The sequence below is a fragment of the Peromyscus eremicus genome, chromosome 1, assembly GCF_949786415.1.
Source record: "Peromyscus eremicus chromosome 1, PerEre_H2_v1, whole genome shotgun sequence".
NCBI classification, from domain to species: domain Eukaryota; kingdom Metazoa; phylum Chordata; class Mammalia; order Rodentia; family Cricetidae; genus Peromyscus; species Peromyscus eremicus.
Genome location: NC_081416.1, coordinates 191,290,717 through 191,362,805, shown reverse-complemented (window position 1 = coordinate 191,362,805; position 72,089 = coordinate 191,290,717). Strand labels below are relative to the sequence as shown.

Here is a 72,089-nt window from a genome sequence, read left to right as displayed (position 1 = left end):
TTGTGTACCGCAATATATTATGTACCATAATAAATTTATCTGGTGATCAGAGAACAGAGGCAGCCACTAGATTAGACATAAAGAGCTGACAATTGTGGCACACACCTTTAATCCTATCACTCAGGAGGCAGAGTTCCATCTGGATCTCTGTGAGTTCAAGGCCACACTAGGAACAGAACCAGGTATGGTGGCACATACCTTTAACCCCAGTACTTGAGATATCATGCCTTTGCTTGGGAAGCACACATGCCTTTAATCCAAGGAAGTCATGTGGCTGGGTGGAGAACAGTAGATAAGGCATGAGGAGAAAGCAGCAATTCAGTCTGAGGAAACAAGCTCAGCTGAGGGGTTTGCTAGGTGAGGTTGACTGTGAATTTTTCTGTTTCTCTCATCTTTCAACTTTCACCCCGATATCTGGATTTGGGTTTTTTTTTATTAATAAGACATTTTAAGATTTGTGGTATGTCAGGCACCCCAATGTTTGTGGCATGAATTCACAAAAAAAGCTGTTTGCCTGTAGCTCAGGCCAGAGCTACACACAGCAGGCATCTCTATCCTATGTGGGGTGGAGTCCCCAACCCACTGGTTAAGTTTCTGTTGCAGCCCCTCTGCATCAAACTCCCTAGGCTCAGCTCCAAACACCCAAGAATTAGCTGCTTTTGCACATTACCCCATGCAGACAGCTGGCTCTGTGGCTTCTCCCCTCTCCCAGTGGGTTGTGGCTTTCTTTGGGTCCCCTCCTTGGGCTGCTACCATATGAGGTAGCTGCCTTGAAACCTGCTTGGGCTTTTAATGTTCTACAAAGTCAGCAGAGTTGGTGATTCAATTAAGATATCTTAAAGGGAGAAAGCAGATAAAAGATAATTTTTCCCACATTGAAAAATGGAAAACATTTTTACAATGGAGGAAATGTGGTTTCTGTTTGATAACACATCGGGTGATCTTAAAAGGGAACAATTAAATGAGAGGATAATAACTGTTGCTAGGATATATATATATATATATATATATATATATATATATATATATATATTGTCAATTATCAATATTACTTGCTTCATTTTTGTTTTTTCATTTAAAAAGTTAGTTAATATGAATGCCAAGATAAAAGTTTTAGAAATCTTGTTAAAACAAATCATAGAGAAATTCAGAGACAGAAGAATTTAAAGGTAAGTCAATTTCAGCATTGCAGTATATGTTACAGACAAATAGCCTAAGGCTTTTAAACAGCCAACCTTCATCTATACAGTAACCATATAGAAACTACCTAATGTTGTGTACAAGATGATTGGGACTCCTGTTCAATTGTTAGATTTGAGGAGATTCAAAGAAGCTACAGTGTCATATGATATGCACTCTCCATTCATTAAGCAGATGTTAAACTCGTGGTCAAATTGTAATAGAATTATCCCTCAAGACTGGAAAGATTTGTTTATAGCTGTCTAGAAGCTTGTCTGGAGTTACAATGGAGGTGCTGGTAGAAAGATGATGCTAAGACAATTGAACAACCATGAAGTGCTAGAGGTATGGAAATTTCTCAAGATCAACTTCTTGGAGAAGGCAATTAAGCTGACATACAAAGACAATCTTTATATAATCACCACACTCTAATTTTATGCCAAATGGCAGCCTTGAATGCTTGGGAAATAACTGAAGAAGGAGGAAAAAACCTGAGACATTTACTAAAGTTATACAGCACCCAAAAGAAACATTCATAGATTTCTTACAAAGGCTGTCTTCAGCAGTAAATAGAATGATACAAAATTCAGAAGACAGACAGATAGTAATTGAAGCTATGACTTTTGAAAATGCTAATGCACAGTGCAAAGGGGTAATTATGCCACTAAAGGCAAGATCAGCACCTTTGGAGGAATGGATCCAAGAGACAGTTAATATTGAATCTCATGATCATGATGATGCTTGGATAGAAGAGGTGATTTCCAGAGTTTGAAGAAAAATAGTAATGTCAGGTGTTTCAATTGTGGTAAACAATGTCACCTAAAAAGCAACTGTAAATAGGGCATTCCTAGAAACAATGTTTTTTTCAATGAATAATCCCAACTGAATGTCCCTACCTTCTGGGTTATACAGAAGGCGTGGTAAGGCAAACATTGAACTGAAAAAGGTAGATCAACAAGGGACAGACAAGGTAATCCTTTGCCTTTGCTATGGGTAAACTCCCTTAGGGGCCTCTTGCAGGCCCCTATGGAAAATTCTGTTCAGTCCTTTCCTGCCTTCATAGAAGAAACTCCTTCCCAGAGCAATTAAATAACCTAATGTCTATTGTAAGAAACTATACTGCTCTGGATGATAGAATGAAAATTGAAGAGAGAACAAAAATTCAGGAAAAATCATAAATAAAAATTGATAAAAATTAGATTTGGAAACTCTGCAAAGTTAGGGTTAGGGGAGGATTTTGTTTGTTTGTTTTTGTCTTTCAAGAAAATAAAAAACAACCATCTTGAAGAATTTAAAGACTTTTGAACAAACGGGCATCCAAAGAAGAAGAGAGCACTACCCCCAAAAAATTACCCAGAAAATAAATAATCTGGCTTAGTGTAATCTCTGAAGTATCCAAAAAGATGATGGGACCCCACAATGATGATTCCATCAGGACAGTGATAATACCACTAAGATGACAAACAGCACCCAAAGATCAGCTTGGACAACAAACTGCTCAGGACAATTTTGAGATGGCTAGCTGAGAGGATCCAGCTTCATAGAATACCTGAGCAAGGACTTGAGACAAGCCCTATATTTCTCTTTATGCAGAGACTGGATGACAAATGACACAGCTAACTCTCCCAGGACTTAAAACTTAATCCAACATTATTCTTTTCAGGATCCCTTAGAGATGCCTTTGTCCCCCATCAGCAGGAAGTAATTTTAAGTGCACGATACCCTCATTTCCAGGATTTGTAGTGGGTGGTTTTTTTTTTTTTGGTCATTCAATGAGTTATGGATAATTGTTATTGTTTAGGGTGGTTGGTTACAAGTTGTTAATTGTTAATGGTCAGGACAAAAAGCTAAACAGAGGAAATTAGTTTTGGGATTCTTGAAAAAAAGAAAAGAAAACAAAAAAAGAGGATATAAATAAGAGGTAGATTCTTGAAACTACTCTGAAAAAATATATATAGAAATGATAGGATAAAATGGTGATTATAGAATTTATTCTAAAAAGATAAATGATAGAATAATGGGTAGATCATTGAATCTACTCTGAAGAAGCAAAGGAGAGAATATGGATATGATAAAATATAATGGTAGATTATTAAATCTACATTTAAAAAGCAACTACTATTTTTAAATATTTTACATTGGATTGGATTTTTGCATATTGCATACAAATTACATATATTGATATAAATTTGAGATTGATTTTGTTAGAAAATACTATACATATATTGCTAATCTTGTTCAAGGTATTGCATCTCTATAGCTCATTTAAGAATATAATCCAAATTGTTATTCCTTGAAAGTTAATATCACCAACTATTTAGAATAATAAAGAAATGTAAGTTGGTATTAGGTTATTACAACCAAACTTGTAGTCATAGTAGGCATGCTTTCAAGGTCAAGCAGAAATATATTTTACATAGACAGGTCATCTTCAAACACTTCAGAGAGCTACAGTATGTGACATTTTAGATGTTTTAATATCATAGATTTTTCTTTCTATGACTATGGGTCATATCTGCTCCAGGCAGCACCAATCTACTTTAGAGAAGATGATGGGCACTGAAAAAACTCCTTATGGATTTCAATTTCTTTGTGGCAAAAATTAGCCACTGGGGAAGGAAATGAGCTTACATTGACTGCTGACAGTATGCTGTCCAAAATGGACAAGCAGACCACAAAAGAAAGGGCTGCTGAACCATGCCAAGACAAGGTAGAGAGGCCCGTTAGAAAATCCTGCTTCACAGATGAGTTCATTGGATATGCTAGGCCTGTAGATCAAAGATGGATGCCCCAACATTGCAAAGAAATCCTGGGAGACCGTAAGCAGTCAGCTGTTTCTCTCATTTCTAGTATTCTTTGGAAGTTGCTTGTTTGTACTTCCTGGTAACTCAGTTAATATTATTTCCTTCCCAGGTCTCTGAAGGAGTTGAAGATCAGATAGTTATAGTTTTCCTTGTTAACAAACTAAGAAAAGAAACTTACTAAGAGATTTAAAGTGTATAAGTATGAAAAACATCAAAAGATAGTTTTGTGTTGGTAGTACACATTAAGATAGAAACTAAATTAGGTACAACATTTTGGGCTCATCAAAACAGGATGAAAAATGGAGTATGTTGTTTGAATTTGTCAAATGATAATGGACTGGACATTGTTAATGTAATTATTGACTATATATTGTATATACTTACTGTACTTATTGTATATAGTTTTTCTTATATTAGATATAAACTTCTTTTATTATTTTAGGCAAACAAGGGGAAATGTGGTGATATATTATGTACTCCAATATATTGTGTACCCTAATAAACTTGTCTGGTGATCATTGGGCAAAGCCAGCCACTAGATGTGACATAGAGGCCAGACAGTGGGACACACATACTTAATTGTATCTCTCACGAGGCAGAAATCCATCTGGATCTCTGTGAGTTCAAGGCCACACTGGGAACAGAACCAGGAATGGTCACACATACCTTTAATCCTAGCACTTGAGATCTCATGCCTTTGCTTGGGAAGCACACATGCCTTTAATTCAAGGAAGTCACATGCCTGGATGGAGAACCATATGTAAGGCATGAGGAGAAAGCAGCAGTTCAGCTGAGATCCATTTGGGTGAGGACTCAGAGGCTTTCAGTCTGAGGAAATAAGCTCAGCTGAGGACTTGGTGAGGTGAGGTTGGTTGTGGCTTGTTCTATTTCTCTGATCTTTCTGCTTTCACTCCAACATCTGGCTCTGTTTTTTTTTTTTAATGAATAAGCTCTTTAAGATTTGTGTTACACTTGACTGCTTCCTGTTATCTAGGGGTGATGGCATCCTCTTGGGACCCTGAGAAGATAAGATAATATTTGAGTTCTATGAAAACTACCTATAACATTTATTGTAAAGTCTTGGTGTGATAGGAAAATATAGAGCTTAGCTGAATTCTTTTCAGGAGCACTGTGTGAAGCTGAACCATCTCAGTGAGTGTTAGAGTTAGCAGACTTGAAGTTGTTCTGAATGCAGAACTCTGAAAAAACTGAAACAGAGTCACTCTGAGAGGCTGAATCACCTTTTATTGCTGTCTGGTTTCCTTGCTCTGAAAACACACAAATTTTCAAAGGAAACATACATATCTGCCTTAACACAAATATGGACTGTACATTGTACAAAAGTGAGCCAAATATATCACCAAAGATTGTGGTGAATGTTTTTTACTTGTTAACAAATATAATTTGCCTGAAGATCAAAAGACAGGTACAGTCACTAGAATAAACTTAGAAGACAGGGAGTGGTGGTACACACCTTTAATCCTAGCACTCGATAGACAGAGATATGTCTGGATCTCTGTGGGTTCAAAGGCACCCTGGACTACTGAGTTTAATCCAGTCTAAATGAGAAACAGGGCCAGACAGTGGTGTCACACACCCTTAATCCCAGTGCTTTGGAGTCACACACATTTCTTTAATCCCAGCAATAGAAAGATTGAGAGAGGAAGTATTATGGCTGGGTAGATAAAGGAATGCAAAGTGAAAGGAAAGAGGAGTATGACCTCATTTCTAGCTGAGGCTCATGGGAATTCAGTCTGAGGATTCATAGAGACAGGATCTTCCTTTTTCAGCTGAGAGGGGAGAAGTGTCTGTAACTTTTTTCCTTGGATTTTTCAGCATTTACCCCAATATTTGGCTCCATCTTCTATTTATAAGATCAATTAAGATTTGTGCAACATCTGATGTCCACCTTTTGGGATATGAATTCATGAAAAAGCTGCTTGTTTGTAGCTTGCAGTCACTGGCACAGGCCAGAGCTACATATGAACAAAGTCTCCACCCTGCCTGCGCTGTAGTCTCTACCTTGCTGGATAACTATTGTTACATCTCTGCAGGAGATCCCACAGGCTTTGGGGCTCCAAAAACAACAAGAGTAGCAACTTTTGTACATTCTCCTATGCAGATAGTTGGATTTTTTGCTTCTGTCCTTTTTCAGTATGTTGTGGATTTTACTGGATCCCCTCTTTGGGCTACTACCATAAAGGTTGCTGTCTCACTTCACTGTCATTTGAATCATCATTGTCAGCAGAGTTGGTGGGTGAATTGGGATTTTTAATGGAGGAATTTGGTGTGTGTGTGTGTGTGTGTGTGTGTGTGTGTGTGTGTGTGTGTGTGTGTATGAGAGAGAGAGAGAGAGAGAGAGAGAGAGAGAGAGAGAGAGAGAGAGAGAGAGAGAGAGAGAATTTTCCCATAATAAATATGGGAAACATATTTACAATGGAGGGAGTTAGGTCTCTGTTTGATAATACACTAGATGGCTTGAAAATATGATAGTATGATAGATGGTTTGAAAATGGAGCAATTACATGAGTGGATAATTAATTTGGATGAGATTTACATATTGCTAATAACAAGTATTATTTCTTTGGTCACTTCTGTTTTATTATTAAAAAGTTGGTTAATATTAGTGCCAAGGTAAAAGATTTAGAAAAAGCTATTAAAACAGATCATGGAGATATTTTGACCCAGATTTTGGTTGTGAGCCTAGCCTTTAATGGCTGAGCTATCCCTCCAGCCCCAAACAGAGGAATTTAAAGGAGAACTAATCTCAACATTGCATTATAAGGTTACAGAGAAACAGAGTAAGGCCTTCAAACAGCCAAACTTAATTTATTTATTTAATTTATTTCTTACAGGTATTGTCAAAAGATACATATCTCCCAAACTATGTATGAGCTGAATGGACTCTTGTGCAAATGCTAGACTTGAGGAGATTCAAGGATGTGATAGTCTCACATGGTATGTACTCACCTTTTGTGAACTAGATGTTAAACATGTGGTCAGCTTGTAATAGAATTATCCCTCAGGACTTGAGAGATTTGTTTACAGCAGCCTTAAAGCTGGTTCCCAATTACAATGGGGGACCTGGTGGAAGGATGTGGTTAAGACCATTGAGCACCAGAGAAAAGAGTAAATGGGACAAAGATATGTTAAGATAAAACACAGGTTATTAAAACTATCCTGTAAGAGTATAAAAGTGATAGGATAAAAAGCAGATTATTGAATCTACTCTGAAAGAGAATAAAAGGAGAATATGGATATGATAAAATAAAAAGGTAAATTATTGATTTACTCTTAAAAAACAACTACTAGTTTTAAATATTTTACATTGAATTGGATTTTTGTATATTGTATACAAATTTTGTATACTGCTACAAAATTGTGATTATTTTTGTCAGAACATACTGTATGTACATTTCTAATCTTGTTTGAGTTATTGTACCATACATTTCTTTTAACAATGCAATGCAAATTACAAGTCCTTGAAAGTTATTATTACCAACTAAATAGAAAATAAAGAAATGCAAGTTAGTAGTTAGTCATTACAATCAAACTTATACTCGTATAAGTATGTTTACAAGGTCAAACAGAGGTATATTTTATATAGACAGATTGTCTTCAAACATTAGAGATCTACAGAATATGGCTCTTAATATGTTTTAATAACATATATCTTTTTTTTATGACAATGAGACATGTCTGCACCTGGCAGCACTAACCTACTTCAGAGAACATGATGGGCATTGAAGAAACTACATATGTAGTTTACTTTTATTGTGGCAAAATTTAGCCACTGGGCAAGAAATTGTCCTTGCCTCCATTGCTGACTGTATGGTATCCAAAAGGGACAATCAGAACACAAAAGGTAGGATTGCCGAACTTTGCACAGACAAGGTAAGACAGACCTTCAGAAAATCCTGCTTCACAGATAAGTCTGTTAGATATTCTAGGCATGTAGGCCAAAGATGGATGCCCCAACATTGCAGCGGAACTGTGAGTGACTTTTCAAGAAGCCATCTGCTTCTGTCACTTCTCACATTTTTTTGGGGGAGTCACTTGTTTGCACTTACTGCTTAATAAGGTAATGTTATATACTTTTTGGGTCTCTGTTGGAGTGGACGACTAGATAGTGTAGCTAGAGTTTTCCTGCCTGGCCTAGTCAGGACAAATCTCTCTCACCTGCCAGACCCACAGCCACTCAGACCCGACCAAGTAAACACAGAGACTTATATTGCTTACAAACTGTATGGCCGTGGCAGGCTTCTTGCTAACTGTTCTTTTATCTTAAATTAATCCATTTCCATAAATCTATACCTTGCCACATGGCTCGTGGTTTACCAGCATCTTCACATGCTGTTTCTCATCGTGGCGGCTGGCAGTGTCTCTCTTACTCAGCCTTCCACTTCCCAGCTTTATTCTCCTCCTTTTCCCGCCTATACCTCCTGCCTAGCCAATGGCCAATCAGTGTTTTATTTATTGACCAATCAGAGTAACACATTTGCCATACAGAACATCCCACAGCAAGATAGTTATAGTTTTTCTTTTTACAAATTCAGAAAAGAAACTCACTAAAGATCTGTAAAGTGTAAAAGTTTAAAAGACAACAAAAGTTAGTTTTCAAGTGATAATACAAGTTAACATAGAAAGTGAATTAGGTACAACACTTTGTACTCACCAAAATAAGATAAATAATGGAATATTTTTTCTGAGTTTGTCAAACATTAATGGACTGGTCATTGTTAATGTAATTCTTGACTGTATATATTATATGTAGTTATTGTATTTATTCTATATAATATTTCTTATATTAATTATAACCTCCTTTTCTTATTTTAGATAAAAAAGGAGAAATGTAGTGATACCTTGATTTTACTCCTTAACAAATAAAATTTACCTGAAGATTAGAGGACAGAGCCAACCACTAGATTAAACACAAAGGCCAGACAGTGGTGGCACACACACACATTTAATCATAGCAGTTGGGAGGCAGAGAGATCTGTTAGGATCTCTATGAGTTAAAAGCCACCCTGGACTACATAAGATTAATCTAATTTAAAATATAAATAGGGCCAGGCAGTGATGGCACTCACCTTTAATCTCTGTATTTTGGAGTCACAAACCTTTAGTCCCAGCAGTAGAAAGGTTAAGAAAGGAAGTGATAAGACTGGGCAGACTATGTTATTCCTACCTATCCATGAACATGGCAGATCTTTCCACTTTCTGATATCGTCTTTGATTTCTTTTTTCAGGGACTTAAAGTTCTTGTCATACAGGTCCTTGACTAGCTTTGTTAGAGTTACTCCAAGGTATTTTATATCAATTGTGACTATTGTAAAGGGTGATGTTTCTCTAATTTCTTTCTCAGCCTGTTTGTCATTTGTATATAGGAGGGCTACTGATTTTTTGAGTTAATCTTGAATCCTGCTACATTACTGAAGGTGTTTATAAGCTGTATGAGTTCCTTGGTCAATTTTTTGGGGTCACTTATGTATACTATCATGTCATCTCCAAATAGTGAAAGTGTGATTTCTTCCTTTCCAATTTGTATCCCCATAATTTCCTTATGTTGTCTTATTGCTCTGGCTAGAACTTCAAGTATTATATTGGATAAGTATGGGGAAAGTTGACAGCCTTGTCTTATTCCTGATTTTAGTAGAATCACTTTGAGTTTCTCTCCATTTACTTTCATGTTGGCAGTTGGCTTGCTGTAAATTGCCTTTATTATGTTTAAGTATGTTCCCTACATTCCTGATCTCTGCAAGACCTTTACCATGAAGTGATGTTGGATTTTGTCGAAGACCTTTTCAGCATCTAGTGAGATGATCATGTCCTTTTTTTTCAGTTTGTTTATATGGTGTATTACATTGACAGACTTTTGAATGTTGAATGACCCTTGCATCTCTGGGATGAAGCCTACTTGATCATGGTGGATAATTGTTTTGATGTGTTCTTGGAGTCTGTTTGCCAGTGTTTTAATGAGTATTTTTGCGTGGTGGTATTGTGTTTCCCAAAATATTGTGCACCCTAATAAACTTATCTGGGGTCAGATAAGAACAGAACAGCCACTAGATACAGAGACTTGAAAATGGTGGCACTCACACCTTTAATCCTAGCATTCCAGAGGCAGAGATCTAACTGGATCTCTGTGTGTTCAAGGATACAGCTAAGCATGGTGACTCACACCTTTAATCCTAGAAAGTGAGTCTTTAATCCCAGGGAGTGATGGCAGAAAGGTATATAAGGCTTGAAGACCAGAAACTAGAAGCTTTCAGTCTGTTAAACTTTTAGGCTTTGAGCAGCACAGTTCAGCTGAGAGCCATCCAGTCTGAGGAAACAGGATCAGCTGAGGAACTGGCAAGGTGAGGTGGCTGTGGCTTGCTCTGCTTCTCTGATCTTCCAGCATTCACCCCAATACCTAGCTCAGGTTTGTTTTAATTAATAAGAACTTTTAAGATTCCTGCTACATTTTTGCATCAATGTTCATGAGGGACATTGGTCTGTAGTTCTCTTTCTTTGCTGCATCTTTGTTTGGCTTGGGAATCACGGTAATTGTAGCCTCACAGAAGGAGTTTGGTAACATTCCTTTTGCTTCTATTGTGTGGAACAACTTAAAGAGTATGGGTATTATCTTGTCTTTGAAGATCTGGTAGAATTCTGCATTGAATCCATCTGGTCTGGGGCTTTTTTTTTTTTTTTTGGTTGGGAGACTTTTAATGAGTTTCTATTTCCTTAGAGGTTATTGGTCTATTTAAATAGTTTATCTGGTCTTGATCTAACGTAGGTATGTGATACCTATCCAGAAAATTATCCATCTCTTTTAGATTTTCCAGTTTTGTGCAGTACAAGTTTTTGAAGTATGACCTGATGATTCTCTGGATTTCCTCAATGTTAGTCGTTATGTCTCACATTTCATTTCTGATTTTGCTAATTTGGATGTTCTCTCTCTGTCTTTTGGTTAGTTTGGATAAGGGCTTGTCTATCTTGTTGATTTTTTCAAAGAACCAACTCTTTGTTTCATTGATTCTTTGTATTGTTCTTTTTTTCTATTTTATTGGTTTCAGCTCTCAATTTGATTATTTCCTGGCGTCTATTCCTCTTGGGTGACTTTGCTTCTTCTTGTTCTAGAGATTCAGGTGTACTGTTAAGTCACTAGTGTGAGATTTCTCCAACTTCTTTATGTGGGCTTTTAGTGCTATGAAATTTCTTCTTAGCACTGCTTTCATAGTGTCCCATAAGTTTGGGTATGTGGTATATTCAATTTCATTGATCACTAGGAAGTCTTTAATTTCTTCCTTGACCCATTGGTGATTCAGTTAAGCATTATTCAGTTTCCATGAGATTTTAGGTTTTCTGTAGTTTTTGTTGTTGTTGAAGTCCAACTTTAACCCATGGTGGTCTGATAGAACACAGGAGGTTATTCCAATTATTTTGTATCTGTTGAGATTTGCTTTGTGTCCAAGTATGTGGTCTATTTTAGAGAAAGTTCCATGGGGTGCTGAGAAGAAGGTATATTCTTTTTGTTAGGATGGAATGCTCTGTAGATATCGTATTAAGTCCATTTGAGTCATAACATCAGTTAAGTCCTTTATTTCTCTGTTAAGTTTCATTTGGCTGATCTGTCCAGTGGTGAAAGCAGGGAGACTTTGAAGTCTCCCACTATTAATGTGTGGGGGTTTATATGTGATTTAAGCTTTAGTAATGTTTATTTTACATATGTTGGTGCCCTTGTGTTTGGGACATAAATGTTTAGAATTGAAACTTTATCTTGGTGGATCTTTCCTGTAATGAGTATGTAATGTCCTTCTTGATCTCACTTGATTGATTTTAGTTTGAAGTCTATTTTTATGGATATTAGGATGGCTACACCAGCTTGCTTCTTATGACCACTTGATCAGAAAGACTTTCTCCAGCCTTTTATTCTTAGGTAGTGTCTATCTTTGAATTTGAGGTGTGTTTCTTGTATGCAGCAGAAAGATGGGTCCTGCTTTGTATCCATTCTTTTAGCCTGTGTCTTTTTATAGGTGAATTAAGTCCAATGATAGTAAGGGATATTAATGACCAGTGATTGTTGATTCCTGTTATTTTTTGTTGGTAGTGTGTGGGCATTTCTCTTCTTTGGGGTTTACTGCTTTGGTGTTATCTGTTTGCCTGTGTTTTCCTGGGTTATCTGACTTCCTTAGGTTGGAATTTTCCTTCTAATTTTTTCTGTAGGGATGGTTTTGTGGATAGGTATCATTTAAATCTGCTTTTGTCTTGAAATATCTTGTTCACTCCATCTATGATGATTGAAAATTTTGCTGGGTTTATTAATCTAGACTGGCATCCATGGTCTCTTAGTGTCTGCATTACATCTGTCCAGGTCCTTCTGGCTTTCAAAGTCTCAATTGAGAAATCAGGTGTTAATCAGATGAGTTTGCCTTCATAAGTCACTTGGCATTTTTTCTTTGCTGATCTTAATATTCTTTCTTTATTCTGAATGTTTATTTGTTTAATTATTATGTGTCAAGGGGACTTTTTTGGGGGGGTCTAGTCTGTTTGGTGTTCTATAGGCTTCTTGTATCTTCATAGGTATTTCCTTCCTTAAGTTGGGAAAATTTTCTTATATGATCTTGTTGAATATATTTTCTGTGCCTTTGAATTGGTATTCCTCTCCTTCCTCTATCCCTATTATTCTTAGGTTTGTTCTTTTCATCGTGTCCCAGATTACTTGGACATTTTGTGTTATGACCTTTTTGGCATTGGTATTTTCTTTAACTGACAAATCCATTTTCTCTATTGTATCCTCTACACCAGAGATCCTCTCTTGCATCTCTTATATTCTGTTGGTTATGCTTGCATCTGTAGTTCCTGTTCGTTTACTCAAATATTCTATTTCCAGCATTCCCTCTGTTTGTGTCTTCTTCATTGTTTCTAAATCTCTTTTCATGTCATGAACTGTTTCCCTCACTTGCTTCATTGCTTTTTCATGGTTTTCTTTAAGGGATTTATTGCTTTCTTCCCATTTTTATTTGTCTTTTCCTTTATTTCTTTATAGATTTCTTCCAATTTTTTGTTTGACTTTTTTTCAATTTCTTTATTGATTTCCTCCACTTTTTTCTTCATGTTTCCCTCAATTTCATTTTTCCTTTTTTTCTTGAAGGGCTTTTAGCATCTTCATGATGCTATTCTTAAGGTTGCTTTCTTCTGCTTCTTCTACCTTGTGATGTTCATGTCTTGCTGTTGGAGGAGGACTAGGTTCTGGCGGTGTTGTATTGGTCTTTATGTTGTTGTATGTACTTCTGCCTTGACGTCTGCCCATCTCCTCATCTAATAGGTTTAAGAGATGCCTGTGTCTGAGAGAGTTGCTGTTGGTCCACTCTGTACTTGTAGTGTCTGTGTCTTAGGGGGCCCTTCTGCGTCTAATCTTAGCTCTTGGTCTAATTGGCGCAGGCAGCTTCTGTGTCTCAAGGAGCTGCTCTTGGGTCAACCAAAGCTAGTTGATTCTGACTTATAGATTCATTATTGGTCTTATCAGGGCTCTTGTTCCAGTCAGAGCTGACAGATTCTGTGTTTCAGCAAGCCTCTCTTGGTCCAATGAGAGGTGGCAGATTCTACTTCTCATAAAGCCACTCTTAGTCTAATGATGCCTAGCAGATTCCCTGTCTACTGTGGTTACTCTAGGCCCAATGAGAGCTCTTTCTCTGTGCTGGATGAGAGCTAGGGGTTGGTTTCCAAGCTTCAGGAAGTGGCAGGGGTCTTGGGTGGATGGGTTTGGGGGCAGGACATGTAGATTGCAGGGTCCACTGGGGGGTCTTGGAGAAGGGGATCCTTCCCACAGGAGCCCTGCAAGCTGGCTGGCAACTGGGACCAAGTTGGACAGCTGTTCCCCAGGAAAGGCTATGGCCTTCAACTGAAGAATAAAGAAAATGTGGTACATATACACAATTGAGTATTACTCAGCAGAGAAAAACAATGACATCATGAGGTTTGTAGGCAAATGGATGGAACTAGAAAATATCATCCTGAGTGAGGTAACCCAGACTCAGAAAAACAAACATGGTATGTACTCACTCATAAGTGGATACTAGATGTAAAGCAAAAGATAACCAGACTGCAACTCACATCTGCGGGGAGGCTACCTAGTAAAGAGGACCCTAAGAAAGACACAGGGATCACCCAGTGACAGAGAAATGGATGAGATCTGCATGAGCAACCTGGACATGAGAGGGGGGATAATGGAGGGCAAGGTTCAGGGGAAAGAGAGCTTAGATGAGTGGGAGGTCCCAGCTGGATCAGGAACAGAGTGGGATAACAAGGAAAGAGATACCATGATAAATGAAGACCTCATAGGAATAGGAAGAAGCACAGTGCTAGAGAGGTCCCCAGAAATCCACAAAGATATCACCACAACAGACTACTGGCAATGATTGAGAGAAAGTCCAAGCTGACCTACTCTGGTGATCTGATGGCTGAACATCCTAAACTGTGATGATAGAACTCTCATCCAGTGACTGATGGAAGCAGATGCAGAGATCTATGGCCAAGCCCCAGGTGGAGCTCCAGGAATCCAATCAGTGAGAGAGAGGAGGGATTATATGAGCAAGAGACATTGAGACCTTGATTGGAAAAAGCACAGGGACAAATAGCCATACTAGTGGAAACACATGAACTATGAACCAATATCTGAGGAGCCCCCATGGACTGGATCAGGTCCTCTGGATAAGTGAGACAGTTGATTAGCTTGAACTATTTAGGAGGCCCACAGGCAGTGAGACCTGGACCTGTCCTTGGTACATGAGCTGGCTTTCTGGAACCTAGGGCTTATGCTAAGATATTTTTGCTCAGTCTTGGTGTAAGGAGGAGGGGACTGGACATGCCTCAACTGAATCTACCAGGTCAAGCTGAATCCCCAGGGGAGACCTTGCCTTGGATTAGGTGGGAATGGGGGTACGATTGGGGGTGGAAGTCTGGGGGGTGCAATGAGGGAGGACAGGGGAATTCATGGCTGATATGTAAAATTAAATTAATTATAAAATAAAAAAGACTGGGCAGACAAAAGAACATAAGTAGAAGGAAATAAGAGTTCAGCACCCTTTGCAGCTGAGACTCAGGGGCCTTCAGTCTGAGGATTCATGGGGACAGGATCTACCACTTTTGGCTGAGGAATTGGTGAGGTAAGAAGTGGCTGTGTTTTCTTTGCTCTCATCTTACAGCATTTACCCTGATATCTGGCTCTACATTTTTATTATAAGACCAATTAGGTTTCATGTAACAAAAGATAAAACTTGTTTTATGTTTGATGAGGTAAAAGATATCTGCCAAATTTATAAGCGTGTTCGGGCTGTGAAACAAAACCTTTTTCCTTGCCATATGAATGGATGGCATGCACTAATAAGTCATCAGACCTCTTTAACCAACAAGATTTATTGTGTCGCATTCAGTCCCAGAAATTTTCTAATGTCAAGGGAGTAGCATATATGTTCCCTATCCTTTTGTTTCCCTAGATTGATTTGTTTGTCTTTAGCCAAGATTCCAGGGTGTCTCCCTCAACTAATTCTAGTCTGTATTGATTTTGAAGGAATCCACAGCCTTCATTTCCTATGGAAACAAAAGAATAACATCTCCCCAAATGAAATATATTTTTGAGTTCCATTTTAAGTTAAGACATCCCTAAAGTAAGCTACTTTAATTCAACAGTTACTTTTAGAATCCCATGTCTCTCAGCAGCTGTCATTTGCTCATCAGCATACAAAACATTCAAAGTCAGGAAAACACCCTAAACAGCACAGACTCCATGTTTATTTCAAGTCTTTACATGGCTTATTCTTCTTATGTTACTTTACTCTTTTCTTTTAAAGATTTTACTTAATTATTTTTAAACTATTTTTTTCCTATGACTATCTATAGGGAAATAAATACTGCTATAGATCAGTACCAAATATTCATAAAAATGCTGTAAAGTATGCCAGGGTATAGCTTGAACAGGGGCAGAATGCTGCAGCATTTTCTCCATGGATGTATTTGGCAAGCATAAGAGAAGCCACAGAGAACAGTCCCAGGAAGCTTTGACCAACTTTTAGAAAGCTACTCTGTACAGAACTGCATGGTAAACTCAGATTGCTTCAAGGGGGCACTAAGATGACATGACATGTAGAGAGACTTAATCTGAAGAAATACATACATAAGGATGGATACTGGCAAAGACAGCGGCACCTTGTTCTGTAGTAATGTTGATAGGATAATCCAACTGGAGATTAGATGATCCACAAATATCCCTCAGATTCTATATTAATGTCTCTCCTGATCTATGCTGTTATTTTTGCACTTTAGTCATCATCATCCCAAATTTATGGTGGGATTTTGAAGATGATGGAACATTTTAGAGTTTAGACCTTTGAGTGAAAGTAAATTATTATCATTACTATTATGCATCAAAACTATTGTTACCATCAAACTTCTAAGGTAATTTCCACTTCTGATTCTAACCTACAGTGATTGTTCCATTCCCTCCCATGTGAAGACTTGATACCACAAGTTCTCATCAAAAGATACTGCTGTTATTCTTTTTTAGACCAAAATGGTATGAAATTTCTAAAACCATTAAATTAAATAGAATTGAAATCCTTTAAGTGCTTCATCTCAGCTAATTTCTTTCATCCAAGAAAAAAATAACTAATGGCAATATGCATAAATTCTTTACCTCCACGGTAACTCACATTGTGCTTACCTTTTTCTCCATAAAGTATCTTTGGTAGGATTAAATTCCTTATATCTATTGTTGAACTGAGCTCACTCTGCCTGCTTCTGTTTCACTCCACTGTTCTCATAACAGTGATCTCCCACCTTATCACTCACTCACTTTTTTCAATTTTTATTATTAAGAAATGTTCTATTCATTTTACATACGAACAACAGATCCCCCTCTACTCCCTCCTCCCACCTTACCCCCACCTTTCCCTCTAACTAATCCCCCATTCCCACCTCTTCCAAGGCAAGGTCTCCAATAGGGAGTCAGCAGAGCCTGGTATATTCAGTTGAGGCAGGTTCAAGCCTCTCTCCGCCCCCCCCCCCCCGGCACCAAGGCTGCACAAGGTGTACCACCATAGGCACTGGGCTCCAAAAGGCCCTCTCATGTACCAGGGATGGATCCCGATCCCACAGCCTGTGGGCCCCCTAATCAGTTCAAGCTACACAACTTTCTCACCTATCCAGAAGGCCTAGTCCAGTCCCACTGGGGCTTTTACAGCTATTGGTTTACAGTTTATATGTCTCCACCAAGTTGGCTGGCCATCTCTGTACAATTTCCCATCATGACCTTGATGCCCCTTGCTCATATAATCCCTCCTCTCTCTCATTGATTGGACTCCTGGAGCTCAGCCTGGTGCCCGGCCATGGCAGATTTCTGCATCTGTTTCCATCGGTTACTGGATGAAAGTTCTATGATGACAGTTAGGGTATTCACTAATCTGATTACCAGAGTAGGCCAGTTCAGGAACCCTCTCAACTATGGCTAGTAGTTTAAGATGGGGTTATCCTTCTGGATTCCTGGGAACTTCCCTAGTACCCTGTTTCTACTTATTCTCATGCTGTCTTCATTTATCATGATTATCTCTCTCTTTGTTTTCCCACTCTGTCATTGTTCCAGCTTGAACCTCCCATTCTATTATGTTCTCATGCCCCATCCTTTGTCTCACCCTCTTTACCCCCCACCCCCAGTTTGCTAGTGTAGTTTTCCTCTATTTCTCCTTTTCTAGGTGATCTATGTATCCCTCATAGGGTCCTCCTTGTTAGGTAGCTTCTCTGGAGCTGTGGGTTGTAGTTGGATGTCCATTGCTTTACATCTAGTATCCACTTATGAGTGAGTACATACCCTGTTTGTCCTGAGTCTGGGTTATGTCACTCAGAATGATATTTTCTAGTTCCATCCATTTGCCTGCAAATTTCATGGTATTGTTTTTCACTGCTGAGTAGTATTGCATTGTTTATATGTGCTACATTTTCTTTATCCATTCTTCATTTGAGGGGCATCCAGGTTGTTTTCAGGTTCTGGCTATTACAAATAATGCTGCTGTGAATATAGTTGAGCATGTGTCCTTGTGGTGTGATTGAACATTTCTTGGGTATATGCCCAAGAGTGGTATAGTTGGGTCTTGAGGTAGATTGACTCCCAATTTTCTTAAAAACCACCATACTGATTACCAAAGTGTCTGTACAAGTTTGCACTTCTACCAACAATGGAGGAGTGTTTCCTTTGCTCCACATCCTCTCCAACATAAGCTGTTATCCGTGTTTTTGATTATAGCCATTTTGAGAGTTGTAAGATGATTTATCAGAGTCATTTAGATTTGCATTTCCCTGATGACTAAGGATGTTTAGAAAACCCTTAAGTGTCTTTTGGCCATTCGAGATTCTTCTGCTCAGAATACTCTGTTTATCTCTGAAGCCCATTTGTAATTGGATTGCTTTGTATTTGGATATCTATTTTCTTGAATTCTTTATATATTTTGGAGATCAGCTCTCTGTCAGATGTGGGGATGGTGAAGATCTTTTCCCGTTCTGTAGGCTGTCATTTTGTGTTATTGACCATGTCCTTTGCCCTACAAAAGCTTCTCACTTTCAGTAGGTCCCATTTATTAATTGTTGCTCTCAGTGTCTGTGCTACTGGTGTTGTATTTAGGAAGTGGTCTCCTGTGCCAATGCATTCAAGACTGCTTCCTACTTTCTCTTCTATCAAGTTCAGTGCAACTAGATTTATGTTGAGGTCTTTGGTCCACTGGACTTGAGTTTTGTGCATGCCAATATATATGCATGCCTTCTCCATGTTGACGTCCAGTTGTGCCAGCACCTTTTGTTGAAGTTTTCTTTTTTCCATTATGCAGTGTTAAAGGTATGAAGATTAATGGCAGGGTTTTCAATTCAATTCCTTTGGTACACGTGTCAGTTTTTATGCCAGTACCAAGCTGTTTTTATTACTATAGATCTATAATAGAGCTTGAGGTCAGGGATAGTGATGCCTCCAGGTTTTTTTTTTTCAGGATTGTTTTAGCTATTCCCTTATTTTTTTCCCATATGATGTTGAGTAATGTTTTATCCAAGTCTGTGAAGAATTGTGTTGGGATTTTTTGAGGATTGCACTGAATCTCTAGATTGCTTTTGGTTAAGATTGCTATTTTTACTATGTTAATCCTACCATGAGCATGGGAGATCTTTCCATTTTCTGATATCTTCTTTGATTTCTTTCATCAGAGACTTGAAGTTTTTATCATACAGGTTTTTCACTTGCTTAGTTAGAATTACTCCAAGGTATTTTATATTATTTGTGGCTACTGTAATGGGTGATGTTTCTCTGATTTTTTTCTCAGCCCATTCATCATTTGTATATAGGAGGACTACTGATTTTTTTGAGTTAACCTTGTATCCTGCCACATTACTGAAGGAGTTTATCAGCTGTAGGAGTTCTCTGGTAGAATTTTGGGGGTCAGTTATGTACACTATTATATCATCTGCAAATAGTGGAAGTTTGACTTCCTCCTTTCCGATTTGTATCACCTTGATCTTCTTTTGTTCTCTTATTGTTGTAATTAGAACTTCAAATACTATATTGAATAAATATGGGAAGAGTGGACAGCCTTGTCTTGTTCCTGATTTTAGTGGAATTGCTTTCATTTTCTCTCCACTTAATTTGATGTTAGCTATTCGCTTGGTGTAAATTGCCTTTATTATGTTTAATTATGTTCCTTGTTGTAGAGAGCCGTGCACGGCCGTGCCCCAAAGATGGCGCAGCGTCTGGCTTCTGCCTTCCCGATGGCAGGTGCTTCTTATTTGGCTAAGGCTAGGATCTGGCTTGCTTCTGCACACCTGGACCTAATCTGTCTTGCTTGCATATGTCTGACCCTAGCGGCATTGTTCACGTGGCACCACGGGGTTGATTTGCCCAGTGGCTCTAAAAGGGCGTGGGCTGGCTTTCGTGGGGGTGACTGTGAGAGTGAGAGAGGAGAGAGAGAGAGAGAGAGAGAGAGAGAGAGAGAGAGAGAGAGAGTGAGAGAGAGAGAGAAGAAGAAAAAGACTTTCCCTGGGGTCAGAAGATTGTTCAAGGTTTCTGAATAAACTGCTTAGAGAAGAGTCTGGCGTCGCGTCATCCTTGCTGGTCGAGGCGGACGCGACAGGTGGTGGCCCGTATGGGGAACCCTTCAAGGCTCAGAACTCTTCGCAGTCAGGGCAGTGCACTGGTAAGTCCCCAGGTAAACGTAGAGCCGCGACCAAAGCGGACAGGAAAAGGAAGGTGGGGATTCACGATAAAAGCGGGAAACGTAGAGCCGCGACAAAAAGCGGACAGGGAAAATTAAGCAGAGCTGCGACAAAAGCAGACAGGAGAATTAAGTAGAGCTGCGACAAAAGCAGACAGGAGAATTAAGTGGAGCCACGGCTAAAGCGGACAGGAAGGTTAAGTGGAACGGCGACAAAAGTGGGCAGGGAAATTAAAGTGAAAGCAGGTGAAGGAAAAGGTGCTGCTAGTATCACGGGCGCAACCTTTTTGCACCCAATTTTTCTGGCTCTTAATGAGCTGCTCCTTTCAAAGAAATTAGAGATTAAGAAGGGTACTTTGGAAAGATTTCTGGAGGAATGTGATGTCGTGGCACCCTGGTTTGCAGTCTCCGGAAGCCTCAAGGTAGCTTCCTGGGAAAAGTTGGGCCGTGATCTAGACTTCGCTGCAGAACAAGGGACGCTTAAACATGGAGTTAGACCAGTTTGGAGATTAGTGAGAGGGTGTCTCAAAGACCAGCGCTGCAGCAGTGCGGTAGAGAATGGACAGGCAGCCTTAGAAATGTTGCAGGAGGAAAGATCAGAAAAAGCCATGTCTGCTAGAGCAGCGTCTACCAGAAGTAAAACAAAAAAGGGGAAAGAAAAAACAAGGTTATATCCTGGTCTTTCGGACTTAGAGCATTCCGAGTCCCCTATCTCTTCCCCTGATTCTGATGGTGTAGAGTCATTATGTGAAACCTTGCAGAGCGTGAGAATAAGAAAGAAAAGGGGTAGAAATAAGGGAGAAAGAGAAAGAATTATAGGATGTGAGTCTGAGTGTGGAGCCGTTCCCTCAGCTCCTCCACTGTATCTGGAATCTGCCTCCATGTCTAGAGTTGTCTCTATGGGGAATTCTTTTAACCTGGAGGTTTGGAGACAGGTTAGAACTGAAATGCAGTTAGCTTGCCCAGTGTTTCTCAATGCCCAGACTCAGCAGAGATACCATGAACCTTTGGATTTTAAGGTCATCAAGTCTCTAGCGGAATCTGTCCGGACTTATGGCATCACAGCCTCATACACTGTTGCTCAAGTGGAGGCTCTGCACAGATTTTGCATGACTCCATCCGATTGGATGAATCTTACTCGAGCATGTCTCAGTGCAGGACAGTATTTAGACTGGAAGGCATTTTTGATAGAATTTGCCAGTGAGCAAGCTGCGATTAACAGGGCTGCAGGTGGAGGTCAAGCAGCTTGGGATGTAGACATGCTGCTGGGACAAGGCCGATTTGCCAATCAACAAAATGGATATCCACAGCAGGTTTATGACCAGATAAATCAATTAGCAACAAGGGCATGGAAATCACTACCTAATAAAGGGGAAGTGAGCAGTAACCTTACTAAGATCCTTCAGGGACCTATGGAACCTTTTTCAGATTTTGTGGCCCGCATGGTCGAGGCTGCAGGCAGAATCTTTGGGGACCCAGATACCGTGATGCCGTTTATAAAGCAGCTAGTTTATGAGCAGTGTACCAAAGAATGCAAGGCTGCGATCATCCCTTATAAGAACAAAGGTCTAGAAGTATGGATGAAAGTATGCAGAGAATTAGGGGGACCTCTAACTAACGCAGGCCTTGCGGCTGCAGTTATGCAGCTTAGTAACAAAAGAAACTAAGAATGGTGGATGCCAGAACCAGTACAACAAGGCATCTGCAGCTGAGATCTGTGGAAAATCAATGCAACACAGAAAAACCTGAGCTAACAGCGATTGAAGCCAGGCACAGTGGGTTTATTGATAGGAAGATCCTTCACCACCATAAGAGATCATAATCCACACAGCCCTATGAAGGGCATGGTGAAGTGGAAAGATATCCTCATGGGCAGCTGGCATGGCCCCGATCCCGTGCTGACATGGGCACGAGGTTCTGTCTGTGTTTTTCCGCAGGACCGGCTAGACACTATCTGGGTACCTGAATGATTGGTGCGACAGGCCTCTCAGATGGAGAGACGTGATGACACCCCGGAAGCTGATGTGCCTGATCCTGATAGCCCTGAGCGTGCCAGCAGGAGCAGCTGACTACTCTGGGCTCTTATAAAAGCCTGGCTATACCCTTTGCCCATAACATCAATTCTAAAGAAGTGGGCGGGATTAGGTGCCCTGGCAGGCCTACTGGTACTTGTCTCCCTGATGTGCCTGTGGTGCATTGTTCGTTTAAGGGTTTCTCAGCAACACAATGCAGCCATGATTATCCAAGCCTTTACAGCCATAGAGGCTGCACAGTCTCCCCAGGCCTGGCTGGCCGCATTAAAAGCTTGATCGCACAGGATGCGAGGCTAGTGCACTGCACTTGGGTCTAGCTGTATTGCAAAACCCAAGAAGAGCAAGTCTAATTGCATGTGGGTTGATGCCCTAATTCCCACCTCTGCAAAAAAGGGTATCGGACGGGTCAAGTGTTCTCTGGGTGGATGACACCTGGACTAACACCAGTACAATGTCCAAGTTGTTTTTTGGCAGAGATTAGACCTCTGCTCTTGCCTGCTGCTTAAAACAATAAAGGGGGAGCTGTAGAGAGCCGTGCACGGCTGTGCCCCAAAGATGGCGTAGCGTCTGGCTTCTGCCTTCCCGATGGCAGGTGCTTCTTATTTGGCTAAGGCTAGGATCTGGCTTGCTTCTGCACACCTGGACCTAATCTGGCTTGCTTGCATATGTCTGACCCTAGCAGCATTGTTCACGTGGCACCACGGGGTTGATTTGCCCAGTGGCTCTAAAAGGGCGTGGGCTGGCTTTCGTGGGGGTGACTGTGAGAGTGAGAGAGGAGAGAGAGAGAGAGAGAGAGAGAGAGAGAGAGAGAGAGAGAGAGAGAGAGAGAGAGTGAGAGTGAGAGAGAGAGAGAAGAAGAAAAAGACTTTCCCCGGGGTCAGAAGATTGTTCAAGGTTCCTGAATAAACTGCTTAGAGAAGAGTCTGGCGTCGCGTCATCCTTGCTGGTCAAGGCTGACGCGACACCTTGTATTACTGATCTCTCTAGGACCTTTATCATGAAGGGGTGTTGGATTTTGTCAAAGGCTTTTTCAGCATCTAATGAGATGATCATGTGTTTTTTTTCTTTCAGTGTGTTTATACGATGTATTACACTGACAGCTTTTTGTATGTTGAACCATACTGGCATCCCTGGGAGGAAGCCTACTTGGTCACTGTGGTTAATTTTTTTGCTGTGTTCTTGGACTTGGTTTGCCAATATTTTATTGAGTATTTTTGCATCAATTTTCAAGAGGGAGATTGGTCTGTAGTTCTCTTTCTTTGTTGCATCATTGTGTGGTTTGAGTATCAGGGTAACGGTAGCCTCATAAAAAGATTTTGGTAATGTTCCTTCTGTTTCTCTTGTGTGAAACAATTTGAAGAGTATGGTAACCAGGGAAACTACATAACAGGGGTGACCCTAGGATGACTGTGGCTTATAATAAGTTTTGGGTTTACTCAATCATGGGGCAAGCTTCAGTGAAACATTTCAGTATTAGGATAAGAATTTGTACTGTATCAAACTGTTAATAGAAAAAAATATTAAAAAATATAACAAAAAAGAGTATTGGTATTAGCTCTTTGTAATTCACTCACTCACTTCTGATTCTAAGCTATAATTTTCTGATCAAATATTATATAGCCATCATCTCTGTTGGTTCCACACTGAAATGTTCCATTTCCTCTCACCAAAAAAGTGAAGTTAAAACAAAAGAAAAGAAAATAATGTGAAACAAGCGGATGTTCCTTACTGCCATAACTAGGAAAGCTAACCTACTAAACTATTCCTTGTGGAGACAATCTCCTTGTATAATTTTCATTATAACACTAAAGGATAATACAGCATTCCACTTATACAATTGTCTGGAGTAACTAACCTCTGATCCAAACAACTGCCTTCCTTTTTTTGTTGTTTATTTTTTAGACAGTATGCTAACTGAAGTATTTCTCCAATAAAAGCCTTTTTTTTGTAGTTGGAGTTTTCTCCATTCTCACTTAGGCCCACAGACTCTCAGTCCCAAGTAAACACACAGAGATTTATATTACTTATAAACTGTATGGCTGTGGCAGACTTCTTGCTATTTAGTTCTTATATCTTAAATTAGTCCATTTCTATTAATGTATAAGTTGCCACATGGCTTTTGGATAACTGGTACTTTACAACTTGCTTCTCATGGCAGTGGTGGCTGGCAGCATCTCCTGACTCAGCCTTCCACTTCACAGAATTCTCCTTTCTGCTTATCCAGCCTATCATATACTTTCTGCCTGGCTATTGGCCAATCAGGATTTTATTTATCAATCAATCAGAGAAACACATTCACAACATACAGAAAGACATCCCCAGCATTTTTTGCTGACTTTAGAGACCTTACTACTCATATTTGGTTGCCTTGGCCAGCCTTAAAACATGAGGAGGTGCTTATACTTATTGTAACTTTATATACCACATTCTTTTAAGATCCATAGGAGATCTGACCTTTCCTGAACAGAAAAGGAGGCAGAGTGGATTTGGATTTTGGAAAGGAGAGGAGGGGGTGGAGGGGAGGGATAGCAAGAAAGGAGGAAGGGAAAACTGCAACTGGGATATAGAATAAAGATGACAGAAACAAGGAAAGAAAGAATGAAAAAGAATACTTTTCCCTCCCCCTGCCTTTCTTTAAATTGTCCTTTATATCATGCCCTGATTTTCTTCAAATTCAAGGTGTCTTTTTTATTGTTATCACATGCATTTATGTATTTGGATTTGCATATATATCCCTAAATATATCATACTGAGTGTATGTAAAGTTATGCATATACATATTTGCTGGATTAAACATTTGGCACTAAACAAAGACATTGTATACACTTCCCTGGGGAGTGCTACCTCCCATCATCCCAGCTTTACTCATTTGTCTACAGTTAGTTGTGTATAATTGAGGATCTTATCAATGATCTGCATGGCATGGTAACACAATAAGTGCTAGAGTGACAGAAATACCTTTGTGGTAACCAATACATATGTAATTAGTCTCAAAACCAGGTCAAACAAGAGGAATACCATGTCAACAAACTGCATCCTTGGGAATTTTATCTGTGTTTCCTTGCAAAATATCATCGAAGCTGAGCTTGTTTAGAATTATAGAATGTCAAGTCTGCATGTGTCCTTGCAAAGGACACACACACACACACACACACACACACACACACACACAGAGATAGATAGATAAATAGATGATAGATAGATAGATAGATAGATAGACAGATGGACAGAGAGAGAGGGAAAGATAGAGATAGATGGATAGAGAGGAAGGAGGAAGAGAGAGAGGAAGAGAAAGAATACTGAGGAAAATTAGATAGGGGGTTTTATTTTTGTCACTAAGAGCCCTAATTGTTCCTGAAATAGACTTTCCAGGCAGTGGGATGGAGTCCTCATACCAGTATTAAGAACTCCTCATCTATATTCTGTAATAAAGCCCAGATGCATTGGGGCATCAGCATGAACTTTAGAGGAACTGAGCCTTTGATTCTTTTTTTTGCAGGTTTGCCCATATTTTTTATTAAGAATTTTTTTTTATTAATTTTACATACCAATCACACATCCAGTACCTTAGAAGAAGGGGTATCTGTAGCTTATAGCTTCCCCTAGGAATAACTTTTAGCAACAAAACCATTTTAAAACTTTTTATGGTACTTTCCTTTTTGAGAACATGAATTTTGTCATTTTAAGTTACTTTTTTTAATTTTAATTTTTATTTTGCAATACAATTCAGTTCTACATATCAGCCATGGATTCCCTTTCCCCCCCCCCTCTGGCCCCCCTCACATTCCCCCAGCCCACCCCCTATTCCCACCTCCTCCAGGGCAAAGCCTCCCCTGCAGACTGAGATCAACCTGGTAGACTCAATCCAGGCAGGTCCAGTCCTCTCCTCCCAGGCCAATCCAAGTGATCCTGCATAGGCCCCAGGTTTCAAACAGCCAACTCATGCAATGAGCACAGGACCCAGTCCCACTGCCTGGATGCCTCCCAAACAGATCAAGCCAATCAACTGTCTCACCCATTCAGAGGGCCTGATCTAGTTGGTGACCCCTCAGCCATTGGTTCCTAGTTCATGTGTTTCCATTCATTTGGCTATTTGTCCCTGTGCTTTATCCAACCTTGGTCTCAACAATTCTCACTCATATAAACCCTCCTCATTCTCGCTAATTGGACTCCCAGAGATCCACCCGGTTAAGTTACTTTTGACTTGAAGCAAAGTACTTCTTCTATAGATGCTCATTGTGGAAAAACAAAAGGACGTTAGTAGGATGTTAGGCTGATCTGTTCTGTGGTGATATATTGTATACCTCAGTATGTTGTGTATCCTAATAAACTTATCTAGAGATCAGAGGACAGAGCCAGCCACTGGATTAGACATTGAGACTAGACAGTGGTGACACTCACCTTAAATCCTTTAATCTTATCACTTAGGAAGCAGTCTGGGTCTCTGTAAGTTTAAGGCCACACTGGGAACAGAATCAGGCACAGTGGCACACAAGCCTTTAATCCTAGGAAATGACATGCCTAGGTAGAGAATGGTATGTAAGGCATGAGAAGACAGGAACTAAGCAACAGTTCAACTGAGACCCTCAGGGGTGAGGACTCAGAGGCTTTCAGTCTGAGGAGTCGGCAAGGAGAGGTTGGCTATGGCTTTCTCTGCTTCTTCAATATCTGCCTCTGGGTTTTTTATTTAAGCATCAATAAATTATCATTCTCACCATGTTTCTAAAACATGAAATGTCCATACTGTGAGAAAATTTTGTCTCAGTTTGTACTATTAGATTAAACTTGAGAGTGAGAAGAAATATTCCCATGCATTGATTGTCTTTCATGTATAAATTAATTTATTTCTTTGGTTTTTTTTTTGAAACAGGGTTTCTGTGTGTAGTTTTGTTGTCTGTCCTGGATCTCACTCCATAGACCAGGAAGGCCTCAAAATCACAGAGATCTGCCTGGCTCTTCCTTCTAATAGCTGGGATTAAAGGCATGAGCCACCAACACAGGGCGCTAATTTATTTCTTTTTTAATAGTACTTTTTTTTAAATTTTATAATTTAATTTAATTTTACTTATCAGCTATGGTTTCCCTTGTTCTCCCCCCTCCCGACCTCCCCCCCTACCATTTCCCCCCCAGCCCACCTCCCATTCCCATCTCCTCCAGGGCAAAGACTCCCCTGAGCATTGAGTTCAATCTGGTAGATTCAGTCCAGGCAGGTCCAGGCCCCTCCTCCCAGGCTGAGCCAAGTGTCCCTGTATAAGCCCCAGGTTTCAAACAGCCAGCTCATGCACTGAGTACAGGACCTGGTGCCACTGCCTGGATGCCTCCCAAACAGATCAAGCTAATCAACTGTCTCACTTATCCAGAGGGCCTGATACAGTTGGGGGCTCCTCAGCAATTGGTTCATAGTTTGTGTGTTTCCATTCCTTTGGCTATGTGTCCCTGTGCTTTATTCATCCTTGGTCTCAACAATTCTCATTCATACAAACCCTCCTCTTTCTCACCAATTGGACTCCTGGAGCTCCACCTGGGGCCTGGCCGTGGATCTCTGCATATGGTCCCCTCAGTAATTGGATGGGGTTTCTAGCACAACAATTAGGGTGTTTGGCCATCCTATCACCGGAGTGGGTCAGTTCGGGCTGTCTCTCGACCATTGCCAGTAGTCTATTGTGGGGGTATCTTTGTGGATTTCTGTGGGCCTCTCTAGCACTTTTTGCTTCTTCCTATTCTCATGTGGTCTTCATTTATCACAGTCTTTTATTCCTTGTTCTCCCTCTCTGTTCTTGATCCAGCTGGGATCTCCCGCTCCCTTGAGCTCTCTTTCCCTTGACTCTTGCACTTCAATACCCTCACTCACATCCATGTTGTTCATGTAGATCTCTTCCATTTCTCTACCATTGGGTGATCCCTGTCTTTCTTGGGGTCCTGTTTTCTAGGTAGCCTCCCTGGTGATGTGAGTAGCAGTCCAGTCATCCTTGTTCCACATCTAGTATCCTCCTATGAGTGAGTATATACCATGTTTGTCTCTCTGAGTCTGGGTTACCTGACTCAGGATTTTTTTTTCTAGATCCATTCATTTGCCTGCAAACCTCATGATGTCATTGTTTTTCTCTGCTGAGTAGTATTCCATTGTGTATATGTACCACATTTTATTTATCCATTCTTCAGTTGAGAGGCATCTAGGTTGTTTCCAGGTTCTGGCTATTACAAACAATGCTTATATGAACATAGCTGAGCAAGAGCCCTTGTGGTATGATTGAGCATTCCTTGGGTATATGCCCAAAAGTTGTATAGCTGGATCTTGTGGGAGATTGATTCCGAATTTTCTAAGAAAATGCATATTGATTTCCAAAGTGGTTGTACAAGCGTGCATTCCCACCAACAGTGGAGGAGAGTTCCCCTAGCTCCACATTCTCTGCAGCATAAGGTGTCTTCAGTGTTTTTGATCTTAGCAATTCTGACAGGCGTAAGGTGGTATCTCAGAGACATTTTGATTTGCATTTCCCTGATAATTAGGGATGTTGAGCAATTCCTTAAATGTCTTTCAGCCATTTGAGTTTCCTCTGTTGAGAATTCTCTGTTTAGTTCTATAACCCATTTCTTAATTAGACTGTTGGGCATTTTGATGTCTAATTTCTTGAGTTCTTTATATATTCTGGATATCAGTCCTCTGTCAGATGTGGGGTTGGTGAAGACCTTTTCCCACTCTGTAGGCTGTCACTTTGACTTGTTGACCATATCCTTTGCTCTACAAAAGCTTCTCAGTTTCAAGAGGTACCATTGATTGATTGTTTCTCTCAGTGTCTGTGCTACTGGTGTTAATTTAGGAAGTAATCTCCTATGCCAATGCATTCAAGACTACTTCCTACTTTCTCTTCTAGCAGGTTCAGAGTAACTGGATTTATGTTAAGGTCTTCGATCCACCTGGACTTAAGTTTTGTGCATGGTTACAGATATGTATCTATTTGCAACCTTCTACACATTGTTATCCAGTTATGCCAGCACCACTTGTTGAAGATGCTTTCTTTTTTCCATTGTACCATTTTGACTTCTTTGTCAAAAATTCTACGTTCATAGGTGTGCGGGTTAATGTCAGTGTCTTCAATTCGATTCCATTGGTCCACATGGGAGTTTTTATGCCAGTACCAAGCTGTTTTTATTACTGTAGCCCTATAGTAAAACTTGAGGTCAGGGATTTTGATGCCTCCAGAGGTTGTTTTATTGTACAGGATTCTTTTGGATATACTGGGTTTTTTGTTTTTCCATATGAAGTTTAGAATTATTCTTTCCAGGTCTGTGAAGAATTGTGTTGGTATGTTGATGGGGATTTCATTGAATCTATAGATTGCTTTTGGTAAGATTGCCATTTTTACTATGTTAATCCTGCCTATCCATGAGCATAGGAGATCTTTCCATTTTCTGATATCTTCTTCAATTCCTTTTTTTAGGGATTTGAATTTCTGTCATATAGGTCCTTCACTTGCTTGGTTAGTGTTACCCCAAGGTATTTTATATTCTTTGTGGCTATTGTAAAGGGTAATATATCTCTGATTTCCTTCTCAGCTTGTTTGTCAATTGTATATAGGAGGGTTACTGGTTCTTTTTGAGTTGATCATGTATCCTGCTATGTTGCTGAAGGTGTTTATAAGCTGTATCAGTTCCTTGGTTGAATGTTTGGGGTCACTCAAGTATACTATCATGTCATCTCCAAATAGGGAAAGCTTGAATTCTTCCTTTCCAACTTGTATCCCCTTAATCTCCTTATGTTGTCTTATTGCTCTGGCTAGAACTTCAAGTACTATATTGAATAAGCATGGAAAGATCGGACAGCCTTGCCTCATTCCTGATTTTAGTGGAATCACTTTGAGTTTCTCTCCATTTAATTTGATGTTGGCTGTTGGCTGGCTGTCAATTGCCTTTATTATGTTTAAGTATGTTGCCTGTATCCCTGATTGCTCCAAGACCTTTATCATGAAGCGATGTTGGATTTTGTCAAATGCCTTTTCTGCATCTAGTGAGATGATCATGTGGTTTTTTCTTTGAGTTTTTTTATATGGTGTATCATATTGATGGACTTTCATATGTTGAACCACCCTTTCATCCCTGGGATGTAGCCTACTTGATCATGGTGGATAATTATTTTGATGTGTTCTTGGAGTCTGTTTGCCAGTATTTTATTGAGTATTTTTGCATCAATGTTCATGAGGGAGATCGGTCTGTAGTTCTCTTTCTTTGCTGCATCTTTGTTTGGTTTAGGAATCAGGGTAATTGTAGCCTCATAGAAGCACTAATTTATCTCTTATTTTCATTAGAGGACAACTATTTAAAGATAAGATTGAGGTAAATTTCAGGGTAATTTTAGAACATATCTAATTACTTAGTAAGAAAATCTGAAGACCATCTTTAAAAACAAAAATGACAAGCCGGGCGGTGGTGGCGCACGCCTTTAATCCCAGCACTTGGGAGGCAGAGGCAGGAGGATCTCTGTGAGTTTGATGCCAGCTTGGTCTACAAAGTGAGTTCTAGGAAAGGCACAAAACTACAGAGAAACCCTGTCTCGAAAAACCAAAAAAAAAAAAAATGACATGTATCAACTTTAAATACCAATGAATAGAAAAGCATTTTTATTTTTAAATTATATAGAAATTACATCATTTTCCATTCTCTTTTCTCCCATTAAATGCTCTGGTATACCCATTTTTTCTCTTTTTCAAACTCATAAGTTATTTTTATAATTGTCATTTCATATATACATATACATGTATGTTTGAGAAGATTTCAGGAATATATATATATATATATATATATATAATAACTATACATATTATATGACTTATATGCATAAATAACCTATCCACTTAATTCAGACAATATATGATTCATATATGTGTACATATACATATTTAATCCTAAATTATATGTGAACAATATTTTGTCTTCCAAGTTATTTAGTTTATTTTGTCCCATGGTAGAGTTTTTCTTCCTCTGTCAGCATTACTTTGTTCACTGTAGTTCTTTATGTTTGAAGTCCCATGAGATTTTCCCATTCACATCAGGATGCCAAAAGTTGTAGTCCTAATTCAGCTCATATTTAGGAAGTCATATTTATCAGACTTTCTGTGTCTTTATGGGCAATGTATGACATTCATAAGAGACATAATCTCAAAGCAAATTCCCTGGTTTCAGCCTCTTGCATTCTTTCTATTCCATCTCCCTCAGTGAAATCTGAACTTCAGGAGTGGCAATTGCACTTATTGTAAATGTATCAGGTGGAACTGAGTTCACAATTCTTCATTTTGATTGGTTGTGGCTTTTTATCTAGGTATGCATCTATTTCTATATGACATGTTCTCTTTTTTTTTTTGGTTTTTTTTTTTTTGGTTTTTCGAGACAGGGTTTCTCTGTGTAGCTTTACGCCTTTCCTGGAACTCACTTGGTAGTCCAGGCTGGCCTTGAACTCACAGAGATCTGCCTGGCTCTGCCTCCCGAGTGCTGGGATTAAAGGCGTGCGCCACCACCGCCCGGCTATATGACATGTTCTTAAAGAGATGTAAGGAATAGACTTAATTGTATGTATGGGAACAAGTATTTAGAATGTTTAGGGCTATGCTGTTTTAGTGAAGTGGCAGTTACAGTTTCTCCTCTGAGATGCAAGACTTCACTAGCTCTCAGTAGCTGGTTTAGTTTCCATAACTAGGCATGATTTCCCTCTTGACCAGCAGGAATTCTGTTCAATTACAGCTAACAACTGCATTTTTGAAGCCTCTTAACCTAGTATATAGACGTCAGAGCAAAGAAGTCACCACAACAAGGATAAAACTCACAGTAGTAAAGGTCTAAAAATTTTATACCATTTTAATTTTATTTAAATACGGGGAAATGGAAAATATTTTACTTAATATATTGTATGTATTTTTAGAAACTGGTGATGAATTTTGGAGAAATATGTAATAATAAAGTTGCACGTTGTAACCTATTCATGATTTTAGATGAAGAATATATATCTATTCATGGAAAAATCAATGAATTGGAAGAAGGATTCAGATAAATGTAGTATAAATATCTAGATTTCAAGAGAAGTGGGGGTAGTCATCAAGACTTAAAATATGTCCTCAGAGTATAAATAAGAAATATATCTATGCAGTTAGATCTAGTTATTTGTGCTGAGCGACTGATATTTGACATTGGGTAACATTATTCTTACTAAGTCTACATTATAACAAATTATGTAATGACTGATAAAGTACCATGTTCACAAAATTTACATTTTGAAAATTCTGTATTCTTCAGCATAATGGTACAAAACCAAACAAAGCATCATAGTTTACTAAAGGGCCTTGAGGTTTAAAGAAACAGATTGATGCTTGTAGCAAGAATCTTAAAAGTTCTTATTAATAAAAACAAACCTGGGGCCAGGTAGTGGAGTGAATGCTGGAAGATCAGAGAAGCAGAACAAGCCACAGCCACATCACCTTGCCAATTTCTCAGATGATCCTGTTTCATCAGACTGGAAGCCTCTGGATCCTCATCCAAATGGATTTCAGCTGAACTGTTGCTCTAAAGCCTAAAAGCTTAACCAGGCTAGTTCCCTATCCTCACACCTTATATACCTTTGTGCTTCCTGCCATCAGTTCCTGGGATTAAAGGCTCTTGTTACCATGCCTGGCTTTTTTCAGTGTAGCCTTGAACTCATAGAGATCCAGGCAGATCTCTGCCTCTCGAATGCTATGGTTAAAGGCATGTGTGCCACCATTTTCTGGCCTCTATATCTAGTGGCTGTTCTGTTCTCTGACCCCAGATAAGTTTATTAGGGTGCACAATATTTTGGGGAACAGAATATCACCACAGATGCTCTTGTATAAATCTGATAAATTGAGTGTTGAGTATAAAATAAGTTATAATCTACATATTTTATCACAGTGACTTGATATCAAAATAATAATTTACTTGGATCCATTTTCAAAGTTTAAAATGTGATTAATACAATTGGATAAGAGAATGTGCATGAAGCTCTTAAGAAATTTAAATCAGTAACATGAATATTAACAGTCTATATTACAGAGAAATATGGTGGGGTGCTGTGACTGGCCATTTTTAATCCAAGAAGAGCAAAAGCAGTTTTATGTAGATCTCTCTGAGTCCAAAGTATCATGATATTCACAGAAAGTTTCAGACAAGCCTAGATGTATACTGAGGTCCTGCTCATATGAAAATACAACCTGGATTTCAAGCATGGATTACTTCATTGGCTCCAGTATAAAGAGGCTATAATACAATTGGTTGAGCAAATAATAGCCCAATGAATCAAACCTATATTATAATGGTGTAAGAAACTGGACTTCATCTTTTAAATTCATCATTTAACATAAGAACTATGTTTACTTTTGAACTAGGTTTTGAGAGGGTTATTCCTTCTAGAATGTGACCTATTTCTGATATGATGAACTGAATTCATATCTGGCCTTACTAAGATAATATAACACTTAGGAGCAAAAATGAAGCCAAGGAGGGCTGCACTAGAAGCCAAGACAGAGAAGACTTCCATAGCCACCATGACCTTTCCCTTGGTGCTGTGGTAGACAGGGAGGAATGTGACCCAGACACAGAAGAACACCAGCATGCTAAATGACAGGAACTTGGCTTCATTGAATGTGTCTGGCAGATTCCGGGACAAGAAAGCCATAGTGTAACTTCCAAGTGCCAAGGAGCAGAGGTATCCAAGTATACCATGGAAGGCAAAATCTGAGCCCTTGTTACATACAAGGATGATATGTCCATGTTCAGCATGTGAATCTTTGTCAAGAAAGGGTGGAGAGGTTCCTAGCCAGATTCCACAGAGGACAAGGTGGACCAGAGTACATATGGGGATTATAAGGTTTGGAGCCTTTGATATTATTAACCACCTCACTACTTTATTTGGAAAAGTGACCTTGAAGGCAATAATCACAGTGATAGCTTTGGCCAACACAGTGGCAAGAGCCACAGTGAAAGCACCTCCAAATGTGATCTGCTGCAGGATACAGGTGGTAGTGTTGGGACGGCCAATGAAGAGCAAGGAACATAGGAAACAGACAGTGAGTGTGATGAGCAAAGTGTAACTGAGGGTTCTATTATTGGCCTTCACAATTGGAGTGTCTCTGTGCTTCACAAAGAGTCCAAGAACCACAGCTGTGAGTGCAGAGAAACACAGAACTATAGTTGTGAGAGACATCCCCAAGGGGTCCTTATGGTCAAGAAAGCTCACAGCTTTCTGGAGGCAGTGTTTCCTCTCTGTGTTTGCATAATGAGTTTCTGGACACTTCATGCACTTTTCCATATCTAGTAAAAAATGAAAGTGATATTTAATCCTGGCTGAAGTTATCCCTGTAATTCTAACCCACTTCTCTGTACCTGTTGACAGGTGATGTTATCTACATCACTTTCCTTTATCTCAAGGACAAAGAAGTATAAAATCTGTAGTGAACAATTTCATATTTCTACCACCCATCTTCCTTACTAGATATTTCAGTTACTATTTATATGCACATATAAATTGTGTGGCTCCAACTAAGCCCTCTTTCCTCGTGTTCAATTCCTCACTTTCTCAATTTATTACTTCCCAACTTAATATGCCCTCTAGTATTTCTTTTTACATTTTAATACACAGTGAATCAATTCATTGATGGTAATATTTACAGATTATGGAGAAATCTACTGGAATATTGGTAACAATTCAGAATCCCCAATCTTAAAGAAAAGTGATGTTTGTTTTTGTTGTTTGTTTGTTTGTTTTTTCCAAGACAGGGTTTCTCTGTGTAGTTTTGGTGTCTGTCCTGGATCTTGCTATGTAGACCAGGCTGTCCTTGAACTTACAGAGATCCTCCTGGCTCTGCCTCCTGAGTGCTGGGATTAAAAACGTGCACCACAGTTATTTTGGGAGTAGTTATCAATTACCATTAGCTTCTCATACAACCCATCTTCTTCACAGTGATATAAAATAAATATAACTTTTCTCTGTTACATACTTCAGCACCTCTTTTGTTATTGGTTTCTCTCTTTTGGAAGTCTTTAGAATACTGAGTTACAATGCATAAACCTACTTTATTTCTGATACCACATCATAAGTTATATCCATGTTGAAAATTTGAATAGTGCAGGAGAGGGAGAATGCCCTTTGAAATTATTTTAATAAAATTCTGTTCTTAAACATAGGTTCTCAAATTTCTTATCATTATAAAATCCTTTCTATTTTCTAATTTTGACTCTATAGGCATTACTCTGTTTTTACAGGATTGAACAGTGTACTACTAGTGACATGTTGTTATTCTAATTGGGGAAAGATCAGAACTATTGAAACAGTTTTACAGTATGACATAAAACAATTTTATAATATTCTGCTTTTGAAAATTTTTAAAACTTCTCTTGTATTTGAAGTATATTAACATTAATTTATGCATGCCAGATATCCACTGTCATTTTTTCTTGTGTTTTTAAAAACAAACTCATAACTAGAATTTTAATTTTATTTTGTTGATAAATTTTAACATATTATTGAATAAACTTCCATAGAATAAAACTTATTTCTATATATCTTGTAAATATTGCTTCCTACAGCTATTGTGACACATTGATGTATCTTTTGTTATGGACTACTTTCAAGGTATTGCTACAGACTCCATTATTTCCTTCTTTTTTAAGTGGAGATATTTCTTTTCTTTTGATTTTTTACCTTTCAATGGATGACTAAAATGGACAACACCATTCGTTACTAAAGGCACATGGTAGATGTAATAAAACTACTATGTATATAGAATAACTATCTATTTCATGAAATTATAACCTTTTTTGGATAAATGAATAAGTAATCTCATTTCAAGTAATTTACATAATTGAGATACACAATTTTGGGAAGTATAATTATTAATTAACAACTATGAAAGATTTTTCATGGGTAAATAAACTGTTCCATTTATATGTATATATATATATATATATATATATATATATATATATATATATATATATATATATATATATATATATATATATATATATATATATGTACACACACATGCACACGTGCATGTGTGTGTGTGTGTGTGTGTGTGCATGTACATTGCATGCTTAGACATTCACTAAAGGAATATTTTATAATAACAGCTTGTTATATCTCAAGGTGAGAAATCCATGGAAAAAGTTACAGAAAGAGTCTAAAAGTCAGAGGTCATGAAATGCTGTAAGGGAACAGAAAGTTACAGACACAGCAGGTCAGTCAAATACATAAATTTTAAGTATGATATCATGTGTGTAACATATGAAAGCTCAGGGAAGATCAAATATCATCAAGCATGTAAGGTTGGCATAAAGTACTACCCTTAACTGAGAAGCTATTTGACAACATATCTGATATAATAAAGACTCATTAATCTTTAAGAGTGTGGCCATTGGTAATTAATTGATATTCCACCAGGGGAGCTACATCAAAGAGTATTTAGGTAGCAGAAATTGAATTGAAAGAGGTTCTCTTAATTATTTAATAGAGAAAGAGAAGAAGTTAGATAGGTAGATAAGTGGAAGATTTGGGAGGGTATGAATATGATCCAAATACACAGTATGAAATTCTTAAAGAAGAATAATTATTTAAAAATTTAAAAATTTTTGTAACCCTAGTCACAAATTTAATATTAGGTATAAAAAACTAGCTTTTAAAGGTTTTTATTGCCAGTGATACATGCTGTGAATATGTTCCTGACCTATTCTTCTAAATGGAGATTTTACATTTCATTGAAGCTCTTAGGTCTTGGTACAGATCTCCATAATAGACTAGAAACTACCTTGAGGATATTGTTTCATATACTGTTTCTCAAAAATGAAGCATAAAAATGGACATAATCCTACTCATTAAGTAAATTTGAATTTTAGTTATGCTGTACAGTCAAAAATTATATACTGCGGGTGTCAATCACCCCACGACCCCATCCCTGGGCACCAGCCACTCCGGGGAAGACCTGCCCAACTTGGCCCCAGGTTCTGGTCACAGGGCAGGTTCCCTTCTAGCCCCACAGGGAAGGATCCCCTTCTCCAAGACCCCTGGCAGACCCTGCAGTCTCCACGCCCTGCCCACATCCCCATCCGCCTGAGCCCCAAGCCTCTTCCTGAGACTTAGAGGCTGGCCCCCAGCTCCCATCTTGCCCCAGACTTCCCTTCTGAAGCACAGGTGAGTGCCCTAGCTTGCCCCCGACCCCATCCCTGGGCACCAGCCACTCCGGGGAAGACCTGCCCAACTTGGCCCCAGGTTCTGGTCACTGGGCAGGTTCCCTTCTAGCCCCACCGGGAAGGATCCCCTTCTCCAAGACCCCTGGCAGACCCTGCAGTCTCCACACCCTGCCCCCAACCCCATCTGCCTGAGCCCCAAGCCTCTTCCTGAGACTTAGAGGCCGGCCCCCAGCTCCCAGCTCCCATCTTGCCCCGGACTTCCATTCTGAAGCACAGGTGAGTCCCCTAACTTGCCCCCAACCCTATCCCTGGGCACCAGCCACTCCGGGGAAGACCTGCCCAACTTGGCCCCAGGTTCTGGTCACCGGGCAAGTTCCCTTCTAGCCCCACCGGGAAGGATCCCCTTCTCCAAGACCCCTGGCAGACCCTGCAGTCTCCACGCCCTGACCCCACGCCCATCCGCCCAAGCCCCAAGCCTCTTCTTGAGACTTAGAGGCTGGCCCCCAGCTCCCATCTTGCCCCGGATTTCCCATCTGGAGGAGAGAGAGAGAGAGAGAGAGAGAGAGAGAGAGAGAAAGAGAGAGAGAGAGAGAGAGAGGAGAGCACCCATCCTCCCCCAGACTTCCCTTCTGAACAAGAGCTCCCACCCTGCCCCGGACTTCCAATTTGGACAAGAGAGCTCCCATCTGGACAAGAGAGAGAGACTTCCTGAATCTGTCAGCTCTGTCTGAACCAAGTGTGCGGATAAGGCCAAGAACGAACCACAAGGAGATGGGCAGACATCAAGGCAGAAACACATACAACAAAATGAATAGCAATACACCATCACCAGGCCCTAGCCCTCCTCCAACACCTAGACCTGAACATCAGAAATTGGAAGAAGCAGAAGAAAATAGCCTTATGAATGTCATCATGAAGAAGCTAGAGGCTCATGTAGAGGAAAAGACAAAAAAATGTGAAGAACGCTGTAAACAACTAGAGGAAAGGGCAAACAAATTAGAAGAAATCAAAAAGGTCCTGGAAGAGAACAATAAAATACTGAAAGAAAATCAAGAAAAATCAATGAAACAAATGAAGGAAACAGTCCAAGACCTGAAAAGGGAAATAGAAAAAATGAAGAAGACACAAACAGAGGGAATGCTGGAAATAGAAAATCTGAGAAAACGATTGGGAACTTCAGATGCAAGCATAATCAACAGAATGCAAGAGATGGAAGAGAGAATCTCTAGCGTTGAAGATACAATAGAAGAAATAGATTCATCAGTCAAAGAAAACACTAAAGTCAACAAAGTCATGAACCAAAATGTCCAAGAAATTTGGGACACCATGAAAAGACCAAACCTACGAATAATAGGGGTAGAAGAAGGAGAAGAATACCAACTCAAGGGCACAGAAAATATATTCAACAAGATCATAGAAAAAAACTTTCCCAACTTAAAGAAGGAAATGCCTATGAAGATACAGGAAGCCTATAGAACACCAAACAGACTAGACCCCCCAAAAAAGTCCCCTCGCCACATAATAATTAAACAATTAAACATACAGAATAAAGAAAGAATATTAAGAGCAGCAAAGGAAAAAGGCCAAGTGACATATAAAGGCAAACCTATCAGAATAACACCCGATTTCTCAATGGAGACTTTGAAAGCCAGAAGGTCCTGGACAGATGTAATGCAGACACTAAGAGACCATGGATGTCAGCCTAGACTAATATACCCAGCAAAACTCTCAAACACAAATTTCTAATCTTCTGCTCTGTATGAAAAAGCTTCCTGGGAATGATCATTAGAATAACCTATACTACACTTAGGTGAATTAGAATCACTATTGAAATACAGTTAGAAAAACATGTAAATTCGGTACATTTTTTTTACTATGTGTTACATTATGTATAGAAAAAGGCATATTGATCAGTACAGAGGAAAGGGGTTTCCCGCAGCAAACAATATACACAGTTGATCATAAATGTAAATCAAATATAAATTTTAATGCATACTCTTCACTATTTCAGGACATGGTAATGCACATTTCATAACCTAAATAAGAGAAGGAATAAATTTGTCTGACTTCTCTACAGATATTTTTCAGTTTTTAAGATAATGCATAATTCTGTAGAAATGTGGAATCATTTCTGTAAGATTTATTCTTACCTGTCTCATTGGAAATCTCATTGTCTGCACAAGGAGTGCAATCATAACAGCAAACAGCCTTGCCCTCCAGGGAAACTTTCCTGAATCCAGGCCCACAGCTCTCACTGCACACAAACTTAGGAATCTGAGAAAATGGGAAAAAAGCTAACAAATGCTCAAGGTTTATTGAAAACCTGAATAATATTGTTTTTTAATATCATATAATTAATTTGCAAATTTTATTCCTATAAATGTAGAAAAGGATCTTGAGCAACTGTGATCTACATAAAATTGCTCTAAGGATTATCACACTCTTAGACTAGAGCATAATGAGGTAGGAAAAATTATGATGCTGGTAGGTCATAGAAACCATAACCTAGAAGGTCAAATGGACCTTCCAGATGGATCCTGTCTCTATATTTACTTTCTAATATGTTGAGAAACTTTTATTTTCACTATGATTATGAATGTTGCTTGTCAACTTGACAAGACTTATAATCATGATATAAACAAATTGTTGGGCATTTCAGTGAGTATTCTTAAAGAGAAGTTTAAAAGGTTCCCTCTAAGAGTGAGCGTCATCATTCCATAGGTTGTTGTCTGAGAATGAATGAGAATGAGAAAAAGGTGATCTGTGGTATTTACTTTTTTATGTTGACTGGGGATATGATGTCATCAGGAACCTCATGTTCCCAGAACAATGCATTTCTAAAGATAAGGGCTGCATTCTCATACTGTCAGCCAAATACACACTTCAAGTTATATTGGGTATGTATGTATTTGCAGCAACAGAACATGAGAGAAACATACACACATGCTCACTATAATATTTTCCCATTTAAGAGGTGGATAAAAGAAAAACAATAATAGTTTATGGTCTGTAATTTTTAAGCATGGAATCAAAATGAACTGCTCAAATTTCAGACACAGTGAAGGAATTCTAATAGAGACATTATGTATTGGTTTGAATGAAAAGTGGCAATCAAAAGCACAGATATGTGACTACATATTTTCTCAATGGTGGTGCTAGTTTGAGAGTTATTGATACTTTAAGAGTTGGAGACTTATTGGAAGAATTATTTCAATGGTTGGAGTTCTGAATATTTATGAGCCTGACCCAACTCCAGTATTCACACTCTGCTGACAGTGTGTTGACTGAGACATTTTGTTTCAGGTTCCTGCTCATCTCTCCATGGATGCCATACACTGGCATGTCTCCTGACCATAAAGGACTCTTGTACCTATAGAAATGGAAGTCAGATAAACTTTTTTTCCAAAAGTCACTTTTGGTGATAGTGTTTGACAATAGCAAGAAAACAACTTATTAATTTTTGTGTGGTGAATGTAAAGAATTTCTACATCAGAGTATCCTGGGAGACATTATGAGGATTGCATGTACCACTTCTCAGACACACTTTGTTTATGTCAACTTGACAAAAAGTAACCAATGCATCACTGAATATTAACAAACATTTATGGCTAAGAACTTATGCTGTGGGATGGTCTGTATGTCAAATGTGTTGCTGATTGGTCAATAAATAAATCACTGTTTGGCCAGTGGCTAGGCAGGAAGTATAGGTGGGACTAACAGAGAGGAGAAAAGAAAGAACAGGAAGGCAGAAAGAGACACTGCCAGCCGCCACCATGACTAGCGGCATGTGAAGATGCTGGTAAGCCACGAGCCACGTGCCACGTGCCAAGGAATAGATTTATAGAAATGGATTAATTTAAGCTGTAAGAACAGTTAGCAAGAAGCCTGGTATGTCCATACAGTTTGTAAGCAATATAAGTCTCTGTGTTTACTTGGTTGGGTCTGAGCAGCTTTGGGACTGGCAGGTGAGAGAGATTTGTCCTCACTGTGGTCCAGGCAGGAAAACTCTAGCTACAAATGGTGCCCAACGAGTTGGCAAGAGTTTCCACCTAAAACTTGAGAAAAGATTCTAAAACTGAGCTAAAAACAGCTTCCTAATTGTCTCTCTCAAATGAGCGGCAGCCTGCAGGTTTGAGCTACTGGCGGGTTCCTGGCGTGCGCACTCGACCTGCAGTATGGCGGGAATGAGGCTTCTGCAAGTGGCACATTAAGCTGCGTGGTGGATTTAGCCTTTGCTAGTACAAAACAAAATAGAAGCTTCTGGGCTACACTCTGCTTGTATAAAAGCATAGACCCATGATAGCTCCCAGAGCTGGCGGTAAACTTACCACCGCCATGTTGGGAAGCTGAGGTGGGTGGATACAGCAGCCATAGCACTGTGTCAGTCTTACAAATGCTGCAGTTTAAAGCAATAGATTCACAATAAGACAGATTCAGATGTAGTAGTTTACAATGTATGTAAAATATGCATATTCTTAAAAGAGACAAAAAAGGTGATATATATACAGTTATATAAACAAATCCATAGTTTTAAAAAATAAAGTCTTTAAAGAGAGTAAAATTAATATAAAAATAAGCCATGTAAAGATGAATATTATACAGAGAATCTGGATTGTGTTGTCTTTGGGATTTTTAACTGCAGAAGAACATTTGATTGTAAAAGCTGTTGAGTTATGCCAAAATATATATTTTAAAGGTACCTTGACTTCAAAATTTGGATATAAGGATATGTTGCTTTGGAAAAGAGTCTCTGCTTTTGTTCCCACAGATAGCCAGAGGCTATGGATTTGTTTCAGATTAAAATACATCAAGTTTGACCAGCCAAGACCCCCTGAAAGGTCTCCGATGACACCATTGCCCAGATGATCCAACATCCAGAATGGTTTGAAGGCATCTGGCTCAGACAATACAGCCTCATGGACTATTCCATAATCCTAAAATTTTCTTTGTGTCCCCATAAGATACAGTGCCCCCCTCCAGCAGGAAGTAGTAAGAGAAGCTACACCCAAATTCCCAAATTATATGTAATTTTACTTTGTTAAGTTTAAAACCTTCCTTTTCGAAAAAAAAAAAAAGAAAAAAAAAAGGAAAGCAGAAGTTCTGTGGGATGTTCTGTATGTCAAATGTGTTGCTGATTGGTCAATAAATAAATCACTGTTTGGTCAGTGGCTAAGCAGGAAGTATAGGCGGGACTAACAGAGAGGAGAAAAGAAAGAATAGGAAGGCAGAAAGAGACACTGCCAGCTGCCGCCATGACTAGCAGCATGTGAAGATGCTGGTAAGCCACGAGCCACGTGCCAAGGAATAGATTTATAGAAATGGATTAATTTAAGCTGTAAGAACAGTTAGCAAGAAGCCTGGTATGTCCATACAGTTTGTAAGCAATATAAGTCTCTGTGTTTACTTGGTTGGGTCTGAGTGGCTGTGGGCCTGGCAGGTGAGAGAGATTTGTCCTGACTGTGGGCCAGGCAGGCAAACTCTAGCTACAAACTTCCATTTTTAGCAATCAGGGAATGATAAAACACTGTCTTCTATTAGTTATGTTTTATCCTTCTCTACTCAGAGTTTTATGCTATTAGGATTTAATTTCAAAACCAGGAGTTGTTATACTGGGGGATATATTTGCAATATTATGATAAGTTGAATACACTGAGATAATATGCAACCTACCTCTGAATATCTTTTTGGCCATTGTACCATCTGCTCAGATAAAGACAACTGCTGACCCTGGGGAACATTGGGCGAAAAGGTTCCTACTTTCACTTTTTTTCTAAGACCCTTTGGAAAATTCCAAAAGTTGAGAATATCATACTTATCATCATGTAAATTTTGTTTCCATCCTAAAGCCATGTTGGCTCCCACATGGATATTTCTCAAAAAAGGATGAAGCTGAAAGTGATGCAAGAACATATTTTAATGTGGTTGTGAGAGAATGATCAGAAATGAATTATAGAGTGACTAACACTGGTCAAAATCTCTAGTGTAGGATATCAAACTAAGTATTACATATTTTAACATTTAACATATAATATATGTATATATACATACCCACACAGACATATATGTATATATGTACATGTATGTATGTATGTATGTATGTATGTACATATACATACATTTTATATATAAAATGTTGAAATGTGTAATACCTAGTTTGGTGCCTCTGAAAACTCAAAATATCACATTGTTGATGCTCTAATACAACAGAAGGGATATTTACCTGCCAGGGGAATAATAGCATTCTTTCCCCATTTCCAAATGGTTGCATTTGTACTTGCCAAAGACTCATCTCATGGAGACTGTGGGCCACAGTATAAACAGCTTTGTATGTATTGTAGCTGTCTTCATTCATTTCCATATCAAAAATGTAACTAGGCAGGAAATCCAAGGAAGCATTGGGTTGGCAGTTCTCTAGAAGATGACAATCAAGCTCTGAAAATGAACACTTAAAGAACAAAATCCACAATTTAGGAAGGTAATTGTCTTTTGGGTACTTATAAGGATTAACTGTTTGTATAAAATTTTTAAATTCAATGACCTGCTCATGGTGTCGTGAAAAAATGAGACTTCCATGGAATGAATCTAGCAAGAAAAAATCAGCGATATTAGTAAGGTCCCATTCAGAGGTCATGAGCCAAACTTTCATTGTCAAAATCTGTTGCCCTAGATTTCGCATTAAACCTTGTAGTGAATCATTGTCACCATAAATGATGATAATATTGGCTGATGATTCCTGGACCATACCAAGACTTTTCCAGTATTTGTATGAAAATGAATTCCAGGTACTTTGGATCATTTCAACAAAAGCTATGCAGACTCGATTATTCTCCATCTTTTCTCTGATATCTGAAAGAAACTGAGTCCCTCTGTGGTCATCTGGGATAAGTAAACCAACCCAGTTCCAGCCAAAATGAAGCATCAAAGAGACCATGGCAAGAGACAGAGATGTGCCTTTGGGTGCCATCTGGTACAGAGAAGTAAACTGACCTCGGTCACTAAAGATGGGATCAAAAGGACCAACAGTGAGCTGAAGAGAAAACAATTGGAAACAAGAAGAAGAACAATGGCATTATGCACAATCCTTGTTCTGCAGAAACAGATGGAAATGGTCAGCACAATGATGGATTCATCCAGATTTTAAAGGCAAATTTAAATGACAGAATTTTTCAGAAAATTACTAGCCTCTCCTCCATTTTTATTAATCCTCCTTGTCTATTCCACCCTCCCCTTTCTTTCCTCTTCAAGTGATTGAAATAGAGGTCCATCTCCAATTGTCTGGACACTTGTCATCAATATCTAACTAATTCAAATGTCTAGTATTACCTTTGCACACCCCAAAATGTCAGCAAAGACATCTGTCTCCTTCTCCCAAATAATTCCTCACCTGTGGAAATTTGTAGAGCTGAAGCAGTGTCTCAATATGAGCAGATTTTGCCCACGATGGTCCTGTTAGTGCAGCAGCTGACTTTCTTTCCTTTACACAGTTATAATTACAGTAGGGACTACTCAGGCCTGTGAGCCAAATAAGGGGATTCATAAGAATGTGTTTCTCACTGTATGGGACATTATAAAAATCAAATCCCAGAGATATGTTGGGTAAGAGATGAGGGTTTCTGTTGATCTCCTCAATGGCAAATACCAGAGAAAGAACCAATTCATATATTTTAAAATTATACCTGCAGAAATTGAATAAAAATATACCTGAGGAAATTACAGACCACACAGAGCTTCAGATTTAGTGTAATGGTTTCTAGTGCAAATATTAGTGTTTATATAAAATCCACATTTAAAATTTGCTACTAAATGCCTGGAATTCAACTCACTATGTTACCTTGTTAGGATGATATAAGATCAAATAGGTATGCCCATCATAATTGGCAGTCCCATGATTGCTCACTGTACTTTCTATGGTATGTGGTACACTAAAAATTTTACCCATAAATTTAAAAATGTCCCTTACAAAATACCATATCTCCTGCTGCATTGTTTTTTGTTGTGTGATTCATCTTTATAAATATTTATGATACTTTGACTATATTATCTTTGTGTGAGTTTATATTAACTTTGTATCTTTTATGTGTGTGCCACTATGTGAAAATGTTTGAAATTTAAATGTTATATGGATAAGACATAGGATAACCTCCACAAGCAGATGTGGCTTTACATTTCCTTTTAACACTTGCTCTACTCATCCATTTGCATATGCCTGGATTTCTTTATTGCATACTTCCAGGGATTTTTGTGTATAAGTATCCTTCCTTCCTCATGATCCCTAGATTACACATGTTTACTCATGAAATTTTTGTGGATCTGAATTCAGGTAATCTCACTTTTACCTGAAGCACTTTTAACTTCTGAGATATTCCTTAATTGTCAATGCCTGAATTTTAGAAATAGAGGTTTCATTAGAATACCATAAAATATTACTTAAAAAAAATCTCATTGCCAGGCAATGGAAACCTGTTTTTGAGTTGTTGTTTTTAAGGTAGTCCAAGAGACTTACTCCCAAAATATAGGCTATTCCCCACTCATTCTCTTGATGCCTTTTAGAAAAAGTAGGTAAGATCTTATTGCTGAAGATACCACATTCTTCACACAGTGAAATGATCAATCTGTTTTTACCAGGTAGCTTCCCTACTGAGGACTGGCTCCCAATGTTACAGATGCAGTCATACAAGTTCACAATGAAGCAAAGGTACCAGTAATCCTATCCATCTGTAAGGACTATGAATGACAACAAGAGTAAGCAGAGTCTGATATTCTGATAGGTAATCATGACACTTATAGCCTTGGATAACTTACAGTTGCAAAATTGGACTTAAGGCATGATGGGATAGGAAGAAAGCTATGCCTGTAACTGTACTTGTACATTTAGACAACTATCTGTAGCAAGAGGCATGGACACTAAAGAAGAACCTACTACTGTGAGGTTTCTTAACTAGTATAATCTCTAAGTGTAATTTAACTAAACCTTATGTCTACAAATAAGTATAGCTCTCCCCCTTCATAAAGATGCTTCTTTACGTGGTAGACACAGATCATTACAGGATGCCATAACTTGTAATAATATGCTGTTTAACCAACTGCAGTGTGTCTACCCCAATTAATACATTTACAATACAATGCCTAAACTTAAAGACCAGGAAAATTGAGACAAAGTTTCTGAGAACTCTTCAGAGCAAGGAAGAGTGCAGAGGTCAAGGAACTCATGGGGGTTTGCAGCCAGAGGTCCATGTACCCAGGATGTCCTTTGATCAAATTCTGCCTAAGAAATCTGAGGAATCTGACACCTTCAGGCCAAAATGAAACGAGTTAGAAAGTCTCTTGTTCTGTCACCTCTGAAGGTAAGTCTGATTAACATGTCTTCTGTTTGGACACATAGGAAAAGCAGTCAGAGATGACTGCTGGCCCAGTGTCCAGGAACCATGTGAATGACTGTTCAGGTGTGTGAATTTGTGGTGGCCAACCTAGGTTGTATTTATTGTGTTTGCGTGCATGTAAGTGTGTGTGTGTGTGTGTGTGTGTGTGTGTGTGTGTGTGTATGCGTGTGTGTCTGTGTATCCTTCTATGTGTTTCTGACAGACTGTTTACCTGTATATATCTGTGGCTTTCTCTGGTATGACACACTCCTGAAACCTGACTTAAGACCTGTGCCTTCTTTTTTTTTTTTTTTAAGCTTTTAAAAGTAGCATTTATTTGTAGTATGTGCATTACAGGAAACACAACACAAGAAGCCAAGAACAGCCCCCTAGTCACAAGCAGCTCAGCTGATGTGTCCTTCTAGATGCTGCAAGTGTACACACATTTAGGGAACTGAGATTATACAGTATGTACCATGCTTTCCCCCACATTGTGAATATTCACCAACTAAAAACCCCACGCTATAGGAGTATTTTGATAACCAAGAATACACCACGTTATCTCAATCTGTCAGACAAAACTGTAATCCTGTCTTCCTTGGCAACAAAAATTTCATAGAAGACAAAAATGGCAGCAGGCTTCTAGATAGAAGCACTGGCGAAGTTACAATAAAATTCTGCATTCCTCAATGCTCAGCTTACAAGAAAACAAAGCCACAGACCACATGAAGTACAGCATTCCTAAGTTTATCATCAGATCTATATACTAAAATATGAGGAAGAAGGCGTGTTCCTGCACAATAAATGCATTCCTATGGAGTAGCTGAAGATGCACCTACGGCAGGGCTTCTCAGATGTCAGTCTCAACACAGCACAGCGCTGCACAACTCGCCCTGTGAGCCTCCCTCTGCCCCTCCACAGTCAGAACATGAATTAACTCACACTGTCCAGACATGGTTCAACAGTTCTATGCTCAAGAGGAACCTTTTCTGTCCATCTGTCCTTTTAACCATATGCTCTCCTTTAGGGCATTTATGAATTTCAGATGTTGTGGAATGAACTTTGTGCACAAGAAACCCAAGTATCTTTTCAGAAATGCACATATGGATTCCTGGGTACAGTTGTAACAGTTTTCTATATGTGGTGGTCCTAGCAAAGAGCTCTTCCCTCATCCATGCTCTCCTCTGCACAACTCCAGTTCGGGATGATTCTAGTGAGGGTATTACAAAGGTCACCCCAAGAAGACAGCCCTTCCAAAAGACTAGCAGGACATTTATAGTGACTATCTTCCTACTTCTAACATCCTTTGGGCACTGGGACTTATCCTCTAACACTTGGCAACATTAACTGAAATGCACACCGGAACAATGGCTAGACACCCGGGAATCAACCAGCAGGCACAGTACCTTACTCTACACTATTCTTTCCCCTACGCACCTCCATCACCTGGTAACAGTACCTGCTCAAAGACCAAGTTTAACAATCCCATTCCCCCAGTATAACCATCCCTATGAAATAACAACCCTTAAAAGGTATTGGTAACCCTCTATTTTTACCATGTTGTACATTTTTTACATTTATGAATTAGCATATGCATATGGGCACATGCATGCCACTGTGCTTGTATGGAGGCTAAAAGACAATTTGTAAATCAGTTTTCTCCTTTTATCATGTGGATCCTGGAGATTAAAGTCAGGTCCACCAGCTGGGTGGCAAGTGCCTTTACCTGCTGAGCCACCCTACCAGTCCATTATGCACATTTTCTTACTATTTTGAGACAAAGTCTGTGTAGCCCTGACTGGCCTGGAACTCGCAAGGTCCACCTGCCTCAGCCTAGGATTAAAGGCGTGCATTACTACAGCAAGTCTATTATGCACTTAAAAGTCTGAAGACTAGATGTCAATAACATTCAGTTTCCCCAGCATATGCACAAACCTAACAGACTTATATAGCAACGTTCCGGTCTAGAACCGCTCCCATCTCTCTTAACCCAGAGGTCAGGTTTATGTATCTGTCATGTTTTTGTGGGGATATTAACAATGTCACTTCCTAAGTGGTTTTTTTTTTCCTACAAATTTTAACACAACTTTAAACCATGTCTTTCCACTAACTCTACTTGGTCACACACTGGCAGCCTCTTTATCATATAGGAAGACTAGGCACTACATACGTGGACTTGTCTGTCTTCTGTGTACACGACATATCACAAAATAAGACACACATAAAAGGGACAATGGCTAATCTTGCATTACCAAAACTTACATTAGTATTAGGCCCTTCGTACGCTTTCTTTCTTCTCCCCTCCCAAACCAGCACAAGTCTGTGTTGCTCAGAACTGGTTTTGTCATTCCATTTCCCAAAGACAGCATTTCACCACGAGTTTAAACGAGAGTCTACAACATGTATTAGTTACTACATCTACCTTTAACATACTTTGTGCACTTCTAAACACCTAGAAGGACTAGATGTTTCAGATGAGGACATAAATTTGTCCCCTATATACACAGTAGTGTGGAAACCACACACATGTAACAATGGTTAGATCTCAAAGTGTCTTCTGCTGAGAGCATTCTGGTCTCCGTCCTTCTTTTTCTCCAGCCTCTCCCCTGTACCACACGACATGGGCACCTGTCACTTGGATACTTTCACAACTCTCTTCAGAAGACAACCTTGCTATGAACTTTAAGAGTATACAGGATGATGCCGGGCGGTGGTGGCGCACGCCTTCAATCCCAGCACTCGGGAGGCAGAGCCAGGCGGATCTCTGTGAGTTCGAGGCCAGCCTGGACTACCAAGTGAGTCCCAGGAAAGGCGCAAAGCTACACAGAGAAACCCTGTCTTGAAAAAAAAAAAAAAAAAAAAGAGTATACAGGATGTGTTAGTTCACTAACTCTACATTTGTCATACGTTGGCAACCTCTTCAACACCTAGAAACTAGAGATCATAAAATGAGGACTCCTTTGTCCACTCTGTACACTATATACAGAACAGCAACGTTAAATGAAGTGTATCTACCACACGGGGTGACTGGTAAGCTAAAGGTGTCTAGCACACTAAGGGAATCTTTTTGCAGTTTCTTCCCTCCCACCTCCTCAATCCACTGAACAAGTACAGCTAGTGCACTGTTCTCAGAGGTGGGTTAACTATTCTAAACATAGTATCTCCAGTTTTTCAAAAACTATTTACACAAAATAGTATTCTACTATTTCTACCTTTAAATGTATCAAGCACTTTTAAATATGTAGAAAGACTAGGGATTTCATTAAGACCTTATCTGCTATTCACACTGCACTGGTAAATAACTGTTTGCAAAGCAAAGGTTATTAACTGAGGTATCTTCTAAACACAACCCTCTGGGCTTTGACGACCCACTTTCTTCCTCCTCTCTGCCTTCAAACCAGTAGACAAATACAGGTATATGTAATGCTTAGAAATAGCTGAACAAATTCATATCCCCAAATCATTTACAGAACAATCTTTCCTATAAATTTTAACAGGGTACACAATGTGTTAATTTTACTTTGTCATAGTCTGGCAACCTCTGTAACATCTAGAGACTAGAAGCTGAAGATTTCACAGATTTGTCCATTATTTACAGTATATACCCAGCAACACAAAATGCAAATTTACAGAAATGGCGTCTGAAAGGTCCCATATAAACACTAGCACATGACTGCGCTGCCTCCCAGTACTTCCTCCAAACCACTGAGCAAGTACAGACAGTACTGCTCACAGAGGGGTTCAAATTCTACTCCCAAAAGGCAGCATATCATGAATTTTAGCAAAAAGATATTTACAAAGTGATTATTTTACTACCTCTACATTTAACATACGTTGGGCACTTCTAAACATCTAGATAGACCAGATGTTTCAAGTAAGGACTGTTGTCCACTATGTACACAGCAGTCCAGTAAACGGCACACATGTAACAAGAGTAATAAAATTTTCTAACACAAAAAGAAAAAATTTTAACACAAAAAGTACAAAATGTATTGTTCTACTACCTCTACTTTGTCATACACTGGCAACCTCTTTACCATCTAGAGTGACTAGATGTTGTAAGTTAGGACTCCTATGTCCTTTACATGTACTATGTACACAGCAAAGCCAAACACAATGGGACAGTGGTTTCTTTTCCACCCATGGAGCACAATGGCTTGAGCTCTGCGTGTCCTTCTCCCGGGAACCAGGGCCCAAACACAATGTGGTCAACTCAGGAGGGGTGTGGCTATTCCTCCCCAAATAACATTTCAAATGAATCCTAACAAAAACGTATTTACACGATGTGTTGTTTCGCTACTTATAAAATACGTCAGGCACTTTAGAGCATCTAGAAAGATATTTCCAAAAAATACTTGGCATTGTCAAACACACACACACACACACACACACACACACACACACACACACACACACACACACACGGGTGGGGGTGGGGAATGAATAAAATGCATACACAATACAATAGTTAGAACATCAAAAAAAGACGACGTCTTCACACGACCAATCTGGCTCCGGACCTCTTCTTCCTCCGGCTGGCTGGGTCCTCTAACTACTGAACAAACAAGGACGAGTGTTGCTCCTGGGTCTTTCTAGAGGTGGCCTAAACAATTCCTTTTCAAAGTCACTTCTAGAAGACACGTCTACGATGTTTTCAAAGACGACTGGGTACACACCTGATTTCCGATTTCCTACCTCTACTTTACCCTGCATCGGCAATCTCTACAGCTAGATGTCCAGATTTAGCCAAAGGTCTCTCTAAAAGGGTCGGGGATAAGGTTGAGAGCAGCTTTTTCATATTATGTACAAGGCCTTCTACCGGCGGCGGGTAAATCTTCGCCAGCGTTGCCGAGGGCCGCATGCGATGTCACGTCCCGGCTTCACTGGGCGGGAGGAGGGCCCTACGATCGATCGTTCCTCCGGCCGCTATGCGGGGCTCCGCTCACCTTCCTCCAGGACCGTCGAGGCCTCTGTTCATCCAGGTCTCAGGGGGCTCGTCAACCGGGCGGTCTCCTCCCAGCGATGGCCCAGTGTTCCTGCGCAGACCCGCCGCCTCAGGCTGCAGAGGCCCGGAAGGGCCGAGCTTGGCCTTCGGGTGGCCGCCATTCTTTCCGCCGTGCCACGCCGGCAGCTGGAGAAGTCCTCGAAGGCCTGGCTGGGGCATCTGCATGGCCCGTCCTGGAGAGCAGGGGCCCGGTGGAGTCGAGGAGGCCGTGCGCAGAGGTCGCCGCCATCGAGGAGCTTCGTTTTGACTCTGCTAGGTCCCCCAGGGAAACAAACAAGCAAACAAACAGTTCCAGCTCTCCCACACTAGGAGCAGGAATACTTTCTTTTTCTCCTTTTGTTGCTTGACTCCTACTCAGAGTCCATATTTGTCCCTGTATGGAGATGCTGAGTATTCAGGCCTCTGATCCATGGCCTCCTACATCTAAGGAGAATACAAAAAGGGAAGGTTGAATGGTTCCCCCAGGGGAGCATTCCCTCTCCTTTCAGCTTGCTCTAAGCATCCCTGCAGGAGTAGGAATGTCCCCTGTGCTGAGCCTGAAGGAAAAGAGAAATTCCTACTCATTTATTTTTCATGATTTAAGTCCTCTTATTAATCAGTGATCCACATAATTTGAAAAACCAAAACCCACAATTCTCTCTTTAAAAAATAAAATAAAGGTAGAAAATGCCCCTGAGGTTCTTGGCTGGGGTATTTCTGCCAGACAACACAGCTTGGTCAGAACAGATATTCCTTTGTGTGCAACACTGACCAAAGAACTTTGTGTAACTTTTAGTAAGTACTTTTTCAATGATTAAAGACTGGTCCTAAAAAGATTCCCTTTGTCACCTAGCTGGAAACATATATTAGAAAATGTTAATGAAATTCAAAGAATCTTAGGTATAATTAGGTCCTAGCTGCTGGAGGTAGCTCAAAGTGTGATTAACAACAAGGAACTGAGTGGGATAATTCCTTTTGCATAAAATGAAAGTCACCATCACTTTTTCTCATGGTGGGATACAGACTTATAGACACCCAGAAGAATTTTGGTGTCTTATTATCTCTCAGAAGAAACCAATACCACAGGACTGGCCCAGCACCAAGTTCCTATAATTGATCAACTAATGTGTTCAAATACCTCTCTCCAGATTCAACAATATCCAAGGATCATAGAAGTAAAAGAGATATTTGAAGGCCAGGTTACTTGGTGAAAAGAGGCAGGTGTTCTTCCAGTTATCCTGGAACATACTTCTCTTGCCTGTAAAAAACTTGGGACCTCTGATTCTCATGAGTCTGATTCCTCCAGAGAAAACTGTGTACACTCTTGTGGTCCAGAATGATGTATTCTTCTGCCTCTCATTGAAAGAGGTGAGTCAACCCATCTTTGCTTTTAAGTGCACAAACCCTGGGAGAGGTCTACAGTAAAGAATTTACCTGGATCAAGATGCACAAAGGATTTCAAAAACTCTACAACCATGTTGGTGTAGATATTTAATGCTGAACTCGTACACTTCTATCCAGGGTTTAGTGGGAAAATAGTTTATAAAAGGGCCATTGAGGCACTGAGTATAATCCAAAAATGACCCTACAAGGTGATTATCTCCACTCCTCTGGTGGTGAAGGTAGGTACTCTTACACCATAGAGTCACCATTCCTCTCACGGCTGGACTTGAAAATGAGGAAGACAGATACATGGAAGTATGGTGATATTTTATTTGTATTAAAACGTTATTTGTGTGTTAATAAATAAAGTTACCCAGGGGTCAGAGCTATTAGCAAGCCATATGAAGGCAGGGCAGTGGTGGCGTATGCTTGTAATCCCAGCACTTGGTAGGCAGAGCTAGGTAAGTTTTTGTGTGTTCAGGGATACAGCCAGTATTGGATACACATGCCTTTAATCTAAATACCAACCATAAAAAACCTAGAGGTCTATACAGACAGGCCGTGATGAGGCGGTCATGTGGTTGGGTTTACACCCAATGAGATGGCAGAACAGAAACTCTATATAAAGACTTTAACACAGGAAGTAGCTCTGGTTCGGAGAGGTAGGACCACCACAGGAGGAAGGGTAAGGTTTTAGCTCTTAGTTCTGACCTTTTGGCTTTCTTCTTTGCATTGGTTCTGTGTTTCTTATTTAATAAGACTGTTGGTTACTTCTACATGGGGGGAATTAACTAGTGTGGCTACAGACCAGCAGTTTTTATCCCATCTTGACTTTCACTTGCTGATGCCTACATTAAGTGTTTGGTTGTACTGAAGAAATAAAGGATGTTGGATTTAATTTTTTAGATAGTAATACTGAGGATACGATTCCTTGCATGCGCTGTGTTTTAGTCCACTAGTTAACAGAAACAAACGAGTTTTCATTGTAAAACTGGAGATTCCTAAAAAGATTGATTTAAAAAGATTCTCGTCTTAGGGAAATAGAAAAAAACATAAGCAATCAGAATTGATCTTGTAGGAAGTGACCCTAGGGATAGGGTTAACCATTCACAGCAAAAAATCTTCCAGGATTTCTTGTTATGCATAGACACAAGGCCCCCATACTACATACGCACATGCACTAAACAGACTGGCAGCCCACTGACTGACAATACTTACAGTGACTGGGGGTAGCCTTAAATAACATTAGGGTACTTACAAGGAGCAAAGAAATCTAATGTCTTAAACTTTTAACCTTAGATACATTACTTTATTCTTATAGCTGCCATTCAGCCCAATAGGTTAATTTATATGTATAAATGCATTATTACTGGTCCTCTGAGAATACTTCATGGATATATACTAATTGTTTAACAAAATGACTCTTCTAATGCTTTCCCAACTATGTAGGTAGGTTGATCAAGACTTAGAGGCATTAAAAGTTCCTGTTTCTGAGGTAAAAAATAGAGTCCTTTGCTGAAATGATCCTCGAAACCTGTAGAGGCTTAGAGATCTCATGAAACAAATGAAAATGTATTTGAAGTTTGGAGAAAGTGGTTTCTCTTTGCTTATTGATATGAAGTAATTAGAGGAACTCTTGGCATAGTTAAGAAAATGGTGTGCCCCCCCTTTGCTATCAGTACTGGCTGGAATTCAAAGTCTTATTCTGATTGGATTAAAATGGGAGCCAGCATCATTAACTAAAATAGTCATTATTTGGCTCATTTACTAAGATCAGTAGTGAATATAGTAGTGTCCAAGTCCTTTGTAGGCCTCCACACCTTAGCACAACTGACTGCATGGTAGGTGTGCCATTCAGCTTACAAAGCTCAGCAAATAGACAGTACACCTGAAAAAATGGAAACAACACACACATAATTCTCAGAAAGAATCTAAATGTAATAAACTTGCTTTTGGCATCTGTGGTTCCACTTCTAGCTAATTGTTCTTGTTAACTGATGCATGTTAACATGGACCAAGGTGTTTTTTTTTGTTGTTGTTGTTGTGATAAAGCCTGAAAAATTGGAAATCAGAAAGGAAGAGTTAAAATCTTTAAATGATTTTCAAAAATTATTAGGGGATATTCAATGGTTGTGCCCTTATTTAAAAGTATTTACTGGTGATTTGAAACCTTTAAGTGATATTTTAAAAGGAGATAATGACCCTAATTCACCCAGAGAGTTAACTGAAAAAGGTAGACAAGTTCTTCTGCAAGTTGAAAAGGCTATTCACAACCAGCAAGTACATTACATTAATTATGCTCTACCTTGTTATGCATATATTTTGCCCACTAGACATACTCCTACAGCAGTATTATGGCAAAACAATCCTCTCTTATGGCTACATCTTCCTGTTTCACCACACAAAGCATTAAATCCATACTATGAGTCTGTAGCTTGCTTGGTACAAAAAAGCAGAATCGAGTCCAGATGTTATTTTGGTAAAGAACCTAATGGTAATTAGTGTTCCTTTTACAAAACAGCAAGTTGATTGGCTTTTTCAAGACAGTGATTCTTGGGCAATTGCTTTTTCTCACTTTTCAGGCCAAATTGATAATCACTTCCCAGCTGATCCATTATAGCAATTTATTCAAATGCATTCCTTTGTATTTCCTAAAATCATTAAGAAAGACCCCATAGAAGATGCTGTGCTAGTTTTCACTGATGGATCTTCTAATGGATAGGCTGCTTATGTTATTAATGGAAAAAATTATGTAGTGCAAACAATCCCAACTTCTGCACAGATAGAGGGATTATGGGCAATGAACATGGTTTTTCAAGTTCTTGTAGACAGATCATTGAAATATAAACAGACAGTCAATATATTTATAGATCTCTTCAAGTCAAAGAAACTGTTCCCTATATTGGCACTAACAACAATCAAGTCAAAATGTTGTTTCAACAAATTCAAGATGCTATTCACAAAAGAAACCTGCCATGCTTTGTGGGCCATATTAGATTATTCCTTATAATCCTCAGGGACAAGGCATTGCAGAACGGGCTTAAAATACAACTTCAAAAAATAAAAATAAAAAAGGAAGAAATTTACTCTCAATCACCACATAATGCGTGAAATTATGCTCTTTTTGTTCTGAACTTTTTGAATATGGATTCCGTGAGCAATCTGTCACAGATAGATTTTGGCACAGTGGCACCCAAGTGACTTTTCCTCAAGTGAAATGGAAAGATCCCTGCTCAGCATTATGGAAGGGCCCCGATCCTGTGTTAATATGGGGTTGAGGACATGTTTGTGTTTTTTCACAAGAGGAGAATGAAGCTTAGTGGTTACTGGAGTGTCTGGTAAGGAGTGTGAAACTAAGGAAGGTCAGCTCCAATGATGTTCCTATAAAGGAACAGAATTAAAGTGGCTCGATTAGTGTTTCTGAGGTTTTGTCACTGGTTAATGCAAACAGTGAGGAAATAGAGTTCAGAGCTGTGCTGCTTTTGGCTTTACTAGCTCCTTCAGAAAAATACTTTATATCACTTAATAGCTGTGCAGTCTTTTGTGAAGAGCTTTACAGCAGCTAAATATGGTAATTTCAGCCTCAGCATGAAGTAAAGTTTTTCAGTAGAAGAAACCAAAAAGTACTGCTGCAATAGAAACTTTTGTCTGAATTGAAGCACTTAGAGGAGCTATTATGTATTTGGGTGAAGAGACAGCCTCTAGTTAATATCGGGGACTATGGGGGTCTAGCCCCTCAATAGTCCCCTCCCAGGGTCCGGGAAGAATCTACAACCAGCTGATAATTAATCTTTGATGAAAAGAAATGAATCTATGTACACGAAACTCCTTAGTCCATATACTTTATTATTCTGTGTCAATTACAAGCTTATATTCTGCTCTCATATTTAGGTCCTTTCTTGCTTGTTTTCTCTCTAAAGCTTGTCTGCAGTCCCCTCTAGGTTCTATCTTAATTCTTTCATCTAGTTCTCTCCCTTCTAGGTTCCCATCAAAATAGTTCTTTCCCATGTCAGCTCCTCTCCCATCTCCTTCTCTCTTATCTGGCTCTTCCTCATCTTGTTCTTCCCCATCTGGCTCTTCCTCATCTTCCATCTCATTCCTCTAGTACTCTCTTCTAGCCCTTCAATCTAGTTCTTCCCCATCTCAGTTTGTTCTTCTCAAGTTCTTACCCGTCTAGTTCTCTCATACTCTTTTCTCTTCTCTCTCCCCTCTGTGCCCTGGAAGTCCTGGTATATATACACTTACAAGCAGTATTCCCTAGCAGTGCAAAACCAGGCTTCCAGAGTCAAACGAAGGGTGATAAGAATCACATAGGGAGGCAATATCCGTTAATTAACATTTGCAACCCCAAAGGAAGTGACCAATGGGGAAATGAATTAACTAAAGGCTAAATTCAGGCAATATCTAGGAAGAGGGATCTTATGTGTGCTCAACTATAATCTTAAAACGTGATTGGTAGAAAACGTTAAGAATCTATAAGTTGCTAGGTCAATGGGAGAAAATAAAACTGTATTCTTTTTTCCTGTGGTTCCTATCTGTCCAAGCTATCTGCCATTTTTCTGCAGGGTGGGGGAAAGTGTGCTCAGTTGCTAGGCAACCTGTGTACAGCTAGATGCCTCTGGTGATAGTTAAAGGGAGATCTGGAACTGGAGGTAAGGTTTGGGAAAGGAGGAAGTAAGGCTTAATTGGCACATCCGCCAGGCCTTCTCAAACAGGTAGCCTGGATGGTTAAGTCTGTTCTTAGAGAATACAGAGGTATCTCTGATAAGGAACTTCACTCCATCCGGTGATGGACCTGGCTGGATGCTGCCAATAATGATAATTACAGGGAGGCTTGAACTGGGGTTCTGGCTGAGCATAGCTGTCAGAGCAGAAGGTTATCTAAATATTCCTAGAAGTGGTTAGGTAAGGAGTTAGCAGTCTATAAAGTTAGTAAGGCTGTAAGAAAGGAGGGTCTGAGCTGAATTGTGTAAAGCTATCACTTAACATCCACTGACCTAGGTGGTGTCTCCTTGTGGAATTTACCTTAAATCAGGAGACTTGCATGTGGACTGTTATTACTGCTAGTCCTTGAAAGTGGCCAAGGGAGATATCTGATTCCAGAGAAAACCTTTCCTGAGGCTGTTCTCCAAATATGTGGAATGTGTATGTCCAGAGAGTGATCAGTCCACACTGTTAGCCCTTCTTAGGGAAAAGTCAATTGGGGAAACTATGAAGGCACACATGATTTTCATAACAGAAGACAGCTGATATATAACAAGCGAAGTAACACCAAAAACTCCTTGGGATTTGGCTTCCTCTGGAGGAATTCCCTGATTCCTCCAGGTAGTGACTTTGCCATAACCAGCTGAGTTCTTATATTCCTGTGGCCCGCAGCAAGTTAAAAACTGTTTACCAGTGACAATGCATCTCTGCAGGTTCTGGAACAGCTGAGAGATCTTGGCAACTTTGGGGTGTTGCTTCGTCCCCAGAATGTTACAGTCCCCTAGCAGCAAATATCACAACTCTATAATGACAACACTCACTAAATCCCAATGTTATATAGCAAAGCTGACTATAAACGCTAAACTGTAGAAATGATGTACGTACTTCCTGTCCAGTTAAGAGAATCTTTCTAATAGAGGTAGTGATGATAATTAAGAGTAAGAAGTAGAAAAAGATGAAAATAAGATATGTGAGTTTGGAGAAATTATTCTGTCTCGTTAGATCTGTGTTAAGAAATCTTTAGGTGTTTGCTAAGTTTAATATATGCTAATGGTAGCCCTATATAAGATCTATAGAGTTCTTTAAGAATATAAGCTTGCATCTCTGCATCCAGATCACTCAGTAGTTGGATGAGGTTTCTAGCACGACAATTAGGGTGTTTGGCCATCCCATCACCAGAGTAGGACAGTTCGGGCTGTCTCTCGACTATTGCCAGCAGTCTGTTGTGGGGGTATCTTTGTGGATTTCTGTGGGCCTCTCTAGCACTTTGCTTCTTTCTATTCTCATGTGGTCTTCATTTACCATGGTCTCCTATTCCTTGTTCTTCCTCTCTGTTGTTGATCAAGCTGGGATCTCCCGCTCCCCCAAGCTCTCTTTCCCTCGGCCCTCGCCCTTCACTACCCCCACTCATGTCCAGGCTGTTCATGTAGATCTCATTCCATTTCTCTGTCATTGGGCGATCCCTGTGTCTTTCTTGGGGTCCTGTTTTCCAGGTAGCCTCCCTGGTGATGTGAGTAGCAGTCCAGTAGGCCCTGGGTGGATCTCTGGGAGTCCAATTAGCGAGAATGAGGAGGGTTTATATGAGCAAGAATTGTTGAGACCAAGGTTGGATAAAGCACAGAGACAAATAGCCAAACGAACGGAAACACATGAAATATGAACCAATGGCTGAGGGGTCACCAACTGGATCAGGTTCTCTGAGTGAGTGAGACAATTGATTGGCCTGATCTGTTTGGGAGGCATCCAGGCAGTGGGACCGGGTCCTGTGCTCATTGCATGAGTCGGCTGTTTGAAACCTGGGGTCTATGCAGGGTCGCTTGGCTCGGCCTGGGAGGAGGGGACTGGACCTACCTGGACTGAGTCTACCAGGTTGATGTCAGTCTGCGGGGAAGGCTTTGCCCTGGAGGAGATGGGAATGGGGGGGGCGGGCTGGGGGGGAGGTGAGGGGGACAGGAGGGGGGAGAACAAGGGAATCCATGGCAGATATGTAGAACTGAATTGCATTGCAAAATAAAAATTGAAAAAAAAAAAGAATATAAGCTTGCAAGAAGTATCTAAGTTAGTCTTAAGACATGTAGTAACAAGCTTGTAAGAAGTAAAGATGCTAGTTGTAAATGTAAGTTTAAATAAGAAATAAGAAGATGGAATGAATATAAGAAGTATATAAGAAGTAATAATAAATATATTTGCTAAAGTAGTTCTATAGTTTCCTTAAGGAGTATAAATAAGTAGAGGTTAATACGTTTTTTGTGAGTTTGTAAAAAAAAAGTGTAAATGTTGAATGGGAGTCTAAATGCTTTGCAAGGCAAAATATGTTATATGTGAATTTTTAAAAAAGTGTAAATGTTAAGTGTGAGTATATTCTTAATGTATATGGTGAAAGAACCTGAGACACAGAAGGTAGTGTCCTAGTAGACTGCAAAGTAGGCAGTCTGAATGCCTTCAAAAGCTCCAGAAGCATCTAAGAAGCTAAGAATGGGTACGCCAGAACCAGTACAACAAGGCATCCACAGCTGAGATCTGTGGAAAATCAACACAATAAAGAAAAACCTGAGCTAACATCAAAAAATGGTACGGTTTAGAATACTACTGTACCAAAGCCGGGTGGTGGTGGCTCACGCCTTTAATCCCACCACTTGGGAGGCAGAGCCAGGCTGATCTCTGTGAGTTTGAGGCCAACCTGGGCTACAGAGTGAGTCTCAGGAAAGGCACAAAGCTACACAGGGAAACCCTGTCTTGAAAAACCATAAAAAAATACTACTGTACCTAAAAAGGTCTCTGGCTTGAGAATAAAAGTTGCAGAGATGCTTGTTTGAATTAAAACTGTTAACTTCAAAAAGTTTTGGTTGTAAAACACCTCTTCATATTTGGAAGTGAAAGCCTGATACCAGAATTTACTTTTTTTGAACTTTTTGAACTTAAAATAATGAGATGAAACTATAAAAAAGATTTTAGTTATGGATTTCTTCATATTTGGAAGGCTAGTACCCAAGTTTATCATTTGAGTTTTGGGACTTAATGAAATGAACAATAGATTTCATTGTAATGGGACAATTTTGAGTTTATTTATAGTAGTGACCCAGGAACTGTTTTCTGGAATTGGGTTAAAAATGGAACTGTTTAAATGAAGAAATTTATTGTTTCTACCTAGACTAAAGGTGCAGTTTTGTGTATACATATATACTTTATTAACTGGTGATTCATGAATTGTTTTATGAAACTGTAAAAATGGAATTACTTATGGAACTGATTTTGTGTTACAAATGGAACTGTTTAAACAGAAAAGTTTGGGTTTTATAACTAGGCTTGAGATTTTGCTTAAAAATTATAAAGAAAAGGAAGAGTTAATATTCCTTAATCTGTTTAATTGAAAATATTTTATTTGAGTGAATTAATATTATGTTTGGTTAGTAAGAAATGCAAATAAGTATACTAAGATTATTTTAATTTGTAAAGAGTTTGATTAAAAAACTGCTTTTGAATGTTTTGCTAAGTTTTCAAAGTGTTAATGGTTAGATTGAAAATATTGCTTTTCAGTATGGGCTTATAGGAATTGTGCAAGTTTGGGCTTTTCTAATTAGGTTCGAGGTTTTGTTTAAAAAATTTATAAAGGAAAGGAGGAGTCATGAGTGAATTAAGGTTAAATTATGTTTGCAGAAATTATGTTTAGCCTATTGATATTAATGCACACTGGTTTTGTGGAGTTAAGGGAATATTTAAGTTCTGTTAGCAAGAAAATTCAAATGATTCTATTAAGAGTTAAAGTTGTAAGACTGAGAAAAATTTTAACTATATATAGCACCATTTATGTTAATTCAAATGGTTCTGTTAAGAGTTTGCTTTGAGTTGTAAGATTGGGAGAATTGTGACTATGCATAGCAATATTTATGTTAACCTGTTAATGGTAATGATGAAGCTAAGGGATCTTTAAGTTTGCAATTGCATAAAGTTTTTGGTTTAAAAAGGGCTTGATGCAGCTAAGACTGCTATAGTCACATTGGACCTAATCCAAAAGAGAAATACCATCTTTATCAATCTCTATTCCCATACTTGGAGGTGTAACAGCTATGGAGATTGCTGTGAACTCTTAATAAAGAGTTGTTTTTTACATATTAATAAAGGGTGACCTGTGGCAGCCTGTTTTCAGGTTCCTTGAGGCTTTTCCCAGCAGGTCCGCATAGAGGATGATCAGGACCATGGGCCTGAGTGCATGTGTCTCAGATGGTCTGCACTTGGCTGTTCTGGGGGGAGGTGTTTTGCTCCACCCCTTGGCATCTCTATAAAAACCCTGGGGCAGAGACAGTCAGGGCCCATTGGAATAGGTTCCAAGCCCTCTCTAGGCTATCCTTTATTTTCTATGTGTTTATCTCCACAATCTAAATCATTCTATCTAATATTTCCTGATGCTCACACTCAAGAAAACTCTGGGGTGCTGTGGGGTTGGTAGGTAAATGCCCCACACTGCAACTCACAACCTTGGGGAGGCTACCCAGTAAAGAAGACCCTAAGAGAGACATAAAGATGGCCCAACAACAGAGAAATGGATGAGATGTACATGAGCAAACTGGGGGTGAGGGGGGAATGGAGGGCGTGGATTGGGGGAAAGAGAACTTAGGGGAGTAGGAGGTCCCAGCTGAATCAGGAATAGAGTGGGAGGTCAAGGAAAGAGATACCATGATCAATGAAGACCCCATGTGAATAGGAAGAAGCAGAGTGCTAGAGAAGTCCCTAGAAATCCTCAAAGATGACTTCACTGTAGACTACTGGCAATGGTCAAGAGAGTGCCTGGACTGACCTACTCTGATGATCAGATGGTCAAACACCCTAACTGTCATGATAGAACTCTCACCCAGTGTCTGATGGAAGGAGATGCAGAGATCCACGGCCAAGCCCCAGGTAGAGCTCCAGGAGTCCAATCGGTGAGAGACAGGAGGGATTATATGAGCAAGAGATATTGAGGCCATGATTGGAAAAGGCACAGGGACAAATAGCCAAACTTGTGGAAACACATGAACTATGAACCAATAGCTGAAGAGCCCCCATGGAACTGGACCAGGCCTTCTGGATAAGTTAGACAGTTGATTAGCTTGAACTGTTTAGGAGATCCAGAGTCAGTAGAACTGGGACCTGTCCTTGGTGCATGAGTTGGCTTTATTGAAACTAGAGTATATGATGAGGCAGTTTGTGCAGGGAGGAGGGGACTGGACCTGCCTCAACTGAATCTACCACGCTGGGCTTACTCCTCAGAAGAAACCTTGCCTTGGAGGAGGTAGGAATTTTGGGGTGGATTGGAGGGAAGTCTGGGGGGTGGGATGAGGGAGGACAGGGGAATCTGTGGTTGATATGTAAAATTAAATTACTTATAAAATAAAAAAGAGGAAAAAAATTTATATTTCAACAAGAAAAATTACAGAAAGCCTACGATCTCATGGAAACATAATAATGCTCAACTGAATCACAATGGATCAAGGAAGAAATAAAGAAATTAAAGGATTCCAAAGAAAATGAAAGGACAACATACCCAAACTTATGGGACACTACGAAAGCAGTGCTAAGAGGAACATTCATAGCTAGAAATGCCCACATAAAGAAGTTGGGGAAATCTCACACTAGTGACTTAACAGCACACCAAAAACTCTAGAACAAGAAGAAGAATAGTTATCCAGGAGTAATAGATGCCAGGCTATAATCAGAGAGCTGAAATCAATAAAATGGAAGCAAAGAGAAAAGTAGAAAGAATCAATGAAACAAAGAGTTGGTTCTTTGAGAAAATCAACAAGATAGACAAGCCCTTATCCAAACTAACCAAAAGGCAGATAGAGAGCATCCAAGTTAACAAAATTGGAACAGAAAAGAGAGACATAAACAGACAATGAGGAAATCCAGAGAATCATCAGGTCATACTTAAAAAACCTGTACTCCACAAAATTGGAAAATCTGAAAGAAATGGACAATTTTCTGGATAGGTACCACATAACAAAGTTAAATCTAGACCAGATAAACTAAATATCTCAATAACCCCTCAGGAAATAGAATCAGTCATTAAAAGTCTCCCAACCAAAAAAAAGCCCAGGACCAGATTGTTTCAATGCATAATTCTACCAGATTTTCAAAAAGAGTTAATACCATCACTCTTCAAGTTTTTCCACACAATAGGAACAGAAGGAAAGTTACCAAACTCCTTTTATGAGGCTACAATTACCCTGATTTCAAGCCAAACAAACATGGAACAAAGAGAAATAATTACAGTCCAATCTCCCTCATGAATATTGACTCAAAATACTCAATAAAATATTAGACAACAAACTACAAGAACACATCCAAACAATTATCCAACATGATCAAGTAGGCTTCATCCTAGAGATGCAAGGTTGAATCAACATACAGAAATACATCAATGTAATACATCATATGAACGAACTGATAGAAAAAAAAGCACATATTCATTTCATTAGATATTGAAGAGGCCTTTGACAAAATCCAACACAGCTTCATGATAAGGGTCTTGGAGAGATCAGGAATACACAGAACATATCTAAACATAATAAAGGCAATTTACAGCAAGATGATGGCAAACATTAAATTTAATGGAGAGAAACTCAAGCAATTCCACTAAAATCAGGAACAAGACAAGGCTTTCTGCTTTCTTCATATTTATTCACTATAGTACTTGAAGTTCTAGCTAGAGCAATAAGACAACAAAAGGAGATCAAGGGGATTAAAATTAGAAAGGAAGAATTCAAACCTTCATTATTTGCAGATAATATGATAACATACATAAGTGACCCCAAAATTTCGACCAAGGAACTCTTACAGCTGATAAACACCTTCAGTAATATGGCAGTATAAAAGATTATCTCAAAAAAAATCAGTAGCCCTCCTATATACAAATGGTGATTGAGCTGAGAGAGAAATCAGAGAAATATCACCCTTTAAAATAGCCACAAATGATATAATCTATCTTGGGGTAACTCTGACTAAGCAAGTGAAAGAACTTCATGACAAGAACTTTGAGTCCCTGAAGAAAGAAATTAAAGATATCAGAAAATGGAAAGTTCTCTCATGCTCATGGATAGATAGGATTAACATCGTAAAAATAGCAATTTTACCAAATGCAATCTATGGATTCAAAACAATCCCCATCAAAATCCCAACACAATTCTTCACAGACCTAGAAAGAACAATACTGAACTTCATTTGGAAAAACACAAAACCCAATATAGCTAAAAGAATCCTGCACAACAAGCTACTTCTGGAGGCTTCACCATCCCTGACATCAATGTGTACTATAGAGCTATAGTATTAAAAGCAGCTTGCTATTACCATAAGACTGACATTTGGACCAATGGAATCGAACTGAAGACCCTGACATTGACCCACACACAAATGAACACCTGACTTTTGACAAAGAAGCCAAAACTGTACAATGAATAAAAGTAAGAATCTTCAACAAATGGTGCTTGCATAAATGGACTTAAACATGTAGAAGATTGCAAATAGATTCATATCTGTTGCTATGCACAAAACTCAAGTCCAAGTGGATCAAAGACCTCAATATAAAACCAGTTACACTGAATCTGATAGAAGAGAAAGTAGGAAGTCGTCTTGAATGCATTGGCACAGGAGACCACTTCCTAAATATAACACCAGTAGTACAGACACTGAGAGCAACAATTAATAACTGGGATTTTCTGAAACTGAGAAGCTTCTATAAGGCAAAGGACACAGTAAATAAGACAAAACAACAGCCTACAGAATGGGAATCCATCAAACCCACATCTGACAGAAGGCTGATCTCCAAAATATATAAATAATTCAAGAAACTAGTCATCAAAATAATGAACAATCCAATTAAAAATAATGGGCTACAGAGCTAAATAGAGAATTCTCATAGGAAGAATTTCAAATGGCTGAAAGACATTTAAGGGATTGCTCAGCATCCTTAATCATCAGGGAGATACAAATCAAAATGACTATGAGATACCATCTTACACCTTTTAGAATGGCTAAAATCAAAAGAACAGCAGACAGCTTATAATGGAGAGGATGTGGAGCAAGGGTAACACTCCTCCACTGTTGTTGGGAGTACAAACTTGTATAGCCACTTTGTAAATCAGTGTGGTGTCTTCTTGGAAAACTGGAAATCAATCTTCCTCAAGACCCAGCTATACCACTCTTGGGCATATACCCAAGGGATACTCAATCTTACCACAAGGACACATGCTCAACTATGTTCATAGCAGCATTATTCATGATAGCCAGTACCTGGAAACAAACTAGGTGCCCCTCAACTCAAGATTGGTTTAAGAAAATGTGGTACATATACACAATCGAGTACTACTCAGCAGAGAAAAACAATGACATCATGAAATTTGTAGGCCAATTGATGGAACTAGAAAATTTCATTCTGACTGAGGTAACCCAGATTCAGAAAGACAAACACGATATGTACCCACTCATAAGTGGATACTAGAAGTAAAGCAAGGATAAGCAGACAACAACGCACAACTTCAGAGAAGCTAGCTAACAAGGAAGGCCCAAAGAGTTCTGCATGGATCACTGTGGGAAGGGGAAATAAATAATATCCCCATGAGTGAACTGGGGTGAGGGTTGGGCAATGGATGGTAGGGGAGGGATGATGAGAACATAAGGAAATGGGATGGTCAAATGGAACAGGGATCTAGTGGGAAAGCAATGAGAAAGATACCAAGAAAAAAGGAGATACCATGCGGATAGAGAGAAACTTGGTGCTAGGGAAGCTGCCAGGAATCCCCAAGATTGACCCCAGCTTCGACTACTAGAAATAGTGGAGAGGGTGCCTGAACTGAACAGGCTTGTCCCAGTGGTCAGATCTGTGAGTACCTTAACTGTCATGACAGAGCTTTTCTCCCATGACTGATGGAGGCATATGCAGAGATCCATAGTCAAACACCAGGCAGAGCTCCAGGAGTCCAATCAGAGAGAGAGAGAGAGAGAGAGAGAGAGAGAGAGAGAGAGAGAGAGAGAGAGAGAGAGAGAGAGAGGAGGGATTCTATGAGCAAGTGCATCAGGATCATGATGAGGAAACCTACAAAGATGACCAGACCAAACTAGTGGGAACTCATGAAAGTTGGATCAATGGCTGTGGAGCCTGCATGGGACTGGGCAAGACACTCTGCATGGCAAAACAATTATGTAGCTTGATCTTCTTGGGGGACCCCCTGGCTGTAGAATCAGCATCCATGACTGGTGCATGAATTGTCTTTTTGGAGCCCACTACCTATGATGCAGCCTTGATGCAAGGGGAAGGGCTTGGACTTGCCTCTACTGGATGTGCCTCCCCATAGGAGGCCTTGCCATCTTGTGGCAAGTGAGTGGGAGGTAGGTTAGGGGGGAGCTGGGGGGGCCAGGGGGAGGCAAGGGGGATCTTTAAATGTGTAAAATGAATGAAAAGTTCTCTTAATTAAAATAAAGAAAACAAATTGGCAAAAATGGTGAGAAATAAAACACAAGATTCTAACTCTACAGAAATATATTTTAGTAACTCATGATGTACAATATTGTCAATGGATGATAACTGTAGATGATAGATAGGTATATTGGAAGTCTTAGACACCTTATAATGTGGTATAGGAATTACTTTCCCTGAATCACATAATTTCAATTGGACATCAGAGATGTCATTATTTATTTATTCAATTACATTAGATACAGAAGTGACAATAGGCAACTTAATTTTTTTAATCTAATCAGACAGAATCAATCTAAAATGGTCAGAATTGTTACTGAATGTGAATGCGGTATTAGATAGACACATGCATTTCTGGAGGTGACACATTGAGATAAATATTAAAAGTATCTCCACAGTGCTAACTCTGACACCCATCAGCACTCACTTCTATGAGACAATGAGAAACATTCTTAAACCAGGTAGGTTGGTGTGCATCTGATTAGCTGCCTGTATGTGTGTTTCTGGCTGTGTTGTCACATATTAGGGCAGAATACACATTCTTTGTGAAACACCCTAAGAAAAGGAGGCTAGGAAGTAAGATCTCAGTGCCAATGAAAAGTCCATATTGAGGATGAACAAAGCACAGTGGCTACACCAGAACAAACACCAAAGGAGGTCTTTTAACATAAATGAATGCAGTCCACATAGACCTTCATAAAAGTATGTAGAGAGCATTCAATGGTCACCCCACTGATATGAAGAGAAAAGGCCACAAAGCTTCAATTCATGGAAAGAGGAACATCAGTTGTGAGGCCACAGGTGACAATGGAGGGAAGAGCTCAGAATTGTGACAGAGTTAGGGGTAGAGACATTGTCATAGCTAATACACAGAAAGAGGAGGAATGGGGAAAATATTCAAAGTGACTTTCTCTGTCTGAGTTATGCTCCAGAAAATTGATAGCTATATTTTTCATTGCTTGTTTTTCAATTCTGGGAAAATAAAATGTACATATATTTATATGCATGTAGTGTTGCCCTTACCTATTGGTCCTAAAAAAGATAATAAACCTGGTTATTCCTATTATTAAAAAGCAATGTTGATAAATCTTTTCAGTCCAAGTTAGGGAATTTGTTAAAAAATTGTGGAATTTTATAATTTATGTTTTATCCTAAATGTTTCATGAGCACAACTGCCTAAACATTATATGAATGAGAAGAAGAGTATTAGACATACCAAAGTGGCTGTGATAAAGATTATAAGGTCTTAATCCTACACAAAGAACTATTGACAATAAAGGAATGCTAAGAGTCAGAGAAATAATCTTCTACAGGGAAAAGCAACCCAATTGAATATCAAATATCAAATGGTCACCCTCAAAAATATACAATGATGTAGCATTATGTATTCTGACCTGCCTATATTCAGTAATGTGTGTGTGTGTGTGTGTGTGTGTGTGTGTGTAGAAACATATGTCCATGTAACAACAACTTTTACAATAGCCCATGAATTTTAAATGGTAGAGGCAGAGTTATGTGGGAAGGTTTGGAGGTAAGGAAGTGAAAGAGAAATGTTCCAACTATAATTTCAAAACAAAATGAAGTAATAAAAAATTTTAAAACAAGCATCCCACTGAAAAATATTTTAGAATAAGCTGCAAGAAGTTTTGGATTATCACATAAAAAGGCATAAAGGCATATTTTTATAGTAGAAGAGAAAAACTCTTAACATCCAAATTGTGAAAGATAAAATTCATATGATACATGAATGTATATCATATCACAAACATAAGAAATGTTTGTAGATTTGGAGAAATCTACTTTGACATATCAAGTCAATCACATTTTTTTTTTTGGTTTTTTTTTTTTGGTTTTTCGAGACAGGGTTTCTCTGTGTAGCTTTGCGCCTTTCCTGGGACTCACTTGGTAGCCCAGGCTGGCCTCAAACTCACAGAGATCCGCCTGGCTCTGCCTCCCGAGTGCTGGGATTAAAGGCGTGCGCCACCACCGCCCGGCGTCAATCACATTTTTAAGTAAATTGGTGGGACATGTTCTTCAACTCATACATTTCTGGAGATTATACCAATTTTAATTCGGAAGGATAACAGTCATCATATATAACAGAATTTGCCATATGGGAGAAATTATGGTTCACACAAGGCAAAATCCTTGCACTGAGTATGGTATAACTTTGATCTCAACACACACATGTGGGAAGTGAAGTTATCCTTTCACAGAGGATCTCTTACCTGCATGTGAGACCTAAGGCATGAGTGTGCAGGAACACACAAAATTGTGGTTAAAATGCTTTGAAAAGTTTGTACCATGTGCGTTTCAATAGTCTAAGTCATATTGCCCCTAAAAGATCACTTACACTAATCTGGAAGTCGGTATAAAATTTTTATGTTCATATATCATATTTTCTGAACAGTTATGATAGTCTTAAAGTAAAATCCATTTAGTAATTTAGAACACACAAAAGCCAATTTAGTGTTTCAAAATTCCTGCCCACAGTTTATAAGTTTTGTAATGTTGATCACTAAGATCAGTATTTCTAGGCATGTAAAAAACAGAAACAATTGAATAGAGACAAAGAGAGCATCAGAGAGATAATACATTCCCTCTTTGAAAATAAACATACACTCTCATACTGTAATAAAAGATGTAATTAGAAGCCCTACAAAATGATATTAGTTCTGATTATCTATCTATCTATCTATCTATCTATCTATCTATCTATCTATCTATCTATCTATCTATATCTTGTACCCTAACTTGTATGACAAAATTTAGAAAAATTGTTATACAATGGTAGATTTTCAGAGAGAAAAGGAAAGGGGGAAAGGCACACATATTAATCTTTTGTAGTAACAAAATATTTTCCTACCAAATATTTAGTTTAATTTTATTTCTTACTTAATACAAAACAAGCCCCATGTGGACACAATCATGCCCATGTGTCTTATGCACACATCCATGAAAATGCGATAAAAACTTTTCTAAGATGTATGGAACAAACATGTAAAGGGGCAAAAGTGTCTGGGAGAAAAAGTTTAGCAAATAATTAATTTAATTAAAGGAACCCTGAAGACAGACAGAAACATCTAAACACAAAGAACTGTTCCAAACTTCTAAATATGGCACTTTTACTCCTAAATCAGTGGCATCTTGTGACTCTATCATCACATCCCTCCATAGTAACAGCTTTTGGGGGCATCACCTCTTTTCACAGGAGTACATCTTGACTTTTAGACTGCCCTGAAAAGGCAGGTCAAACTCTGATAAATCCATCTTCCCTCTGAACCTAACATGAAAAATATGTGACTGTAAAGGGATGGCCAAGTAAGATCACAAGATTACATTTTTTTTAATATTTGGAAACAATAATCAATAAATACACAAGAAAAGTTATCATCTTTGAGAAAAGAAGATAAAAGAAGGGTAACATGCAATTAAATGAGGAATTTCATATTGGAGGAAGGTTTTTCTTCATTAGAAAAGGAAGTTTGCAGGTTTGAATATATGTATCACCTGTCATATGTAATATGAAATCTGAAACAGGATAAATGAGTATCAACACTTACTGTATGTGAACGTCGGTGAAATAGTGTGGCAGATTAGGATGTGGAACTTTGTTGCTCGTGTAGATAGTATGAACTGGGAAAAATGCACCAATGACCACATCTCCTTCAAGGTGAAAATCTTCTTTGATTTTGACATAACACTCAGAGGAGCTATAGGCATATACATGACTGTGATTAGACAAGATCCTGATAATAGTAAACAAAAGAAAACATCCTGTTAACACATGTGTCTGCTCAGACATAAGTCTAATGGATCCAGATCTCACAGTGTCCAGCAGGTTTTTACTTAGCTCCAGTGTTTGTGCCTATATGTACTTCTAACTTTGTTGATGAGTGAGGCTGTCACAGTAATCACTCTGAGAACTTTTTATACCCCCTCTACTGCCATTGAGAATTCTGGAACTCTTTCTACCCTTGGGCTCTGCATCTGGGGCCCCATATTCAGGTGAATAACAAGCTGGAAAATATGTTTATAGATTTTCTTCTGTACCCACAGGCACCGTGATTTAAGCTAAAACAACAGGCAGTAAGAGCTCAGGGATGAAGTCCTCTTTGTCTAATTTAGCCAGAAGAATGAAGCAAGAAACTTTTCATATGAAAACAACTGAGGTTGTTGTAAACAGGCTACATCAGAGAATGACATTCCAAGTGTTATGGGAAAGAGAAGAGGCCAAACTCCCATGCTGGACAAAGCCAAGCAGACTGATTGAGACATTATGATTTAGCAAACCAAAGTAAAATCAGTATATTCAACCTTGCTTCATGTCTGTGTTTCAGTTTTCTTCCTTCTATGATACATCCCAATATGCAGATCAATGTAATGCCCACAACTAATACAATCCATTAATTTCTCACTTTGAGAGAATTAATGGTTCTGCTAAGTTATTCATTTCCAAATGGGCCAATGAATTGAGAAATGAAGTTTCTTGTTCAGATTCTGGGCTTTGAGCTAATGCCTCATTGCTGTCCTAGTTAATCCTCAGTAAATCCTTGAGTAGATAATTTGTACTAATCCATATCTAGTGGGTTTACCAGCTACTTACCCTGTTATGAAAATATGAGCATGATGGGAAATCCTTCTCTTTTCTGTATAAAGCATGATAATTTAAAATCTTCTAAATGAATCCTTTATCTACTAACCAAATAAAGCTGTGATGAAGAGGGTTCTATTTCCTATTTCACAGCATAAGGTAACTCAGTGAAAGTAAATTATATTA

General features: G+C 39.1%; 1 protein-coding gene across 1 annotated transcript; it reads right to left on the bottom strand.

The window, feature by feature from the left end:
- Window positions 1-33,625: 33,625 nt before the first annotated feature.
- LOC131894551 (vomeronasal type-2 receptor 116-like) lies at window positions 33,626-45,121 on the bottom strand. The gene is made up of 5 exons (XM_059244842.1): window positions 44,816-45,121; window positions 43,652-44,458; window positions 43,102-43,320; window positions 39,582-39,705; window positions 33,626-34,554 (listed from the first exon to the last, which is right to left on the bottom strand). Exons 1-5 carry the CDS (start codon window positions 44,966-44,968, stop codon window positions 33,626-33,628), a joined length of 2,232 nt encoding a protein of 743 aa, XP_059100825.1. The 5' UTR covers window positions 44,969-45,121.
- Between the last annotated feature and the right edge of the window lie 26,968 nt (window positions 45,122-72,089).

Coding starts and splice junctions, on each gene's coding strand:
- LOC131894551 (XM_059244842.1), bottom strand. CDS start 44,968: ATGAATCCCCTTATTTGGCTCACAGGCCTGAGTAGTCCCTACTGTAAT. Junction 44,459..44,815: donor AGCTCTACAAATTTCCACAG/GTGAGGAATTAT, acceptor TTTTCTCTTCAG/CTCACTGTTGGTCCTTTTGA. Junction 43,321..43,651: donor TGCTATTATTCCCCTGGCAG/GTAAATATCCCT, acceptor CATCACTTTCAG/CTTCATCCTTTTTTGAGAAA.